The 72,089-nt window shown below is 46.4% G+C and overlaps 1 protein-coding gene across 2 annotated transcripts; it reads right to left on the bottom strand.

The window, feature by feature from the left end:
• Positions 1-14,088: 14,088 nt before the first annotated feature.
• Positions 14,089-65,356, bottom strand: LOC139266036 (claudin-1-like). 2 transcript variants are annotated; one of them, XM_070883820.1, is made up of 5 exons: positions 65,279-65,356; positions 64,865-65,112; positions 36,391-36,555; positions 29,265-29,349; positions 14,089-15,798 (listed from the first exon to the last, which is right to left on the bottom strand). In XM_070883820.1, the coding sequence occupies exons 2-5, from the start codon at positions 65,085-65,087 to the stop codon at positions 15,630-15,632; spliced, it is 642 nt and encodes a 213-aa protein (XP_070739921.1). In that variant the 5' UTR covers positions 65,088-65,112; positions 65,279-65,356; the 3' UTR covers positions 14,089-15,629. The 2 variants fall into 2 exon arrangements, with proteins under 2 accessions (XP_070739921.1, XP_070739922.1); XM_070883821.1 differs by having other exon boundaries at positions 64,865-65,108; positions 65,279-65,320.
• Between the last annotated feature and the right edge of the window lie 6,733 nt (positions 65,357-72,089).

Raw genomic sequence — 72,089 nt, 5'->3', positions numbered from 1 at the left:
CTCGATCATGGCTGATCTTTGACCTCAATTCCACTTTCCCACCCGATCCCCATATCCCTTGATTCTTCTCGAGTCCAAAAATCTATCTATCTCAGCTTTGAGTATACTCAACGACAGAGCATCCACAGCCCTTTGGGTCAGAGAATACCGAAGATTCACAACCCTCTGAGTGAAGAAATTCCTCCTCATCTCAGTCCTAAAAGGCCGACCCCTTATCCTGAGACTATACCCCCTAGTTCTACACTCTCTTGCTAGAGGGAAACAACCTCTCAACATCTACTCTTATCAGTCCCCCTCAGAATCTTATACATTTCAATAAGATCACCTCTCATTCTTTTAAACTCCAGAGAGTATAGGCCCAATCTCTCATCATAAGACAGCCCTCTCATTCCAGGAATCAATCTAGTGAACCTTCGTTGCACCACCTCTAAGGCAAATATGTCCTTATTTTTATTTCACTGAGGATTGGTTGAGTTTTGCTGCTAAATGGTTCATATTGAGCAACCGGTAAATGCTTTCATCCAGAGGGTGGTGGGGGTCTGGGACTCACTGTCTGAATGGGTGGTCGAGACAGAAACCCTCATCACATTTAAAAAGATATACACTTGAAGTGCTGGACCAAGAACTGGAAAGTGGGATGAGGCTGGATAGCACTTTGTCGGCCGGCGTGGACATGTTGGACCAAATGGCCTCCTTCAATGCCGTAAACGTCTATGATGATTCTTCATATAAGGAGACCAAAATTGTGCACAGTACTCTAGGTGTGGTCTCACCAAGGCCCTGTACAATTGTAGGGATTTCTCTTTGAATCGTTAGAATCTAGTTTACATTCTTGAAACTTCCAGCTTCAATAGCTGAGCGTGACGGTCTGGAAGCAAACAGATGACTTGCCCACCGCTACAGAAGAACCACAGAACTGGGAAGTAAGATCTATACACCAATCTCCAAAAGCCAGAGCTGAACTGCACAAAATGGCCTGTAGCGGCGGCACCAGTGGTTGGATCATGTGGGCCGAAGGCTTCTTTAAAAAAAGACAGCCTTTTAATATAAAAAGGCACGGCACATGGACAGTTAACTGTAGGTATGAGACAACAGAGCTTGGCCTGCAAGTTCAAACAGGTTTAAATAGTTGAGTCAGAGAGGAACACCAAGCTAAAACACACCCGACAATCTCAAGTGCTGTGTTAACAGAACTTCTTTTCCTGGAGATATGAAATTCTACTTCTCCGTCTCCCCCTTCTGTATCTGCCATTTTTTTGACAAGCCCAAAAACTGCAGAGAGTTGGATGGGATCACAGCTTCAGTTCGAAGGTTTGATTTCCCACTGAAACTCGTTCAGACTTTAACCTCAAACCCCAAACTCCTTCACATCACAAGACAGCTGCAACTGGGGAAAGGTCATGGGTTTGAGCCAGGTCGGTGTGGCCATGGCTCAGTGGGTAGCAGTCTCGCTCGAGTCAGAAAGTCGTGGGGTCATGTCCAGAGTCTTAATACAGATTGACACTTTAGTGCAATACTGAGGGAGTGCTGCACTGCTAGAGGAGCAGTACAGAGGGAGGGCCGCACTGCCGGAGGGGCAGTACAGAAGGAGGGCCGCACTGCCGGAGGGACAGTACAGAGGGAGGGCTGCACTGTCGGACGTACTGTCCGTAATGTGAGTGGCAGTGTGAGCTGCGATGAGGATGCTATGAGGCTGCAGAGTGACTTGGATAGGTTAGGTGAGTGGGCAAATGCATGGCAGATGAAGTATAATGTGGATAAATGTGAGGTTATCCACTTTGGTAGTAAAAACAGAGAGACAGACTATTATCTGAATGGTGACAGATTAGGAAAAGGGAAGGTGCAACGAGACCTGGGTGTCATGGTACATCAGTCATTGAAGGTTGGCATGCAGTACAGCAGGCGGTTAAGAAAGCAAATGGCATGTTGGCCTTCATAGCAAGGGGATTTGAGTACAGGGGCAGGGAGGTGTTGCTACAGTTGTACAGGGCCTTGGTGAGGCCACACCTGGAGTATTGTGTACAATTTTGGTCTCCTAGCTTGAGGAAGGACATTCTTGCTATTGAGGGAGTGCAGCGAAGATTCACCAGACTGATTCCCAGGATGGTGGGACTGACCTATCAAGAAAGACTGGATCAACTGGGCTTGTATTCACTGGAGTTCAGAAGAATGAGAGGGGACCTCATAGAAACGTTCAAAATTCTGATGGGTTTAGACAGGTTAGATGCAGGAAGAATGTTCCCAATGTTGGGGAAGTCCAGAACCAGGGGTCACAGTCTAAGGATAAGGGGTAAGCCATTTAGGACCGAGATGAGGAGAGACTTCTTCACCCAGAGAGTGGTGAACCTGTGGAAAGTGGTTGGGGCCAATTCACTAAATATATGCAAAAGGGAGTTAGATGTAGTCCTTACTACTCGGGGGATCAAGGGGTATGGCGAGAAAGCAGGAATGGGGTACTGAAGTTTCATGTTCAGCCGTGAACTCATTGAATGGCGGTGCAGGCGAGAAGGGCTGACTGGCCTGCTCCTGCACCTATTTTCTATGTTTCTATAACGTCTGCCCACCACCAGGGGGCACCACTGTCGGAGGTCCTAGCGTCATAGGTACACTCATGTTGGGCCCAGTATATAACCTGAAATTCACCTTTGTCTCTTCACTTCTGGAAGCCATTAAAGACTGACCAGGTTACACCTAGTCACTGACTCACTGTACGGAGTTCATTGTATTATTTCATCAGAATCATCATCATCATAGGCAGTCCTTGGAATCGAGGAAGACTTGCTTCCACTCCCAAAGTGAGTTCTTTGATGGCTGAACAGTCCGATACGAGAGCCACAGACCCTGTTACAGGTGGGACAGACATTCATTGAGGGAAGGGGTCGGTGGGGCTGGTTTGCCGCGTGCTCCTTCCGCTGCCTGTGCTTGGCCTCTTCACGCTCTTTGCGTTGAGACTTGAAGCGCTCAACGCCCTCCCGGATGCACTTTCTCCATCTCAGGCGGTCTTCGGCCAGGGTCTCCCAGGTGTCAGTGGCGATGTCACACTTTACCAGGGAGGCTTTGAGGGTGTCCTTATAATGTTTACGCCATCCTCCATTGGCTTATTTACCACGAAGGAGCCCCGCATAAAGCATTTGCTTAGGGAGTCTCGTATCTGGCATGCGAACTATGTGGCCTGCCCAGCGAAGTTGATTGAGTGTGGTCAGTGCTTCAATACTGGGGATGTTAGCCTGGTCGAGGACACTGATGTTTGTGCGCCTGTCCTCCCAGGGGATTTGCAGGATCTTGTGGAGCCATCGTTGGTGATATATCTCCAGCGACTTGAGGTGCCTTCTATACATCGTCCATGCCTCAGATCCATATAGAAGGGCGGGTATTACTACAGCCCTGTAGACCATGAGCTTGGTGGTAGATTTGAGGGCCTGGTCTTCAAACACTCTTTTCCTCAGACGGCCGAAGGCTGCACTGGCGCACTGGAGGTGATGTTGAATCTCTGCATCAATATCTGCCTATGTTGATAAGAGGCTCCCGAGATATGGGAAATGGTCCACGTTGTCGAGGGCAGTGCCGTGAATCTTGATGTTTGGAGGGCAGTGCTGTGCGGCAATGACAGGCTGGTGGAGGACCTTTGTCTTACGGATGTTAAGCGTAAGGCTCATGCTTTCATATGCCTCAGTGAATACATTGACTATATCCTGGGGTTCTGCCTCTGAATGTGCGCACACGCAGGCGTTGTCCGCATACTGCAGCTCAATGACAGAGGTTGGGGTGATCTTGGACCTGGCCTGGAGGCAGCGTAGGTTAAACAGCTTCCCACTGGTTCTGTAGTTTAGTTCCACTCCAGCGGGGAGCTTGTTGATTGTGAGGTGGAGCATGGTGGCGAGGAAGATTGAGAAGAGGGTTGGAGCGATGACGCAATCCTGTTTGACCCGGTCCGAACGTGAATTGGGTCTGTAGTGGATCGGTTGGTAAGGATCACGGCCTGCATGTCATCATGAAGCAGGCAAAGGATGTTGACAAACTTTTGGGGGCATTCAAAATGGAGGAGGACGCTCCATAGACCCTCACAGTTGACAGTGTCAAAGGCCTTTATAAGATCGAAAAAGGCCATGTATAAGGGCTGGCGCTGCTCCCTGCATTTTTCCTGCAGGTGTCGCGCTGCAAAGATCATGTCTGTTGTGCCCCGTAGGAGACGAAATCCGCATTGTGATTCTGGGAGGAGCTCCTCGGCCATAGAGAGAAGTCGACTGAGGAGAACTCTAGTGACAACTTTCCCAGTGGCTGATAGCAGGGAGATTCCCCTGAAGTTGCTGCAGTCGGACTTGTCTCCTTTTTAAAAATGGTCACAATCACTGCGTCTTTGAGATCTCCCGGCATGCTCTCCTCCCTCCAGATGAGAGAGATGAGGTCATGTATCCGCGCCAACAGCGCCTCTCCGCTATACATTAGCGCCTCAGCAGGGATTCCATCTGCAACTGTAGCCTTGTAATTCTTGAGCTGTTTTATGGTTTTGCCTACCTCGTGCAATGTTGGAGTTTCACTGAGTTGGTGGCGGATCGCTTGCTGCGAGATGGAGTCGAGAACACTCGAGTCAAAGGCAGAGTCTCGATTGAGGAGATCTTCAAAGTGCTCCTTCCATTGGGCCCTGACAGCCTCGGTGTCCTTGGTGAGTGTTTCCCCATTCTTGGCCAGGAGTGGGGTGGGGCCTTGGGAGTTTGGACTGTAGATGGCCTTGACTGCAGTGAAGAATACTCGCATATCATGGCTGCTAGCCAGTTGTTGTATCTCCTGTGCTTTCTCCATCCACCACCTGTTCTTTAGGTCCCGGGTTTTTTGTTGGACCTGAGCCTTGAGCCATCTGTAATGTTGTTTCGCAGTTCCTGAATTGGGTTGTTGCTTGAAGCTCAGAAATGCTTTGCGCTTGCGATCTATTAGTTCTTCGATCTCCTGATCATTTTCATCAAACCAGTCCTGATGTTTTATGGTTGAGTGTCCAAGTGTTTCTTCACAGGCATTGGTTATAGAGGCCTGGAGGGCAGACCAAGCACTGTGGGCATTCAGCATCTCAGGGTCATCAAGGCACGCCAGATTGGCTGTGAGGCGCTGGCTGTATAGGACTCTCTTAGCTGGGTCTCTTAAGTGCCCCGGCATTAACTTTTTTGTGGAACTGCTTCTGCTGTCCCCTCTGCTTTGGGGCAATGTTAATGTTGATGATGGATCTGATTAGGCGGTGGCCCATCCAGCAGTCGTCAGCTCCTGTCATGGCGCGGGTGATGCACACATCCTTGCGATCCCTGGCACGGATGATGACATAGTCAAGCAGGTGCCAGTGTTTGGAGCGAGGGTGTTGCCACGATGCCTTGTGTTTGTCCCTCTGGCGGAACAGGGTGTTGGTGAATTCATACACTACAACTGGTGACGAGGCAAATACGAACCCACGCAAAAGTATGGCGCGCACAGCACGATCGAGTACTATTGGAATTCTCGAGAGATTCAATGAGGGAGAGGATTGGGGAGATTTCACGGATCATCTTGACCAGTATTTCGTGGCAAACGAGCTAAACAAAGACAAGGATGCAGAGAAGTGCAGGGCAGTTCTTCTCACCATCCCACGATCTATGCATTCATCAAGAATCTGCTCTCATTCACTCTTCCAACAGAAAAGGATTACAAAGAACTGTGTGCTCTAGTTCGGGAACACCTTAAACCCACGGAAGGAATCCTTATATCCAGATATCAGAATAAATGGGTCCTTTTCTGAATGGCAGGCAGTGACTAGTGGGGTGCCGCAGGGTTCAGTGCTGGGACCCCAGCTATTTACAATATACGTTAATGATTTAGATGAAGGAATTGAATTTAATATCTCCAAGTTTGCAGATGAAACTAAGCTGGGTGGCGGTGTGAGCTGTGAGGGGGATGCTAAGAGGCTGCAGGGCGGGCTGTAGCGGCATTTGTTGCCGGCCTGAGACGTCTTGCAGGGCCTTGCAAATTTGGGCCTGCATTGGAAGACATGCTGCGTGACCTTTTCGTGATTGGGGTCAACCACGAGGCGATCTTAAGTAAGCTGCTGGCTGCAGAGACGCCGGACCTCAGCAAGGTTATCACCATCGCCCAGGCTTGCATGTCCATGCAGGAAAGCACGAAGCAGATATTGCGACAAAACAGAACTGCCACGGCAAGTACTGTGTACAAAATTGTATCGACGGCTGGCAGATCTGCACATGGCAGGGCTTACTCAACTGCGTCTGCAAGACCGGGAGCCACTCAAAGTTTGCCATCGAGGGCCTACTCGATTACATATGCGAGAACGGGAGCCGCACAAAGTTCACCATCGAGCGCAAATCCGAGCTCAACGTGTTGGCATTGCGGGGGCAATCACCGACCCCATCAGTGCCACTTCAGGCTGTATGTATGCAGAGGGTGTGCAAAGACGGTGCATCTTCAGCGGATGTGTCCACAGCAGAGCAAGAGAGCTGTGACACACCACGTGGATGATGATCAATTCACCGTGGATCTGGCTATGCAGCCCAAGGCATTTGAGAGCTCTGAGGAGGAAGTGTATACCGTACGTGCGTTCCTAACAAAGAGCCAACCGATAATGATGGAGATAAAATTACTAACATAGAGCCAACTGATAATGATGGAGGTAAAATTAAATGGTGTGCCGGTAAACATGGAATTAGATACGGGTGCGAGTCAATCAATAATGAGCCAGAGGACTTTTGAAAAGCTGTGGGAGACCAAGGCAGAGAGACCCAAGCTGAGTCCGATATATGCAAAGTTGCGTACCTACACCAAAGAGCTCATACCAGTGATCGGTAGTGCAGCAGTAAGAGTGTCATACGAGGGAGCGGTTCATGATCTACCGTTATTCGGCAGGAGTTGGCGCGAGAAAATAAAATGGAAATGGTACGATATAAAAGCTTTGTCATCAACGGATGATGATTTGTGTGCTCAAGTGCTGAGCAAATTTCCCCCACTGTTTGAACTGGGAATTGGCAGCTTCAAGGGAGCCAAGATGCAGATTCACCTAGGTCTAGATGCAAGGCCCATCCATCACAAAGCCAGGGTGATCCCGCACATGATGAGAAAAGGTCGAGTTCGAATTGGACAGGTTACAGCGCGAGGGGGTCATCTCACCAGTCGAATTTAATGAATGGGCCAGCCCCATTGTTCCGGTGTAAAAGAGCGACGGCACAGTCAGGATTTGTGGAGACTACAAGGTCATGATCAACCGAGTTTCAAAACAAGATCAGTACCCGCTAGCGAAAGTGGATGACCTGTTTGCAATGTCAGCCGGGGGAAAATCGTTCACCAAATTAGATCTAACATCGGCCTACATGACACAGGAACTGGTTGAATCATCAAAGAAACTTACGTGCATCAACACGCACAAAGGACGTTTATTTACAACAGGTGCCCTTTTGGCATTCGTTCAGCGCAGCCATATTTCAGAGAAACATGGAGAGCCTATGGAAATCTGTCGTGACACCGCCGAGCACCTGCACAATCTGGAAGAGGTTCTTTGTCATCTGGACAAAGTGGGACTCCGGCTGAAACGTTCGAAGTGCGTTTTCATGGCACCAGAGGTCGAATTCCTTGGACGAAAGATTGCTGCAGACGTAATCAGGCCTACTGACGCAAAAACAGAGGCCATCAAAAATGCGCCCAGGCCCCAGAATGTGATGGAGCTGTGTTCGTTCCTGGGTCTTCTCAACTACTTCGGTAACTTCTTAACCCAAATTGAGCACAGAATTAGAGCCTTTACACAAGCTGCTCAGGAAAGGAGATGACTGGGTGTGGAGTGAACTTCAAGACAGAGCCTTTAAGAAGGCTAGAAATCTGTTGTGTTCCCACAAGCTACTGGTACTGTATGACCTATGCAAGTGTCTAGTTTTGACCTGTGATGCGTCGTCCTATGGGGTCGTCTGCGTACTCCAACAAGCCAATGAGTCAGGCAAACTACAACCAATTGCATACGCGTCTCGAAGCCTGTCCACGGCGGAAAGAGCCTAAGGCATGGTAGAGAAAGAGGCTTTAGCATGTATTTATGGGGTAAAAAAAATGCACCAGTACCTGTTTGGGCTTTGCTTCGAGCTGGAAACCAATCACAAGCCACTTATATCGTTGTTCTCAGAACATAAAGGTATCAATACCAATGTGTCGTCCCGCATCCAGAGGTGGGCACTGACATCATCTGCCTATGATTATGTCATTCGCCATAGACCAGGCACCGACAACTGCGTTGATGCATTGAGCCGGTTATCGTTGCCCACACCGGCGGTGGAAACACCAATGCCCGCAGAGCTACTCATGGTCATGGATGCCTTTGAGAGTGAAGGGTCGCCTGTCACTGCTCAACAAGTTAAGACCTGGACCAGCCAGGATCCGATCCTATCGGTTGTAAAACATTCTGTTCTTAATGGGGACTGGTCGACCATCCCCAAGAAAATGAGTAATGAAACCAAACCATACAGCCATCGCAAAGATGAGCTTTCCATCCAGTCCGACTGTTTATTGTGGAGTAATCATGTTGTAATGCCCAAGAAAGGCAGGGCGAGATTTGTACGGGAGTTACATAGTACACATCCCAGTATTGTCATGATGAAGGCCATCGCCAGGTCCCATGTTCAGTGGCCTGGCATTGACTCGGACTTAGAGTTATTTGTGCATCAGTGCAGCATTTGCATGCAGTTAAGAAATGCCCTAAAGGAAGCTCTGCTCAGTCTGTGATCATGGCCATCCAAACCATGGTCTGGAATCCACATCGACTTTGTGGGCCCCTTCCTCGGTAAAATGTTTTTGTTGCGGTGGATGCATACTCCAAATGGATAGAATGTGTGATCATGTCATCCAGCACTTCCACTGCCAACATTGAGAACCTGAGAGCCATGTTTGCCACACATCGTCAGCGACAACGGACCGTGTTTCACGAGCCTGGAGTTTCAAGAGTTCGTGAAATGCAACGGCATAAAACATGAGGTCAGCCCCATTCAAACCCGCGTCCAATAGTCATGTGGAGCGGGCAGTTCAAACCATCAAACAGAGTCTGAAACGCGTAACTCACGGTTCCTTGCAGACACGCTGTCATGACAAGTTACAGGACAAGGCCACATATGCTCACCGGGGTCACACCTGCGGAACTATTGATGGAGGCCTCAAAACCAGGCTCTCTCCAGTCTATCCTGACTAACGATCATGTCGAAACCCGACGTCAACACCAACAGTGGTATCACGACCATGCCGCAGTGTCACGCGACATCTGTAAATGACCCAATGTATGTACCTAACCATGGTTAAGGGCCCAAGTGGCTCCCAGGCAATGTAATGGATAAGGAGGGTAACTGGGTGTATATGGTTAAGCTCAAGAATGGGCAGATGTGTACAAAACACATTGATCAAATCAAGCTAAGACACACTGATGAACCGGAACAGTTGGAAACATAGAAACATAGAAAATAGGTGCAGGAGGCGGCCATTCAGCCCTTCGAGCCTGCACCACCATTCAATAAGATCATGGCTGATCATTCACCTCAGTACCCCTGTCCTGCTTTCTCTCCATACCCCTTGATCCCTTTAGCCATAAGGGCCATATCTAACTCCCTCTTGAATATATCCAATGAACTGGCATCAACAACTCTGCGGTAGGTAATTCCACAGGTTAATAACTGAGTGAAGAAGTTTCTCCTCATCTCAGTCCTAAATGGCTTACCCCTTCTCCTTAGACTATGTCCCCTGGTCCTGGACTTCCCCGACATCGGGAACATTCTTCCTGCATCCAACCTTGCAAGAAGACACCGTGAGCCAAGACGACCAACCAACTCATGTCCAGCCATCAGAAGAACCCAGTGGTCAACGCCCAGCCCCAAATCATGACTCTGAAAGTACTGGGATTGTACAGAGACGGTCAACCAGGAAGCAAAGGTCTCCAGACCGTCTGAACTTGTACCAAGAACTTTGGGGGGGGGGGAGGGGGGGCAGAAATGATGTACACAAGGTCTGCACACCAACAGGGGGCACTACTGTCAGAGGTCCTAGGGTCATAAGTACACTAGTGCTGGGCCCAGTATATAACCTGAACTTCACCTTTGTATCTTCACTTCTGGAAGCTATTAAAGACTGACCAGGTTACACCTAGTCACTGGCTCACAGACAGAGTTCATTGTATCATTTCATACATTAGTGTCTTTCAAATGGGATTTTAAACAGAGGCCCCGTCTACTCTCTCTCCCACAGCACTGTTTGAAGAGCAGCAAGTGAGGGGGGGGGGGGGGGGGGTCTCCCCCAGTATCCTGGGCCAACATTCATCCCTCAAAATAAGCATTAAAAAAAAGTGATCTGATCATTTCTCATCGCTGTAGAGCTGCAGAATACCAAAGGGCAGAAAACGCTAGTGGGAGGTCTGTACAGACCACCAAACAGTAGTAGGGAGGTTGGGGACAGCATCAAACAAGAAATTAGGGATGCGTGCAATAAAGATACAGTAGTTATCATGGGTGACTTTAATCTACATATAGATTGGGCTAACAAAACTGGTAGCAGTACGGTGGAGGAGGATTTCCTGGAGTGTATTAGGGATGGTTTTCTAGATCAATATGTCAAAGAACCAACTAGAAGGCTGGCCATCCTAGACTGGCTGATGTGTAACAAGAAAGGACCAATTAGCAATCTTGTTGTGCGAGGCCCTTTGGGGAAGAGTGACCATAATATGGTAGAATTCTTTAAGATGGAGAGTGACAGTTAATTCAGAGACCAGGGTCCTGAACGTAAGGAAAGGTAACTTCGATAGTATGAGATGTGAATTGGCTAGAATAGACTGGCGAGTGATACTTAAAGGGTTGACGGTGGACAGGCAATGGCAAACATTTAAAGATCACATGGATGAACTTCAATTATGCATCACTGTCTGGAGTAAATATAAAACAGGGAAGGTAACTCAACAGTGACTAACAAGGGAAATTAGGGATAGTGTTAAATCCAAGGAAAAGGCATATAAATTGGCCAGAAAAAGCAGCAAACCTGAGGACTGGGAGAAATTTAGAATTCAGCAGAAGAGGACAAAGGGTTTAATTAGGAGGGGGAAAAGAGTATGAGAGGAAGCTTGCTGGGAACATAACTGACTGCAAAAGCTTCTACAGATATGTGAAGAGAAAAAGATTAAGACGACAAACATAGGTCCCTTGCAGTCAGAATCAGGTGAATTTATAATGGGGAACAAAGAAATGGCAGACCAATTGAACAAATACTTTGGTTCTGTCTTCACGAAGGAAGACACAAATAACGTTCCGGAAATGCTAGGGGACAGGTGGGTCTAGCGAGGAGGAGGAACTGAAGAAAATCCTTTAGTCAGGAAATTGTGTTAGGGAAATGATGGGATTGAAGGCCGATAAATCCCCAGAGCCTGATAAGTACTCTAGGATGCAGACTAAGTGGCCCTAGAGATAGTCGATGCATTGGTGATAATTTTCTAACAGTTTATCGACTCTGGATCAGTTACTATGGATTGGAGGGCAGCTAATGTAACACCACTTTTTAGAGAGAGAGAGAGAAAACACGTAATTATAGACCGATTAGCCTGACATCAGTAGTGGGGAAAATGTTGGAATCAATTATTAAAGATGAAATAGCAGCGCATTTGGAAAGCAATGACAGGATCGGTCCAAGTCAGCATGGATTTATGAAAGGGAAATCATGCTCAACAATCTTCTAGAAATTTGAGGATGTAACTAATGGAGTGGACAAGGGAGAACCAGTGGATGTGGTGTATTTGGACTTTCAAAAGGCTTTTGACAAGGTCCCACACAAGAGATTGGTGTGCAAAATTAAAGCATATGGTATTGGGGGTAATGTATTGATGCGGATAGGGAACTGGTTGGCAGACAGGAAGCAGAGAGTTGGGATAAACAGGTCCTTTTCAGAATGGCAGGCAGTGACTAGTGTGTGCCGCAGGGCTCAATGCTGGGACCCCAGCTATTTACAATATACATCAATAATTTAGATGAAGGAATATCTCCAAGTTTGCAGATGACACTAAACTGACGCTGTAAGCTGCGAGAAGGATGCTAAGAGGTTGCAGGGTGACTTGGACAGGTTAGGTGAATGGGCAAATGCATGGCAGATGCAGTATAATGTGGATAACTGTGAGGTTATTCACTTCGGTGGCAAAAACATGAAGGCAGATTATCTGAATGGCAAATTAGGAAAAGGGGAGGTGCAACGAGATCTTGGTGTCATGGTACATCAGTCATTGAAGGTTGGCATGCAGGTGGTGAATGGCATGTTGGCCTTCATAGCTAGATGAGTATAGGAGCAGGGTGGTCTTGATGCAGCTGTACAGGGTCTTGGTGAGACCTCACCTGGAATATTGTGTTCAGTCTTGGTCTCCTAATCGGAGGAAGGACATTCTTGCTATTGAGGGAGTGCAGCAAAGATTCACCAGACTGATTCCCGGGATGGCAGGACTGACATGAGATTGGATAGACTAGGCCTGTATTCACTGGAGGTTAGAAGAATGAGGGGATCTCAGTAAACAAAATTCTGACAGGACTGGACAGGTTAGATGCAGGAAGAATGTTCCTGATGTTGGGAGTGTCCAGAACCAGGGGTCACAGTTTAAGGATAAGGGGTAAGCCGTTTAGGACCGAGATGATGAGAAACTTCTTCAGAGAGTTGTTAACCTGTGGAATTCTCTTCTGCAGAGCGTTGTTGATGCCAGTTTTAGATATATTCAAGAGGGAGTTGGATATGGCCCTTACGGCTAAAGGGATCAAGGGGTATGGAGAGAAAGCAGGAAAGGGGTACGGAGGTGAATGATCAACCATGATCTTATTGAATGGTGGTGCAGGCTCGAGGGGCCGAATGGCCTACTCCTGCACCTATTTCTTATGTTCTAATGTTTGTTTGTAGGAGCTTGCTGTGTACAAATTTGCTGCCACATTTTACATTATAACAGTGACTATGTTTGCAAATGAATTATTGACAGTGAAGTGTGTTGGGACGTGAAATGTGCTATACTAATGCAAGTCTTTCATGTGATGGAAGCAGCCAATTGCATTGATGAGATTGGGAATCTCCTGTCGGGGCAGTAACAGTTGACAACAGAAAGGGAATAGGAGCAGGGCGTCAGGACTGACGTGCATCGTGGGATTGCTGAAGATCACATGCCTTCAGATTATAGAACTCCGACTGAAAAAAGCACCCACACCAAACAATGCATGATATTTGCCTAGATGAGTTGTAGTTCCAACACTCAGGCTCGACACCATCCAGGACAAAGCAGCCCGCTTGATTGGCACCCCATCCACCACCTTCAATACTCACTCCCTCCACTGGCGCACTGTGGCTGCAGGATGTACCATCTACAAGAATGCACTGCAGCAATTCGCCAAGGCTTCTTCAGCAGCACCTCCCAAACCCGCAACCTCTACCGCCTAGAAGGACAAGGGCAGCAGGCACATGGAAACATCACCTCCAAGTAACGCACCAAGTCACACACCATCCTGACTTGGAAATATATCGCCGTTCCTTCATCGTCGCTGGGTCAAAATCCTGGAACTACCTCCCTAACAGCACGGCGGGAGCACCTTCACCACACAGACTGCAGCGGTTCAAGGCGGCGGCTCACCACCACCTTCTCACGGGCAATAAGGGATGCACAATAAATGACAGCCACATCTTAGGAATGAACAAAAAAATAAACCATTGAAGGTTACAGCTTGCTAAGAGTGAGCAGCCTGTGTGATCAAAGGTTTTAAAAAGTTTACAGTTCAAAGAATCAAACACAAGCATGTGTTTTTTTTTTAAAATCCCCATTTATTGCAAAATCCATAGAACACGCTCAGTATAAAAACTCAATCTGCAAGCGATGCCTTGGGCACAGCTACAGACAGATATATAAAAAGCCATGTACAAAACTGGAACCTCTTGGTGCCAAGAGATTAGAAGAGGCAGAATTATCTGCAGATACACAACATAACATCGGTTAGCAACTGGTCCAAAGGGACACTTGGACTGGCAGGAGGCAAACCACAATAACATTCCCTTGAAAATCTGGACCCGGAGGGGATTACACTGCACATCTCCCATTGCGTGATATATAAAATTCATATTCCAAATTTCAGTCTCTGATCATTTGTTTTGATCATATTTTTAAAAAATTACTGGCTGCTCTATGCACTCTCCTCTTTCTTCCCCCCCCCCCAAAAAAAAACATTGGTTCTAATCATTTCAAAGGATGCTGTTCTAGGAATTCAGCTGGAGTCCATTTCTTATACCCCCCGATTGCAAAGCACTGAACGGAATATTAAACAATGCTGGGCATCTAAAGGTTTGCAGAACACTCGCCAGGGGTTGTCAGACCATATTGATGAGGTCAACTGTGCTGAGCAGGTTTATCCTTGCTACTCTCACCCTAGTTTAATGCTCTACCTCAGCGTGCATGGGGGAGGAGGGGGTATGTGTGTGAACCCATTGACTGGACAGGCTGCAACCCATAACAACCCGCTCTTCCGTTTGAAAAATTGCAATATTTCAGCATCTCCAGATGTGATGCTGCAGCTGTTCACCTTCCCTGTAAAACTGGGCACCTTCTTTAAATATTGGGACTTAAAAAATTAACTTAGCATTTCAGAATGGGAACCCTTTAACTACTCCGCACACTGCCGCCCCCCCCCCCCCATTTTCACTATTACTTCAAGTCTCCCACACATCAGGCTCCAGCTGCAATGACTATTTCCTGTCATTGCTAGCTCTGCATCCAAACCCTCCTTCACTAAAGGAGCCGATTTATGCGGAGCTATGATTCCACAAATACCCATATCAGAACGGTGTCTTCAACATAAGGATAGTGTGGTGAACCTAGTGGGCATCAAACCAGATCACAGCCTGATCCAGCAGCCACTCAAAATCCACATCGAATTCCAGGAGCCCTAGCTGATCTCATCCTCTCCCTTGCTTGCCCACCCACCACGGATCACTGAGGCCTATTGTAGTCACCCATTACCCTGATGTTTGAGACCAGCTAACTCTGCAGACGACGGGGCCTATCTGATGTCAGTGGTTCAGTACTGCAGCAGTTACCCACGGATTTATGAAGGGAGCTTTCATAGAATTTGATAGGCAGCCATTCAGCCCTTCAAGCCTTGGAGCCATTTTTTGATAGCACACAGGAAAACAATAGAAACAGCTTAGAATTAGCAGGGACCCAATACAGGGATCTGGCTAAACTCAACTCGGGAATCTGCCCTTCTATTTAATTGGGGTCCTCAGTGTATGTGAATGAAAAGGTCTCACTACCCCGGACACAATGTCGCATTACCCTCAGAAGCAGATATTGCATATACACAAGCCCCTGTACAATCCTCCTTTTGAAAAAGCTATTTAATATTTTATATGTTGCAGGAAAGATCTATAGCCTGTGCTCGAAATAAACTAGCAATTGGTGCATTTACGATTAGCTAAAATTAAATGACAATACAATGAGTAAACTGTAACGTTAATAGAACTAAAGCCCTTTCATTTCCTACTCGTCCTTGCAGGAAGGGTCATCAAGGGTAATACTAGGCATCTCTTACTGAAGAGACACGCATCCCGTGAATCGTTCGCATGGGATCTTCTGAGCAGCTCAGCCAGCCTCACACGTAGTTCTTTGCGGCAGATGGAGCAGACTGCGAACGTGGATACCCGCGGCCCGGGTAAGAACTCTCGCTACCTTTGGGGTAAGAGCAACAGAGGAAGGCGCCACCGAGTATGGAGAGAGCAGTGGCAGCCCATCCTATGAAGAGAGCCTGGCCAAACTCAAACCTGCAAAGAAAAAGAGACAGAATTAGTATTTTGCTTCTATCTGATGAGATTGGGACAGAAGGTTAACTTAACCAATATTTTCCCTCACCGAATTTGGTGCTTTGTCTTTTTTCATAACAGGAGGAGGCCATTTAGCCACTTGAACCTGTTTTGCCATTCAATGAGATCATGGTTGATCTGCAACCTAACCCCATATATACCTGCCTTTGTCCAATCATACCTTGGGTTAACAAAAGTCTATCAATCTCAGATTTTAATTTAACAATTGATCTAGCATCAATTGCTGTTTGCAGAAGAGAGTTCCAAACTTCTACCACCCTTTGTGTAGAAGTGTTTCCTCATTTCAACCCCAAAAGGTCTGGCTCAAATATCAAACCTCAATCCTAAACCTTCTAAATTCTAGGGAATACAACTCTAGTTTGTGTCATCATCATAGGCAGTCCCTCGGAATCGAGGAAGACTTGCTGCCACTCCCAAAGTGAGCTCTTTGATGGTTGAACAGTCAGATACGAGAGCCACAGACCCTGTTACAGGTGGGACAGACATTAGTCGAGGGAAGGGGTCGGTGGGGCTGGTTTGTCACACGCTCCTTCCGCTGCCTGCGCTTGGCCTCTTCATGCATGTGTAATCTCTCGTAATTTCACCCTTGACGTTCAGGTATCATTCTGGTAAACCTACACTGCACTCCCTCCAAGGCCAATATATCCTTCCCAAGGTGCAGTGCCCAAAAGAACAGTGCTCCAGGTGTGGCCTAACCAGAGCTTTGTATAGCTGCAGCATAACCTCTATCCCCTTAACTCTAGTCCTCTAGATATAAAGGCCAGCGTCCAATTAGCCTTTTTGATTATTTTCTGGTCCTGTCCATGACATTTTAATGATCTATGTTTACCTCCCCCACTCCAAAGCCTCTTTGGACATCCACTGTTTTTATCCTTTCACCATTTAGAAAATACCCTGTTCTATTGTCCAAAGTGGATGACCTCACATTTGCACCTAAAAATGATCTGTATGGGAAATTGGATTTGCCCCGTGAGTACTGGTTTATTTTAGGGGATTTATCAGTGTTTTTAACCACCTCCAAATCCAAAATGTTTGGTGGGGCTTTAAACTGGTTTTATTGGCTATACCTAGAAACTGAGCGCTAACTCAATCATGTAGCCTGAGCTGTGAGTACAACAGTGGTTGTGTTCAGTGACATTGGTCAGTGGATTGGATTGGAATTCCCTTGGGATGGAGGACTGAGTTCCAGCAGCTCGCACTTGTATAGAGCTTTCAACATACTGCAGCAGTCCAAAAGGGATTCAGGCATTGAGCAGGACACTGGGCAGAAAGGTGGCAGTGATGTTGGAGAAAAAAAAAAAGAGTTTATACAGCGGTCACTGTTGTAATGTAGGAAATGCAGCAGCCAATTTGGACACAGCAAGCTCCCACAAACAGCAGTGTGATAATGACCAGATAAATCATTTTTTTTCTCCATGATGTTAATTGAGGGATAAATATTGGCCAGGACACCTTGAAGAACTCCCCTGATCTTCGAAATAGTGGCTGTGAGATCTTTTCATCTTTTACATCCACCAGACAGGCCTCAGTTTAACCCCTCATCAAAAAGATAGCACCTCCAATAGTGCAGTGCTCTCAGCAAAACAAATAGAATCCATATGGATAGAGATAAAAGATAATAAAGAATCAAATCACACTAATAAGTGTAGCCTACAGAGCATCTAATAGTGGAAGGGAGGTGGAGGAAGAAATATGCAGACAAATTAGGGGAATTGGTAAAAAAAAAATCATGGGGGATTTTAACTACCCAGATATTAATTGGATAGAAGAGGTAGGTAGAGAGGATAAGGGAATGGAGTTCCTACAATGTGTACAGGACTCTTTTCTAACCCAATATGTTAAAAGTCCAACAAGGGAGGATTCATATTGGATCTAGTAATGGGGAATGAACCAGACCAGATAAGAGAAGTAGGGGTACATCTCAGCAATAGTGACCATAATATAATATGCTTCAAGATGAGAATTGAGAAGGAATTAAGTATGCCAAAACCAGGTTAATAGATTGGAGAAAAGCTGATTGAGGGGCTGAGAATAGAACTTGGGAAAATAAAATGGACAACAATTTTGGCAAACCATGATGTAGAACAGCTATGAGAAAATTTAAAATGGTATTGAGTGCAGGAACAATATATTCCACTAAAAGGAACGAACAAACTAAACACTAATGAGTCTCCATGGATGAATAAAGCTATAAGGGAACAATTGAGGGCAAGGAAAGAGGCATACATTAAGGACATGGACAGCAGAAAAGTGCATGATAAGGGAGAATATGGAGATTAGGAGACAAGTCAAAAAGGAACAATTAAATTCATTCATCAAGGAACATAAAACAAAGTAGTAAAATATTTTACGGGCACATCAATTAAAAAAAGTTGGTTGGGATGGGAATAGAGCCATTAAGGGATAGACAGGATAATACCACAGGTAACGATAGAAAATTGGCAGAAATATTAAATTATTTTGCTTCTGTATTTACCAGGAACATAGAACAGGTAGATTTGACATTGGATGATGGGATTAGTAATGAGATAAGTACATTTTTAAAAAAAATGTTTAAAAAGAGGGGATTAAATAAACTAATCCATTGCTAAGAGGATAAAACCCTTGGTCCAGATTGATTGCAGCCATGCATTACTACACATTTAATAATTCATTAGAAAAAAAATGTAGTGCCAGACGACTGATGGAAAGCCAACACAATACCTATATTTAAGAAGGGGATAGAATATGCCCAAGGAATTATAGACCAGTCAACACATCAGTGGTAGGAAAAATAATGGAATCCCTACTAAAAAGGGGAAAAAAAGATCTAGAAACCAGCAATATAGTAATAAATAGTTAGCCTGGATTTCAAAAGGGAATGTCCTGTTTGACCAATCTCTTAACTTTTTGAAAAAGTAGACAATGGTAATGCAGGAGTAGTAATTTATCTAGATTTTCAAAAAGGCCTTCAATAAAGTTCCACATAATAGACTGATGAACAAGGTCCAGAACCAGGGGTCACAGTCTAAGGATAAGGGGTAAGCCATTTAGGACCGAGATGAGGAGAAACTTCTTCACCCAGAGAGTGGTAAACCTGTGGAATTCTACCACAGAAAGTTGTTGAGGCCAATTCACTAAATATATTCAAAAAGGAGTTAGATGTAGTCCTTACTACTAGGAGGGTCAAGGAGTATGGTGAGAAAGCAGGAATGGGGTACTGAAGTTACATGTTCAGCCATGAACTCATTGAATGGCGGTGCAGGCTCAAAGGGCCGAATGGCCTACTCCTGCACCTATTTTTTATGTTTCTAAGGTCAGAGAATGTGGAGTCAGGGGACAAGTAGCAGAATGGATCGCTAGCTGGCTTCAAGACAGAAAGCAGAGAGAGTAAAGGATAGCTATTCACAGTGCTAGAAGGTGGGTAGTGGTATTCCACAAGGATCAGTGCTGTTCACAATTGAGACTTTGGAATCAAAAACACAATTTCTAAATTTGTAGATGACACTACATTGGGGGGGGGGGGTGGGGTGGGAATAGTCAATACTGAGGAGGACTGCAACAAGTTATAGGATGACATTAATAGACTTGCAGAATGGGCATATAATTGGTAAATAAAGTTCAACACATAAATGTGCGGTATTACATTTTGGTAGGAAGAATAGAGAGGTCACTTATTACTTAGAGAGTGCAAGTCTCTTATTTATTTGTTCCTGGGATGTGGGTGTCACTGGCAAGGTCAGCATATAGTGCCCATCCCCAATTGCCCTAGAGAAGGTGGTGATGTTGAGGTAATTTATGACTTGGAAAATAAATGGGGTAGAAGAGCAAAGGGATCTCAAAGTAAAAGTATACATCACAAAGTTGCAACACAGGTTAGCAAGGCCATAGAAAAAGCAAACCAAGCACTAGGGTTTATTTCTAGAGGTATATAATTGAAAAGGTAGGGACGTTATGCTAAGTCTGTATTGAACCTTAGTTAGACCACAGTACTGGGTACAGTTCTGGTCGCCATATTATAAAAAGGATAGCGAGGCACTGGAGAGGGTGCAGAGAAGATTTACAAGGATGATACCAGAAATACAAGGATATACATATCAGGAAAGGATGAACAGGCAGGGCTTCTTTTCTCTTGAAAAGGCAGAGGGGTGACCTAATAGAAGTCTTTAAAATTATGAAATGATTTCATAGTGGATACAGAGAATGTTTCCACTTGTGGGGAAGAGCATAACTAGAGGCCATCAACCTAAGATAGTCACCAAGAAATCAAATAGGGAATTCAGAAGAAACCTCTTTACCCAGAGAGTGGTGCGAATGTGGAATTCACTACCACATAGTAAAGATGCATTTAAGGGGAGGCTAGACAAGCATGAGGGAGAAAGGACTAGAGGGTTGTGATGATAGATTTAGATGAGGTACTGCCCCTCCGACAGCACGGCACTCCCTCAGTACTCAGCCTAGATTTATGTGCTCAAGTCCCTGGAGTGGGACTTGAACCCACAATCTTCTGACTCAGGTGAGGGTGCTACCCATTAAGCCACAGCTGACATGGCTGAGAGATGTAGAAGGCAGTGGGTTTAAGAAAATTGCAGAGTGCAGGAGGATTGGTGAGCTAACACAATTATAGTTCAACAATCTCAGAGGGTGAACTACATAAAAACAGGTAATACATGGAGGGACCTTTGGAACCCAATATTCTTTGGTGAGGTTCTAGAACAGTGACGGGACCATTAATTCTCTGTAGTCGGTCTCCTCCCATAATTCCCATACACAGTATAAATCAGTAAATAGAGGAAGGTGCAGGATGCATTCCACTCCACATTAATCTCTTTACAACATTAGTTTAAGACCCTCCTTCAAACCCACCTCTTTGACCAAAGGTTTAGTCACCTCTTATTTTCTCCTTTTGTGGCTTGATGCCTATTTTAAATATATATATATTCTGCTACTGCGAAGCACCGCAAGACATTCTTATTTTTTTAAAAATTGTATAAATACAAGTTGTTGTTGTGCAATTATGAAATTGGTCAACACCACCCATTTAGTTATCCTGCCCAGAACAATGTCTCGGAGCTAGTGGTGAATATCCTAACATGGCATTTGGACAAGGATTTCACAGAGATACTCGCCTCGCCCACCCAGAGTATTGTTGTTTTGTGCAGATGGCACAAAGAATTTGAAACTAAGAACTCATTTTCTACAGTGACCTCAGAATGACAAAGTGCTTTACAGCCAATGAAGTAATTTTTGAAGTGTGGTCACCATTGTAATGTAGGGAACACGGCAGCCAATTTTCACAGCAAGGTCCTACAAATGAGATTAAATGACCAAATAATCTGTTTTAGGGATGTTGGTCGAGGGATAGTTATTGGCCAACACACTGGCCGACTTAAAAAGATCAAAGAGCAGGAGTTCTCCACAGAGAGGGCAGATGGGGCCTTGGTTTAACGGCTCGTCCAAAAGATGCCTCTGGCAGTACTGGCACCAGGAGTGTCTGTGCTCAAGTCTCTGGAGTAGGATTTAACCCATGACCTTATGACTCAGGCAAGAGTGCTACCCACTGAGCCACAGCTGACATCAAACCATGGCCTGCATGGGGTAAGGTACCTCCTGGTAACAGGTGGTCAGTCCAGATGGATACTCAAATTACAATGGTCAGTTGATTCTTCTTTTGTTAAATGCCAGGATGTGGGTGTCACTGGTAAGGCTGGCATTTATTGCCCATCCCTAGAAAATTGATACAACTAAGGGGTTTGCCAGGCCACTGCAGAGGCCAGTTGAGAGTAGGCCACAATGGTGTGGGACTGGAGTCATATTATAGACCCAAACCAGGCAAGGACAGTAGGTTTCCTTCCCTGAAGATTAGTAAACCAGTTGGGTTTTTACAACAATCTGATAGCTTCATGGTCAGTTACTAAATACCAGCTTTTTAATTCCAGATTTAAAAAAATACTGAATTCAGTTTCTTGACTTGCCAGCAACACCCACATCTGGAGAATGATTTTTTTTTTTTTTAAAAACAAATCAGGGAGGGGCAGAGAGTGTATGAAAATAGAATGGCAGCCTACATAATAGGTGGTTAAGAGATCTTCTATAGACAACTAGTAGGGGGCTAGTTAAAGGAGGGGTGGGGCCAATTAGGGACCATAAAGGAGACCTACGTATGGCTGAGGTACTTAATTAGTACCTTGCATCCGTCTTATCCATGGAAGAGGATGCTGTCATAGACAGTGAGGGAGGAGGTAGTGGTGACACTTGATGGGATAAAAAAAAAAAAATTAAGAAGAGGTACTAGAAACACTGGCTGTTCTTAAAGTAGATAAATCACCAGGAGCAGATGGGATGCATCCTAGGGTGCTGAAGGAATTGAGGGCAGAAATCGCAGAGGTACTGGCCACAATCTTCCAATCCTCCTTAGATACAGGGGTGGTGCCAGAGGACTGGAGAATTGCAAATATTACACCAGTGTTCAAAACAGGGTTAAAGATAAACACAGCCACTACAGGTCAGTCAGTTTAACCTCAGTAGTGGGAGAAAGAACATATAAACTAAATTGTACAATCCTAAAGGGGGTGCATGAACAGAGTCCTGAGAGTCTGTGTGCATAAATCGTTGACGGTGGCAAAGCTGGTTGAGAAAGCAGTTAATAAGGCTCACGGGATCCTGGGCTTTATAAATAGAAGCAGAGTACAAAAGTGTAGAAATGGTAAAGCTGTATAAATCACTGGCTCTGCTCCAACTGGAGTACTGTGTCCAATTCTGGGCACCACTCTTTAGGAAGGATGTGAAGGCCTTAGAGGGTGCAGAAAAGATTTACGAGGATGATTCCAGGAATGAAGGACTTAAGTTACATGGATAGATTGGAGAAGCTGGGGTTGTTGTTCTTGGAGCAGTGAAGATTGAGGAGATTTGAGGGGTGTTCAAAATCCTGATGGTCTGGACAGGGTCAATGAAGAGAAACTGTTCCCATTGGCAGAAGTGTCGAAAACCAGAGGACACAGATTGAAGGTGATTGGCAAAAGAACCAAAGGCAACATAACTTTATTGCACAGCGAGTACAAAGATGGGTGGGAAAGCAAGTTGTGAGGAGAACACAAAAAATCTGCAACAGGATTATAGTCAGGATAAATGAGTGGGCAAAAATTTGGCAGGTGGAATATAATGTGGGAAAAATAAAAAAGTTATAATTTAAATGGAGATAAATTGCAAAGTGCTACAGTACAGAGGGACCTTGGGGTTCTTGTGCATGAAACACAAAAAGTTAGTATGCAGATACAGCAAGTAAATCAGGAAGGTCAATGGAATGTTGGTCTTTATTGCAAAGGGGATGGAGTATAAAAGCAGAGAAGTCCTGCTACAACTGTACAGGGTATTGGTGAGGCCACACCTGGAGTACTGCATACAGTTTTGGTCTCATTTAAAAAACGAGGGATATACTTGCATTGGAGGCAGTTCAGAGAAGGTTGATTCTGGAGATGAAGGGGTTGACTTATGAAGAAAGGTTGAGCAGGTTGGGCCTGTACACATTGGAGTTCAGAAGAATCTTATTGAAACATACAAGATACTGAGGGCGCTCGACAAGGTAGATGCAGAGAGGATGTTTCCACTCGTGGGGGAATCTAGAACTTGGGGGCAGAGTTTTAGAATAAGGGGTCGCCCAATTAGAACGGAGACAAGAAGCAACTTCTTCTGAGTTGTAAATCCGTGGAATTCTCTGCCCCAGAGAACTGTGGATGCTGGGTCATTGAATATATTTAAGGTGGAGATACAGATTTTTGAATGATGAGTGAAGGTCATGGGCAGTGGCCAGGAAAGTGGAGCTGAGCCCAAGACAAGATCAGCTGTGATATTATTAAAGGCTCGAAGGGCCAAATGGCCAACTTCTGCTCCTATTTCTCATGCGTGGTTGGGATCTGGAATGCACTGCCTGAAAGGGTGGTGGAGGCAGACTCAATCTGAAGGAAAACAGGTTCAAGACTACGGGGAAAGGGCAGGGGCGTGGTTGGCTTGATTGGTTACAGCATGGAAGGCGGCCATTTGGCCATTCTATGATTCTACTTCCTGCCCCCAGCTACAGGAAAAATGCAACACCACCCTCTAAAAAGGGGCAGCCCCCAGCCCCCCATATTCCCACTGACTGTCTGCCATTTCCCAGTCGCACGTACGCTGGGGGCAGAGGGGGTGAGGGGATGGGGAAACTGTTCGGTGTAGTTAGGTGTGGGGACTGGGAGGGAGGAGGCCATTTGGCCTGGGATAGGGGCAGGGATCAGACCAGCAAGCCCTTCGGCCTGGGCTAGGAGCAGGACCGGGAGGGCACACAGGGCCAGGGAGTGGATCGGCAAGCCCTTCAGCCTGGGCTAGGGGACCACAACCAGTAAGGCACTCAGGGCTGGAGCCACACAGGCAAGGGGCAGGCTAGGGATTCGGCTACAAAACAAGCTGTGTGTGGGGGGAGGAGGGGGACATTAGGGAAGGGGAAAAAAAAAAGGCGAGGAGGGGGAACATCTGATCAGAAGGCTTGGTCCCTGGGGAGGGGGAGGGAGAGACAGCAGATTGCCAAATCCAAACTACTGAGGATGCACGTCCATTGGAACAGCGTCAAAAACTTAATTTTTTTTCCCGCACATGCACAGAAGATGTGGCTTCGTTTTTTGCCCCCCCCCCCCCCCACCCCACCCCACCAGACAGTTTGCTTAAAGGGTCAATTATTTTTAGGTAACAGTGAGCTCAGAGGAGTTGGGTAACATCTGCCGTGTTGATCTCACATTCAGGTGCATTTAAATTAAGTTAATTGGAAATCCAAACTTGTAATTATTTAACAATAACAGGATTGGCTGGGCATCTGGAGCTAGAATGCTCCTGCGTTGGTGAATATTTCACCCCCAGACTGAACAAAAAATCCCCCTTTAGTGATGGAGTTAAAATGGTGGACAAAGGGAAGAGAAAGAAGAGATACTGACAACTTGCTTCTGACACTAAGATAACAAGAGCGTATATAATTCAGGTAACATTAGAGCTTGCAATGTGATATTAATTACAAGAGATTCGAATGAACTGCACCCAGCCCTTCCCCCACACCCCCAAACGCCACATTCACTTCTTTCACCAACGTTCCTCACCCTTGTCCTGACATGCACAGACCAGTAACTCACGAGCCTGGGCCAAGCCCAAAATGATAACTGGCTGCTCAGTTTTCACACAAACTCAAAAAAGGTTTCAGTACAAACTGACAGCAAGAGCTTACATTATAGTTGGACGGCAAATTTAAACCACATCTCCTGTGACTAAATGACACAGTTGAACAGGATGTTAGCGCACATTTCACAACTTGATCACCTGCTTCAAACCAGAGTGTAAATCTCAGCCACCCGACTGTAACCAGCAAGTTTCACAACCAACCTCAGAGCAATTCAGCCTCCATTTTCTAAACTGCACAAGTCAGCCATTTTGTATTGATGTGTGAGTCACACTCAATTACAACATTGCCAGTGGCTACACTTCAAAAAGTACTTCATTGGCTGTAAAGTACTTTGGGATGTCCAGTGGTCGTGAAAGGCTCGATATAAATTCAAGTCTTTCTTTCTCTAGATAAATGAATCCAGGTCAGATTTAGTTCTACGTTCCTTTAATGAGGAACACTCAGGTGAAAAACAATAGGCACCTCAAAAAAATTAGGACCAACACCAATTCCCACCAACACCAGCCACCAAGAGGTTAATGCTAGATAGGAGAGTTGTGCCATGATTGATGAGCACAGGAGTGTTTATATCTCTCCACAATGGAGGAAGTGAGGCTGCCAACCTCAGAATGGAGAACCTCACTCCTAAAAAAAAAAGGGAAGGAAAGTCTTTGGGATGGTGAAAAGAGGAAGAGGCATGAATCTGTACTAAAAAACAGAAAGACACACGCTGAACCACCAAAATGGACAGGAGATCAGAATTCCTGGCAGACTGGGGGTGAAATTGGTCTACAGCAGTGGTGTAAAACAGGCAGATAGGGAACGGACTGCCCGTTCCACACTGCGTCCCATAGGAAGTCAATGTGCTGTCGATTCGCCAATATCTCCTTCCCGTTACTCACGTACACCAATTCTTCCCCGTTCAAAAGAAACATACTGCAAGTAAAATTAGACAATGCTGTGGGAAGGGGGAAATTGGGAGAGAGTCCCTTACATTTCTAGGACACCAACAGGATTTCCATCAATCCTGTGCGGACCGAGTTTACGCACACACCTTGAACTGGAAGTTTTTAAACCCTTGTGCATTTTGAGCTGGAGCACAGAGCTGATAGAGAGAAACTATTCCCATTAGCGGAAGGGTCAAGAACCAGAGGACACATATTTAAGGTGATTGGCAGAAGAACATGAGGGAAACCTTTTACGCAGCAAGTGATTGGGTTCTGGAATGCATTGCCTGAAAGGGTGGTGGAGGCAGATTCAATTGTGGCTTTCAAAAAAGGGAGTTGGATAAATAGCTGTAGGAAAAAAAATGGCAGGGCTACAGGGAAAGGGCAGGGGAGTGGGATTGGCTGAAGTGCTCCTGCAGGGAGCCAGCATGGGCTTGACAGGTTGAATGGCCTCCTTCTGTGTTGTAACCGTTCTATGATTCTATGATTCTGGCAGTCCCTCCGCTGACCCACCATGCCCCAGATGAGGGGATCACCAGACTGTCTGCTGCCAACTAGCATCACATTCTAAACATGTGCAAAGACAATTTAATTGGGTTTGTTCATGGGTTCAGCAGTTTGTGCAGCAGAGTTCCAACCGAGGCCCCGATAGATATCCTGCACCTGGGCACCTCAGAGAATTTGCATCAAAGACACGGCACCAAATTAGGAGCAGGAGTAAACCATACAGCCCCTTGAACCTGCTTAGCCATTCAATAAGATATATTCATTGATATATTTAAGGTGGAGATAGGCAGATTTTTGAACGATAGGGGAGTGAAGGATTATGGGGAGCGGGCAGAGAAGTGGAGTTGAGGCCAAGATCAGATCAGCCATGATCTTGTTGAATGTCAGAGCAGGCTCCAGGGGCCAAATGCCGACTTCTGCTCCTATTTCTTAGGTTAAGATCATGGCTGATCTAGCTCAACTCCACTTTCCTGTACTGTCCCCATAATCCATTAATTCCCCAAGAGCCCAAAAATTTTTCGATCTCAGCCATGAATATACTTGGCGACTGAGCATCCACAACCCTCTGCGGCAGAGAATTCTAAAGACTCTCAACCCTCTGAGTGAAGACATTCCTCCTCATTTCAATCTTAAATGACCGGCCCCTTATCCAGAGACTTTGCTCCCTAGTTTTAGAATCTCCAGCCAGGGGAAACATCCTCTCTGCATGTCAATCCTCCTCAGAATCTATATTTAAATGAGAGCACTTCTCATTCTTCTAAATTCCAGGGAGTATGGGCCTAAACTACTCAATCTCCTCAGGACAACAGTCTCATCCCAGAAATTAGTCTAATGAACCTTCGTTGAACTGCCTCCAAGGCAAGTATATCCTTCCTTAGATAAAAAGAGACCAAAACTGTACACAGTACTCCAGGTGTGGTCTCACTAAAGCCTCATACAAACATAGCAAGACTTCCTTACACTTGTACTCTTAACCCCCGAGTAATAAAGCAGACATGCCATTTGCCTTTCTAATTGCTTACTGTACCTTCACCCGTTTCCTGTACAAGGACATAAATCTGAACATCCGCATTAACAGGCCAAATAACATCCCCTTTAAACCTCGAGCGTTCCCACTTTCCCACCCTCCCACGGCGATTTTCAGCTCAGTTTCCTTCAATACAGGTGAAAACTGCTAGTTCGGATATACAACATACATGCCACAGTTTAACGCTCGGTGCGGTTAACGAATCATCAGATTTTGGGGGCACGCGCCAGTGTTTTGCTAGTTATCTACATAACATAATAGGAGCAAGAGTAGACCTTTGAGCCTGCTCCGCCATTCAATAAGATCACGGCTGATCTGATCCTGGCCTCAACTCCACTTCCCTGCTCACTCCCTATAACCCTAAATTCCCTTACCATTCAAAAATCTGTCCATTTCCACCTTGAATATATTCAGTGACTCAGAGCGCCATCAGTATCTTACATGTGATCACCTCTCATTCTTCTAAACTCCAGTGAGTACAGGCTAACCTTTAAGAGGATATCTGGGTACAATGTCCTGATCGGACTCTCAAATGGCCCCAGCGGAACTTGCCGCCGATTGTTAGTTCTGGCAGATACTTGCCCTGGGGAGCTTTCAAGCCTCACTAAGTCAGTGTTTCACTCAATCTAACCTTTTCTTTTTAAGTGGGAGATGGAGGTGAGGAAGAACGAAAGAAAAAACAAAAAGGAATGAAAGTGTGTGCACCTTTACAAATTAACCACGTCTTCTAACTCTTCTTCCTCCTCCTCTTACCCACAACCCACAATGTGTTGTTCCACAACGGTTTTGTGTGAACTATCCAGGGCTGTAATTTAGAGTTGCTTTAACTGTTGACATTTGATAAAACCACACAGACTAAGCCTCATTACGTATACGCTCAACAAACCATGGGCAAACTTAGCAGTTTTTTCATGCTGCCAATGACCTCCTCCTCTTAAAAGGAGTTCGCCCCTGCTGGGGTACAGTTCTACCAAGGTTGGTCACACTAAATTTGTTGGAATTATCATTCCTCACGAGAGATTGTTAGAGAATTCACAGTGGGGCCTCACAGCCGAACCCAATCTTGTCCTTTCCCATTAGGAACGGGAGTTGTGGCTGGTTTCCTCCCCATAGTCCAGAAAGAGAAACATTGGGATTGCTACCAACTCTTCACCCGACACCAGCCAGCAGACCAGGACTGAACTTTGTGCCTTCGGCTCTGTAGGCTTCAGTCTGCCAATGTCTTTGCCCACCGAGCCACGAAGGAGAAAGCCCCTCAACTAAACCCACAAACTTCCATTTTAAGTGCTACCAACTGAACCACCATGAATTCAGTCACTTGGGTATCAGCCGTGACTCAGTGAGCACTCTCGTCTCGGAGTCAAAAGGGTGTGGGTTCAAGTTCCACTTAAGACTGAGCACAAAATCTAGGCTGACACTCCCAATGCAGTGCTGCACTGTCAGCGAGACAGTACCGAGGGAGTGCTGCACTGTCAGAGGAGATGTTAATCCCAGTCTTCTCAGATCGATGTGGAAGATCCCATGGCACTATTTTGAAGAGCAGGAGAGTTCTCCTGGTGTCCTGGCCAATATTTTTCCATTAAACATCACCAAAATAGATTATCTGCTCATTCTCCTTGTGGGACCTTGCAGTGTTTCCTTACATTACAACAGTGACCACACTTCAAGAAGCACTTAATTGGCTGTAAAGCACTTTGGGACATCCCAAAATCATGAAAGGCACTGTAATTGGGCATGCTCTCTTGTCGAGTCCAGATACACAACTTACCTAGTGTTGACTGGGGTGAAAGGATCGTAAAATTCCTGGACAATCCTGTTCCCATACCAGGCTGTGGCGATCAATGCAGCGAGACCTAAGAGATCAGGAAAGAATGTTCGTACTTAGTCATCTTCGGTTAAAAAGTAGTGTTTTAAGTGTACATGAATTCTAACAGGCCAATTCCTGGCTGTTATGTTGGACCTATTTCACCCATGTTAACTTTGGCCAGAAAAACATGCCCAGCTTAATTTGTTAAAATTGATTACTAACCTCCCCCTCATTGTCTGCAGGAAGTGTCCAAAGAGTCAATTGCAACAATAACTTGCATTTAAACAGCACTTTTAATGGAGTAAAACATCCCAAGGTGCTTCACAGGAGCGATTATCAAACAAAATTTGACACCGAGACATAGAGTATAAAAGCGGGAAAGTCTTGCTACAGTTATACAGGGTATTAGTGAGGCCACACCTGGAATACTGCGTACAGTTTTGGTTTCCATATTTACGAAAGGATATACCGTATATACTCGCGTATCATGCGACTTTTGAAGACCTAAATTGTAACCTAAATTTGGGGGGGGGGTCGCATGATATGCGAGATACAAAATTTGCGGGTGTGAAGTGCTGGCCAAGATTAGGCTGTTAAGCAGACCGTATCCACGCTGAATCTCGGCAGGTATCTCCTGGGCTGGATTACAGCCTCTATTGTCACTTGTACTGTATCTTTGCTGTGGTCTAGAGATCGCCACCCACAACTCCCGCTGATGTTTGCTGCATTATTAGAGGCTTTAACAATCAAATCTCCATCTATCTCAGCCCATGCTTCTTTTACCCACAAACACAGTAGAGGCAAATCCGGAGCCTTCATATTCCCTCCCTTCGTAAATGATTTCTCTCCTTCCATCATCCAGTCATTCCATTTCTTTCTTACATTGTCTTTAAATGGCTTATTAATGGATACGTCAAGTGGCTGAACAACGCTAGTCAAGCCAGCTGGAATGATTGCTATATCGGTGTTCGATTCGCGAACAGCTTTCACAACAGAATCCACTCGATGTTTCATGATTCGGTTGTTAAGGTCTGTATTCGATCGTTGTTATGTGTTGGGTACTTGTTAAACTTGTTTGAAAGCCTAGCCTAGTGGCATCTGGTATCTCAAAAAAGTGACTCGCATGATACATGATATATATGATAAAATCATGTTTTGGGGACGAAAATTTAGGGGTCGCATGATACGCGAGATCATAGGATACGCGAGTATATACGGTACTTGCTTTGGAGGCAGTTCATAGTAGGTTCACTAGGTTGATTCCAGAGATGAGGGTTGACTTATGAGGAAAGGTTGAGTCAGTTGAGATGAATGAATGAGAGGTGATCTTATCGAAACGTATTAAGATTGAGGGGGCTGGATAAGTTGGATGCAGAGAGGATGTTTCCACTGATAAATGGTGACCCCTTATTCTAAAACTGATCAGGAGGAATTTTTTCTCAGAGGGTTGTAAATTTATGAAATTTGTTGCCTCAGCTGTGGAAGCTGGGACATGGTCTTAAATTTAAGACAGTGTTTCTTAACTGATAAGCTGAAGGAGTTATGGGGAGCAAGCAGAGAAGTGGACCAGAGACCTTGATTGGATCAGCCATGATCGTATTAAATGGCAGAGCAGGCTCGAGGGGCCGTATGGTGTTCTTATTTTGCGACATTAGGTCAGGTGTTCAAAAGCTTAGTCAGTCAAAGAGGTAGGTTTAAAGGAGCCTCTTTTTTAAAAAAAAGACACGGAGAGGTTTAGACAAGGAATTCCAGAGCTTGGGACCCAAGTTTCCACATGATTTGAACCTGATTTTTTTTTTTTTTTATAAAGGAGCAACTGGTGGAGAACGGACTGTCTTAGAAATCGCAATTCTCCACATTTTTTTTTCTGCAGTTCTAGTCAGGTAGAACAGTTCCACTTTGGAACAGAATTTTTTCTTCAAAAAGGGGGCGTGTCCAGCCACTGATGCCTGATTTGAAAGTTTCCACAGTGAAAATGTACTCCAAACTAACTTAGAATGGAGCAAGTGAAGATTTTTGTAGAACTGAAAAAACCTGTTCTACACATTAAAAAAAAAATCAGGCGCAGGTTACAAATTAGGTGTCCAGAACGAGGTGGGGGGGGGGGGGGGGAAGGAAAGTAATTTAATTCTACAATAAATCCTTATTTATACTTATACAAATAAATCCAACCTGAATAAAAATTTATAAGCAAAGAAAAGATTAAATAAACCATCTTCCTACCGGTGTGAAAGTGCTTCAGCCAGGGAGAATGCTGCAGCAAGCCTCACAAAACGAGGCAGCCATTCCCGAACACGGGTGGGGGGCGGGGAGGGAGAAAGGAAGCTGTTCCAGACGGCAGGAGGGAGGGAACCGACTGACCGAACGCAGGTGAGGAAGCCGTTCCAGACGGTGGGGAGGGACCCAACCGATCGAACGCGGGGGGGGGGGGGGGGGGGGGAGGAAGACATTCCGGGCGGGGGGGAGGGGGAGTGCGGGCCCAACCGACCGAACGCAGCGGGGGTAGGGAGGGAGAGAGACAGAAGGCTGCAGGAAGCCTCAGAAATTGAGGAGCCATTTCCCGACGGCAAAAGGGGGAGGTCGTCAAGAAATGGCTGCCTCAATTTTGAGGCTTCCTGCAGCCTTCAGTGCTGATGTGCATGTGCTTTTATTAAAAAATGTTCAAAAACTAAACAGCTACAAAAGAACTACAAAAATGGCCGAGTGCCAACGTTTCCTTCACACTGCGCGTGTGCGAACGCTCCAACGCGCAGTGTTGCCGGCAGGAAAAAACTAATTTAAATAGTACCTGCCCCCTCCCACTTACAAAATCGACGCGAGTGTAGGCTCCGCCCCCCTGGGCGCCGCGCCAAACAGACAAGGAGCTGCAGGGCTCTCCAGAATCGCGAGTTTTTTTTCCGGCGCGAAAAACAGGCGCCCAGCTCGGAGGGGCGCCCGTTTATCGTGTGGAAACTTGGGCCCTTGGCAACAGAAGGCATGGCTGCAAATGGTGGATGTGAAGAGGCCAGAATTGGAGGAGCGCAGACATCTTAGAAGGTTGGCGGGGGGGGGGGGGGAACTGAAGGAAATGAGATAGGGAGGGAATAGCAAACAAGGATGAAAATGTTAAAATTGAGGCATTGCGGGTCAGCGAGAACAGGGTGATGGGTGAACAGAACTTGGTGCAAGTTAGGACACAGGCGGTCGAGTTTTGGATGACCTCAGGCGGTGGTAGATGGGTTGGAATAGTCAAGTTTCGAGGTAACAAAGGCATGGAGGAGGGTTTCAGCAGCAGATGAGCTGAGGCAGGGGCGGAGATGGGTGATGTTAGAGATTGAAGTAGGTGGTCTTGGTGATGGAGTGGATAAGAGGTCAAATATGACATCTAAGTTCAGTCTCAGACAGATGCTAGGGAGAGGGATGGAGTCAGTGACTACAGAATGGAGTTTGTGGCAGGGACCAAAGACAATGGCTTCGATTTTAATATTTAGTTGGAGGAAATTTCAGCTCATCCAGAACTGGATGTCGGACGAGCAGTCTGACAATGGAGACCGTGGAAGGGTCGAGAGAAGTGATGGTGGGGTAGAGCAGGGTGTAGTCAGCATTCATGTGGAAACGGATGTCACCGCAAAGGGGCAATATGTAGATGAAAAAAAAAAAGAAGGGGGGTCAAGGATAGATCCTTGGGGACACTAGAGGTAACTGTGCAGGGGCAGGAAGAGAAGCTGTTGCAGGATATTTTCTGACTATGATTGAATAGATAATGGAACCAGGCGAGTGCAGTCCCAGCCAGCTGGACAACAGTTGAGAAAGATAGATTGGTCAACCATGTCAAAGGCTGCAGACAAGTCAAGAGGACAAGGAGCATAATTTGCCTTTGTCAATCACAAAAGATGTCATTTGTGACATTGATAAGGGCTGTTTTAGTATGGTGGTGGGGGCGGAAACCCGACTGGAGGGAATTCAAACATGGAATTGCGGGAAGATGGGCATAGATTTGGGAGGTGACAAAACGTTCAAGGACTTGGAGGGGAAAGAGAGGTTAGAGATTGGGTGATTGGTTGTAGCATGGAGGGATCCAGGATTTTGTTTTGTTTTGAGAGGGGTGATGATGGCAGATTTGAGGGAGGGGGGGACAGTACCTGAGGACAGAGAACCGTTAACAAAGTCGGTTAACATGGGGGTGGTCAGCAGTTACAAACTTGTCAAACAAATTTAAAAAAAAGGATGAGATTTACAAAACAAACTAAATGAATATTAAAGGACGATTTTGATCATTTTTGCATCACTTTCGCCCCGAGGTGAAGCAGGGTTGCAAATTCTGGATGACCTGGCGATGGTCCAGCTGACATCGAAGATCACTTCCTAAAACCAGGTGCGGAGCTGGTTGATGAAAAGGTCCATGTCATTCAATAGGCAACTTGGAGGACAGATACCAAGGAGATGTGTCCAATGGTAGGCTAGTGCTGCAATACACTGCAAGTTGAGGTAAAAGCAAATGGTAGCTAAAACTTGGCCAATAAACTGGAAATTAGAACTTTGGAAAAAGCAAACTACAAGGAGTGAGGAGAAACAGCCACAAGTAAGATCCTCAGATGACAGTTTTATAGGAAAATTGGGGGGTGATGGTTAGTCATTTGCACCAATAGCTTTTAAATACAATTCCATACCAACCTCAATTGAAGGAACCACATAATTAATATGTCACTCACTATTTAACAATACAATACTGCAAGTTGGAGAGTTGTGGGTTGTAGCTTACAACTGTGAATGAGCCAATTAGTTGGCAAGAATCACTTCAGTGCAGATGACGAAGGCCATTTCGGCCCTTCTGGCTCATCCTGCTACACAAGCTCATGATTCCCTTAATGGATTTAACTGCCTTTTGGATTACTGGAGTATAGTTTTACCCACCCTGCTTTCCAAAGACCACTTGAGGTATTAATCCACAAGAAGCACTTTCGGACATCAGATCAGCTACCTCTGCCACTTCGCTCTTCGTCTAGCCCACTAGGACAAACTTCCTCCAAGGTTCCCCTGTAAACAGGAGGTCATCCAAAACTCTGCTGCCCATATTCTAACTCGCACCAAGTCCCGTTAACCCATCACTCCTGTGCTCGCCTACCTACATTGGCTCCCAGTTAAGCAACGCCGTGATTATAAAATTCTCATCCTGGTTTTCAAATCCCTCCATGACCTCGCCCCTCCCCATTTCTAATCTCCTCCAGCACCACAACCCTCTGAGGTATCTGCGCTCCTCTAATTCTAGCATCTTGAGCACCTGATTTTCTTTGTTCCACCATTGGCAGCTGTGTCTTCAGCTGCCAAGACCCTAAGCTCTGGAATTCCCTATTCTCTCCCTAAACCTCTTGCTCCCCCTTTAAGACATTCCTTAAAACCTACTGCTTTGACTAAGCTTTTGATCATCTGTCCTAATATCTGTGGCCCGGTGTCTGATTTTGTTTTATAATACACCAGTGAAGTGCCTTGGAATGTTTTACTAAAGTTAAAGGCGCTGTATAAATGCAAGTTGTTCTGAACTTTCATTAGTTTCTACATATTTTAAATATTGCTCAAGAGTCACCCTGATCGCCATCCAATTAATATCTTGCATACTTCTAATTAGGTCCACCCTCATCCACTCCCTTTCAGGACTGAAGAGCCAGAGTTTTCAAGACTGTGCCTCATCAATTAGTCCCTCGGACAGGAGGGATCAGCCTTGTGGCCCTGGTTTCCATTGCCCCCAGACTGGATGTTTCACTTGTACTTTTGTGATCAGAACTCCGGGCAAGTCCTGCCCAGGGCACTAACATTTCAGCCTGTCCCCCTCAGATTTAGGGGCATCTCAGCATTGACTATAGAGAAATCTGAGCATTCAGTGTGGAGTCTACAATCATTCCCAGATCTTGCTTATGTCCTCTCCCCATCAGTAACTCAGTCACCCCCATTTTCTTCCAATCTGTAATGACTTGTTTAGTTTCATCTGCCGTGGTTTTATTCATTTGCAAAAAATATAGTTTCAATCCTTCACTGATTCATTGGCTACAAGTTAAAGTACTCAAACTCACACTGTCAGACATCTCTTCCCCAAATGATATTTGCATTGTTTATGGAGCTGGCTATTTCTGCACTATACATCGGCAGTCCTTCAGAGTCAAGGATGACTTGCTTCCACTCAAAGCGAGTTCGCAGGTGACAGACTAGGTCCTGCATTGGTCTCATCAATCACAGGTGGGGCAGACAGTGGTTGAAGGATTGGGTGGTCAGGGAGCCTGGGTTGATGCACACGTTTTCCGTTGTCTACTCTTGGATTCTGATGAGCCTTGTCGCCGAGACTCAAGGTGCTCGGCACCCTCCTGGATGCTGTTACTCCACTTGGGCCAATGTGGGTCAGGGATTCCCAGGTGTCAGTGGGGAAGTTGCACTTGTCAAGGAAGCTTTGAGGGTGTCCTTGAAGAGTTTCCTCTGCCCACCTGGACCCCAGGGCTCACTTGCCATGTTGAAGCACTGTGTAGAGCACTTGCTTTGGGAGTCTCGTGTTGGGCAACATGGACCATTTTCCATACCTCGGGAGCCTACTGTCAGCAAGGGCAGACATCAATGATGAGGTCCAATACTGCCTCCAGTGTGCCAACGCAGCCTTCAGTCACCTCGGAAGAGAGTGTTTGAAGACCAGGACCTCAAATTCAGCACCAGGCTGGTGGTCTACAGGGCAGTAGTGATACCCGCCCTCCTGTATGGCTGAGATGTGGATTATATGCAAACACCTCTAAGCGCTGGAGAAGTACCACCAGCGCTGCCTCCGCAAGATCTGCAAATCCACAGGGAGGATAGATGCACCAACATCAGTGTTCTTGCTCAGGCCAACATCTCCTGCATCGAAGCATTGACTACGCTCGATCAATTCCATTGGGCGGACCACATCGCGCACTATCCAATAGCAAGCTGAAATACCCAAATGTTTTTCTTAACAATAAATTGACACACACAATGCACGAGACAGGCAAATCCATTTCCTCCACTCCTCCCTCCCATTTGAAGAGTTAGAGTTTTGCGCATTTGGATGCCCTTTTGTTAGAAGCAAATCCTCTCCCCTCCCCATTTGTACCTGAGATAATGAACATCACTCCCCCAACAGTGGCAACTTTGCCCTTCTTCGCTTTGTCATCCCCAAAACATGTCGTGCACTTCATTCCCGTGGCAGCAATCAGGATAGCCAAGGTCCCGAGCAGGATGCCGATGATCATTAGTGCTCGGGTGGCCTGAAGCGTACCTGAAGGAGACAAACGTACAGTAATGAATACCCAGATCATGTGCAGGAACATTTGTTTGCGCTCCATCATTTAACGCAGTTACCAAGTTCACCCATCCTGAACAATTTAGAAATCTCATCGCTGACCATTTCCTCACACCAAGTCACTCATTTCTCCAGAGATTGTTGCAAATCTTGCTCCAAAATTCTCTTCCCCATACCATTGAAAATTCTAGAATATTCCACCTTAGCACATTTGAACGGCAGAAGTAATTTAAAAAGTGACCACAGGGACAATATTCAACTTACAATCACACCATTTGATCAGTCAAATCCCATCACTGCTTCCCCTCAAGTTTCTATATTCCCTGCACCTCCAGACTGAGCTTTTTGATGAGGTAACAGAGTGGATGGGGCAGTGCAATTGATTTGGTGGACTTTCAAAAAAGTGTTTGATAAAGTGCCATATATTAGGCTGATTAGCAAAATTGAAGCCCATGGGATAAAAGGAGCAGTAACAGCATGGATACAACATTGGCTAAGGGATAGAAAACAGATGTGTGGTAAATGGTTGTTTTTCAGACTGAAGGGAGGTATATAGTGGAGATCCCCAAGGTTCAGAACTTGATTACTGCTGTTTTTTGATATACATTAATGATTTGGACATGGAGGGGCACGGGTACAGGGTACAATTTCAAAATTTGAAGATGGCACAAAACTTGGAAGTATAGTGAACAGTGAGGGAGATAGTAATAGACTTCAAGGAGGACATACAGGCTGGACACGTGGCAGATTAAATTCAACACAGAAAAGGTACGAGGTGACATATTTTGGTAGGAAAAATGAGAAGACAGAAACAAAAAAGAGGTACAATTCTAAAAGGAAGTGAAATAAAGGAGACTGGGGGTGTTTGTGCACAAGTCTTTGAACATGGCAATACAGATTATACACACACAGTACATCGTCCGCATGCCCGATACTAGACTCCCAAAAATAAGCGTTCTACTCGGAGCTCTGACACGGCAAGCGAGCCCCAGGTGGGCAGAGAAGACGCTTCAAAGACACCCTCAAAGCCTCCTTGAAAAAGTGCAACATCCCCAGACACCTGGGAATCCCTGGCCCAAGACTGCTCAAAGTGGAGAAGCATCTGGGAAGGCGGCAAACACCGCGAGTCTCACCGTGAGCACGCAGATGCCAAGCACAAACAACGGAAGGAGCGCACGACAAACCAAGCACCCCACCCACCTCTCCAACCACCGTTTGCCCCATCTACGACAGACTATGGGTCCCATATCAGAACAGAACACAAGAAATAGGAGCAGGAGTAGGCCCCTCGAGCCTGCTCGGCCATTTAATCAGAGCATGGTTGATTTGATGGACTCAGCTCCACTTCCCTGCCTGCTCCCCATAACCCTTCACTCTTATTGTTCAAAAATCTGTCCATTTCCACCTTAAATATATTCAATGACCCAACCTCCACAGCTCTGAGCTAGAGAATTCCAAGAGAAGAAATTCCTCCTCATCTCAGTTCCAAATGGATGACCCCTTATTCTGAAACTATGCCCGCTAGTTTTAGATTCCCCTCAAGGGGAACATCTCTCTGCATCTACCCTGTCAAGCCCCATCATTATCAGTCACCCGAGAATTCATTTTTAGTGTGGAAGCAAGTTATCCTCGACTGAGGGGCTGCCTAAGAAAAGACAGGTTAACAAAACAGTTAATAAAGTGCATGGGATTCTGGGCTTTATAAAATCGATGGAGTGTATAAAAGCCAGGAAGTTATGCTAAACCTATATAAAACACTAGTTCATCCCCAGCTGGAATATTGTGTCCAATTCTGGGCACCACACTTTAGGAAGCAGGTGAAGGTTTTGGGGAGGGTGCAGCAGAGGGGGATTAGAAGGGTTCCAGAGAAGAGATATTACAGTTACATGGATAGACTGGAGAAGCTGGGGTTTGATAGGTGTTTAAAATCATGAAGGTTTAGATGGAGTAAATGGCTGAAGGGTCAGTAACCAGAGGGCACAGATTTAAAGGTGATTGGCAAAAGAACCAGGAGATATGGAGGAAACATTTTTTTTAAATAAACGCAGTAAGTGGTTCGTCTTTGGAATATATTTCCTGATAGGGCAGTGGATACAGATTCAATAGTCACCTTCAAAAGGGAATGCAAGGATATGGGGAAAGAGTGGGGAATGGGACTAACTGGATTGCTGAGAGCCGGCACAGATTCAATGGACCGAATGGCCTCCTTGTAGGAACATAGAAAATAGGTGCAGGAGTAGGCCATTCGGCCCTTCTAGCCTGCACCACCATTCAATGAGTTCATGGCTGAACATGCAACTTCAGTACCCCATTCCTGCTTTCTTGCCATACCCCTTGATCCCCTTAGTAGTAAGGACTACATCTAACTCCTTTTTGAATATATTTAGTGAATTGGCCTCAACAACTTTCTGTGGCAGAGAATTCCACAGGTTCACCACTCTCTGGGTGAAGAAGTTTCTCCATCTCGGTCCTAAATAGCTTACCCCTTATCCTTAGACTGTGACCCCTGGTTCTGGACTTCCAACATTGGGAACATTCTTCCTGCATCTAACCTGTCTAAACCCATCAGAATTTTAAACGTTTCTATAAAAGGTCCCCTCTCATTCTTCTGAACTCCAGTGAATAGAAGCCCAGTTGATTCAGTCTTTCTTGATAGGTCAGTCCCACCATCACAGGAATCAGTCTGGTGAACCTTCGCTGCACTCTCTCAAAAACAAGAATGTCCTTCCTCAGGTTAGGAGACCAAAACTGTACACAATACTCCAGGTTCAAGGTGGTCCATCACCAATGTTCCACACCCCACCCACCCAATTACATGCACAGCACTTTAAGGGGCAGCATGGTCCATTTACACTTTGCACACGTGAGAAACTTCATTGGAGAAGCCAATCCTGGGCTAAAGACATTTCTCATCAGTTCTAAATGGTCAACCCCTTATTTTGAGATTGTGACCCCTGTTTCTAGACTCCCCAGCCAGGGGAAGTATCTTCCCTGCATCTACCCTTTAAGAATTTTGTGTTGGAATGAGATCACCTCTCATTCTTCTAAACTCGAGGATAGAAGCCTAAGTCTACTCAATCTCCTCACAGGAGAATCCCTCCATCCCAGGAATCAGTCTGGTGAACCTTCGTTGCACTCCCTCTCTGCCAAGTATATCCTTCCTTCGGCAAGGAGAATAAAACTGTACACAATATTCCAGGTGCAGTCTCACCAGGGCCCTACATAATTGCAGCAAGACATCTTTACTCTTGGCCTTTATTACAAGAGGATTTGAGTACAACATATCATTTGCTTTCTTAATTGCTTGCTGTACCTGCATGTTAACTTGCAGTGATTCGTGTACAAGGTCACCCAGGTCCCTTGGAACACTAACATTTCCCAATCTCACCATTTAAAAAAATACTCTGCTTTTCTATTTTTCTTGCCAAAGTGGATAACTTCTCATTTCTCCATTTGCCATGTTCTTGCCCACTCATTTAGCCTGTCTATATCCCCTTTGAATCCTCCTCACAACTTACATTCCCACCTAGCTTTGTATCATCAGCAAACTTGAATATATTACATTTGGTCCCCTCATCCAAATTAGTAATAGATTGTGAATAGCTGAGGCTCCAAGCACTGATCCTTGCGGCATCCCACGAGTTACAGCCTGCCAACCCGAAAATAACCTGTTTATTTCTACTGTTTTCTGTCAGTTAACCAATCCACAGGAAGTGGCTCCATGGCACAGCCTCAACCACTGAACGCCACCTTGCCTGAACCATCGCTGCGATGACCCATGGCACAGTGCCCATCTGTGGCTCAGTGGGCAACACACTTGCCTCAGTCAGAAGGTTGTGGGTTCAAGTCTCACTCCAAGGACTTGAGCACATAATCTAGGTCGACATTCCAGTGCAGTGCCGAGGGAGTGCCATACTGTCTTTTAGATGAGACATTTAACCGAGGCCCCGTCTGCTCTCAGGTGGAATTAAATGATCCTGTGGCACTATTCGAAGAAGAGCAGGGGAGTTATTCCCGGTGTCCTGGGCTATATTTGTCAGTCAACCAACATCACCAACACAGATTATCTGGTCGTTAACACATTGCTATGCGCAAATTGCCTTCTGCGTTTCCTACATTACAATAGTGTTTATGAAGCACTTTGGAACGTCCTGGGCATGTGAAAGGCACTATAGAAATGCACGTCCTTACTACGTCAACACAAAGCTACCCAGAGGCACAAGGGGAAGATTTGTTGTGTTCAGCTCAGACTAATGTTTCAACGTGTCATTTTAAGTGTTGCTTGAAGGAGGTAAAACTCAAAATAGAAATCAACAAGCAACATCATGATGTGAGTCAACCTGCTGACAAAGCCTCTCTATAATAAGCCAAAACAACAAATGCTGATGGAACAGATATGAAGCAGTCATTAAGAGAACACAGGGTGGTGAGAATCAACTAACTCAGGAGCACATCTGCCAGGAGGAAGAGATTAGCGAGTTAGATCAAATGTACAAGATTCTGGCCATTCCCAAGATGCCTTCTCTTTCTCGCCAAGTGTAAAAACAACTTGCATTTATAGCGACTTTAACATAGGAAAACGTCCCAAGGAGCTACAAAGAATGATTGACACCAAACCAAAGGAGACATTAGGAGGGCTCGGTCAGGTTTTGAGGAACAGGCACGGAGAAGTTCAGGGAGGGATTTCCAAAGCTTGGGGCCGAGACGGCTGAAGGCAGGGCCATCAATTGGCTGGGGGGGGGGGGGGGGGGGGTGCGGGCATGTGCAAGAGGCCATAGCAAGATACTGCAGGTCAGACAGCATCTGTGAAGAGAAACCGAGTTAATGTTTCAGAACTGACGAAGGGTCATTGACCTGAAACTTTATTTAAATGGAGAAAGATTGCAAAGTGCCGCAGTACAGCGGGACCTGGGGGTACTTAGGCATGAAACGCAAAAGGATAGTATGCAGGTACAGCAAGTGATGAGGAAGGTATTGGTGAGGCCACACCTGGAATACTGCGTGCAGTTTTGGCTTCCATATTTACGAAAGGATATACTTGCTTTGGAGGCAGTTCAGAGAAGGTTCACTCGGTTGATTCCGGGGATGAGGGGTTGAGTTATGAGGAAAGGTGGAGTAGGTTGGGCCTCTACTCATTGGATTTCAGATGAATGAGGGGTGATCTTATCGAAACACAATGATGAGGGGGCTTGACAAGGTGGATGCAGAATGGATGTTTCCACTGATGGGGGAGACTAGAACTAGAGGGCAGGATCTTAGAATAAGGGGCCGCCCATTTAAAACCGATGAGAAATTTCCTGATGTTTGTAAATCTGTAAAATTCACTGCCTCAGAGCTGTGGAAGCTGGGACATTGAATAAATTTAAGATCGAAACAGAAAGTTTCTTAAACGATAAGGGAATAAGGAGTTATGAGGAGTGGGTGGGCAAGTGGAGCAGAGTCCATGATCAGATCAGCCATGATTTTATTGAATGGCAGAGCAGGCTCGAGGGGCTGTATGGCCAACTCCTGTTCACTCGGTTTCTCTCCATAGATGCTGCCTGACCCGTTGGTGTTTCCTGCATTTTCTGTTTTTATTTTATGTAAAGAGGCCAGAGTGGAAGGACTGCAGAGTTCTCAAAGGGTTGTAGGAGGTTGCAGAGATAGGGAGGGATGTGAACTACATCACAGTTAACTAGATGGCATGTCATAAACAGTACACAGATTAGGACAGAGTATCCAACTTCAATACTTTCACAATGTACTCATGAAAGCAGAAGTGATGCGTTTCCTTAAGGGAATTGCCTGAACAGAGTCCTGTTGGTGTTTTCAGGAATGTGTGGGGAGGCAGGGCGAAGTGTGCATGAATTATCAACATAAAACCACATGCTTAGAGGACAGACAACTCAACAATGACTAATCTCAAACTACTAATGCGTTCGTGGAGTCCAGAATCACCGCCATGTTGCACATCCATTGTTGCTGAATGAGGAGGTGCCACTTGCCAGCGATGTAATCACCATGCAGTATCATGCAAACTGCCAGCCAAGCACACTAGCTGTTAATCAATAATGGTGAAGAGTTCTGTTCCAACCTGCCTCACCGATGATATAAAAGGAAATCAGGACAACAAACAAAACTCAACATAAATCTTGCATGAATAACCAAAATAGAAACAAACATAGAAAATAGGTGCAGGAGTAGGCCATTCAATGAGTTCATGGTTGAACATGCAACTTCAGTACCCCATTCCTGCTTTCTCACCATACCCCTTGATCCCCCTAGTTGTAAGGACTACATCTAACTCCTTTTTGAATATATTTAGTGAATTGGCCTCAACAACTTTCTGTGGTAGAGAATTCCACAGGTTCACCAATCTCTGGTGAAGAAGTTTCTCCTCATCTCGGTCCTAAATGGCTTACCCCTTATCCTTAGACTGTGACCCCTGGTTCTGGATTTCCAACATTGGGAACATTCTTCCTGCATCTAACCTGTCTAAACCCATCAGAATTTTAAACGTTTTTATGAGGTCCCCTCTCATTCTTCTGAACTCCAGTGAATACAAGCCCAGTTGATCCAGTCTTTCTTGATAGGGCAGTCCCACCATCCCGGGAATCAGTCTGGTGAACCTTCGCTGCGTTCCCTCAACAACAAGAAGAATGTCCTTCCTCAGGTTAGGAGACCAAAACTGTACACAATACTCCAGGTGTGGCCTCCAAGGCCCTGTACAACTGTAGCAACACCTCCCTGCCCCGTACTCAAATCCCCTCGCTATGAAGGCCAACATGCCATTTGCTTTCTTAACCGCCTGCTGTACCTGCATGCCAACCTTCAATGACTGATGTACCATGACACCCAGGTCTCGTTGCACCTCCCCTTTTCCTAATCTGTCACCATTCAGATAATAGTCTCTCTCTGTTTTTACCACCAAAGTGAATAACCTCACAGTTATCCACATTATACTTCATCTGCCATGCATTTGCCCACTCACCTAACCAAGTCGCTCTGCAGCCTCATAACATCCTCCTCACAGCTCACACTGCCACCCAACTTAGTGTCATCCGCAAATTTGGAGATACTACATTTAATCTCCTCGTCCAAATCATTAATGTACAATGTAAACAGCTGGGGCCCCAGCACAGAACCTTGCGGTACCCCACTAGTCACCGCCTGCCATTCTGAAAAGTACCCATTTACTCCTACTCTTTGCTTCCTGTCTGAACCAGTTCTCAATCCATGTCAGCACACTATCCCCAGTCCCATGTGCTTTAACTTTGCACATTAATCTCTTGTGTGGGACCTTGTTGAAAGCCTTCTGAAAGTCCAAATATACCACATCAACTGGTTCTCCTTTGTCCACTCTACTGGAAACATCCTCAAAAAATTCCAGAAGATTTGTCAAGCATGATTTCCCCTTCACAAATCCATGCTGACTTGGACCTATCATGTCACCTCTTTCCAAATGCACTGCTGATATCCTTAATAATTGATTCCATCATTTTACCCACTACTGAGGTCAGGCTGACCAGTCTATAATTCCCTGTTTTCTCTCCCTCCTTTTTAAAAAAAAAAAGTGGGGTTACATTGGCTACCCACCACTCGATAGGAACTGATCCAGAGTCAATGGAATGTTGGAAAATGATTGTCAATGCATCCGCCATTTCCAAGGCCACCTCCTTAAGTACTCTGGGATGCAGTCCATCAGGCCCTGGGGATTTATCGGCCTTCAATCCCATCAATTTCCCCAACACAATTTCCCGACTAATAAGGATTTCCCTCAGTTCCTCCCTTACTCGAACCTCTGACCCCTTTTAAATCCGGAAGGTTGTTAGTGTCCTCCTTAGTGAATACCGAACCAAAGAACTTGTTCAATTGGTCCGCCATTTCTTTGTTCCCCGTTAGGACTTCCCCTGATTCTGACTGCAGGGGACCTACATTTGTCGTTACTAACCTTTTTCTCTTTACTTATCTATAGAAACTTTTGCAATCCGTCTTAATGTTCCCTGAAAGCTTCTTCTTGTACTCCATTTTCCCTGCCCTAATCAAACCCTTTGTCCTCCTCTGCTGAGTTCTAAATTTCTCCCAGTCTCTGGGTTCGCTGCTATTTTGGCCAATTTGTATGCCACTTCCTTGGCTTTAATACTATCCATGATTTCCCTCGATAGCCACGGTTGAGCCACCTTTCCTTTTCAATTTTTAACGCCAGACAGGAATGTACAATTGTTGTAGTTCATCCATGCGGTCTCTAAATGTCGACCATTGCCCATCCAGTCAACCCCTTAAGTACCATTCGCCAATCTATCTTAGCCAATTCACGCCTCATACCTTCAAAGTTACCCTTCTTTAAGTTCTGGACCATGGTCTCTGAATTAAATGTTTCATTCTCCATCCTAATGCAGAATTCCACCATATTATGGTCACTCTTCCCCAAGGGGCCTCGCACAACGAGATTGCTAATTAATCCTCCCTCATTACACAACACCCAATCTAAGATGGCCTCCCCCCTAATTGGTTCCTCGACATATTGGTCTAGAAAACCATCCCTTATGCACTCCAGGAAATCCTCCTCCACCGTATTGCTTCCAGTTTGGTTAGCCCAATCGATGTGCATATTAAAGTCACCCATTATAACTGCTGCACCCTTATTGCATGCACCCCTAATTTCCTGTTTGATGCCCTCCCCAACATCACTACTACTGTTTGGAGGTCTGTACACAACTCCCACTAATGTTTTTTGCCCTGGTGTTCTGCAGCTCTACCCATATGGATTCCACATCATCCAAGCTAATGTCCTTCCTAACTATTGCATTAATCTCCTCCTTAACCAGCAATGCTACCCCACCTCCTTTTCTTTTTATTCTATCCTTCCTGAATGTTGAGTTCCCAGCCCTGATCATCCTGGAGCCATGTCTCTGTAATCCCAATCAAATCATATTTGTTAATATCTATTTGCACAGTTAATTCATCCACCTTATTACAGATACTCCTTGCATTAAGACACAGCCTTCAGGCTTGTTTTTTTAACACCCTTTGTCCTTTTAGAATTTTGCTGTACAGTGGCCCTTTTTGTTCTTTGCCTTGGGTTTCTCTGCCCTCCACTTTTCCTCATCTCCTTTGTCTTTTGCTTTTGTCCCCTTTTTGTTTCCCTGTCTCCCTGCATTGGTTCCCATCCCCCTGCCATATTAGTTTAACTCCTCCCCAACAGCACTAGCAAACACTCCCCCTAGGACATTGGTTCCGGTCCTGCCTAGGTGCAGACCATCTGGTTTGTACTGGTCCCATCTCCCCCAGAACCAGTTCCAATGCCCCAGGAATTTGAATCCCTCCCTGCTGCACCACTGCTGAAGCCACGTATTCATCTGCGCTATCCTGCGATTCCTACTCTGACTAGCACGTGGCACTGGTAGCAATCCCGAGATTACTACGTGAGGTCCTACTTTTTTAAATTTAGCTCCTTGCTCCTTAAATTCGTTTCGTAGGACATCATCCCTTTTTTTAAACCTATGTCGTTGGTACCAATGTGCACCACAACAACTGGCTGTTCTCCCTCCCTTTTTAGAATGTCCTGCACCCGCTCCGAGACATCCTTGACCCTTGCACCAGGGAGGCAACATATCATCCTGGAGTCTCGGTTGCGGCCGCAGAAACGCCTATCTATTCCCCTTACAATTGAATCCCCTATCACTATCGCTCTCCCACTCTTTCCTGCCCTCCTGTGCAACAGAGCCAGCCATGGTGCCATGAACTCGGCTGCTGCTGCCCTCCCCTGATGAGTCATCCCCCTCAATAGTACTCAAAGCAGTGTATCTGTTTTGCACGGGGATGACCACAGGGGACCCCTGCGCTACCTTCCTTGCACTGCTCTTCCTGCTGGTCTTCCATTCCCCATCTGGCTGTGGACCATTCACCTGCGATAAGACCAACTCGCTACATATGCTACTCACCTCATTCTCAGCATCGTGGATGCTCCAGAGTGAATCCACCCTCAGCTCCAACTCCGCAACACGGTCAGTCAGGAGCTGGAGGCGGATACACTTCCTGCACACGTAGTCGTCAGGGACACTGGAGTTGTCCCCGAGTTCCCACAGGGTACAGAAGGAGCATAACATGTGACCGAGCTGTCCTGCCATGACTTGACCCTTAGATAGGCAACAATGCTAAAGTTTACTCACTGTTATAGAAGAGAAAAAAGAAAAGCTACTCACCAATCACTTACCCCCTTGGCTGTGACGTCACCTTTGTTTCTTTCTACTTTTTTTTTGCCTTCTCCCTGTAGCTGCACAAGTACGCCTTTAATAGGCCTCTCCACGCACCTCCGACGCTGCTCCCGACTGCCGCCAACGCTGGGCCCCAGACTCCCTGCTGTGCCTTTTATAGGCCTCTCTGCGAAGTCCCGACGCCTCTCCATGCACCTCTCGCCGACTCGGGCATACAGATCTTGTCCGACTCTGGTACAGTACTTCCTGATTTATGCCCGTGACCTGGTGAGTGTGTGGCACAATATACAACACTACGCCACAGGACAAGAACCACCTTAGAGTATGACATTAAATCAATTTTGTTGTTTAAGAAAAAAGGAACAGAGTTAAATAGCACCTTTCGCAACCTTAATGAAAGAGCACAAGAATTAGGAACAGGATTTGGCCATTTGGCCCCTTGAGCCTGCTCCACCAGTCAAGAAGATCACAGCTGATCGACATCAACTCCACTTTCCTGCCCGATCTCCATATCCCTAGAGTCCAAAATATATTGCTCTGTGTTAAGTCCTGACTAATGTACTGACTTACACGAGACATATGCTGAAGTCAAGGTCACTCAGGACCTGCACCCTTAATTCCAGCTCTCCAGTACTGCACTTGCCTGAGACCTCGCTTTATATAACTCAGTGGGACAGGTATGGAGTGTCTCCTGCAAGTGCACCCCTGGTGGGAAGGTATGCTTATTGTTACAGGTCATATCCAGTTACAGTCATGTATAGCAATGTAAGATAGTTATATACAGTAATGAGAGATACATGACATCACCCTTCCCAAAGGTCTTATTGCCTTTATAGATTCAGTCTCAGGTGGTCTGCGCTCTCGCATGGAGAGTCTTAGTTGTGGTTGAGTTGTTTGCCTTGGTGCCTGTTTTTCGTTCGGTGTGATTCTGGTATCTCGCCTGGGCTGTCTGTTGAGACTGCCCTTTCCTCAGGTTGTTCCACCTGTCTGTCCACCAGGTGTGGTGGGAGTTCAACATTGTAGTCTGCCTCTGGTTCTTCAGTGTTATCAGTGAATCTACTTTTTAAAACTTGGTCTACATGTCTCTGGCAGGTTTGGCCATGTCCATTTGTACAACCAGTAGCCTGTTTCCCTCTTTGCTACTGTCCCTGCAAGCCATTTGCGACCCCGGCCATAGTTTAGCACAAACACTTTGTCCCCTATCTCATTCCACCTCCCCCTTGAATTTCGGTCATGGTACTCAGTTAGCTTTTGACGTTTAGCCTCAACAATTTCATGCATGTCTGGGAGGATTAACGAGAGCCTGGTCTTTAAGGTTAGTTTCATCAACAGTTGCGCAGGGGGGGGGGAACCCCAGTCAATGAATGCGGACAAGATCTGTATGCCAGCAGCAGTCGCGACAGGCGGCTCTGCAACGTGGGACCTTGGATTCTGAGCATGCCTTGTTTAATGATCTGTACTGCTCGCTCCACCTGGCCATTGGAGGCCGGCTTGAAAGGTGCCGTCTTAGTGATTTATACCATGGTCAACTATAAAATCGTGAAATTCTGCGCTGGTGAAGCACAGACCATCACTGACCAATGTCAGGAATGCTGTGCGTTGCAAACATGGTTTTAAGGCTCTCCAGTGGTGGAGATGGTGCTAGAGTTTAAAATGGTGCACTCGATCCATTTTGAAAATGCATCAACGACTACGAGGAACATTTTGCCCATGAATGGGCCCCGCATAGTCTACATGCACCCACGACCACGGTTTGGTGGGCCAGGGGCATTACTGAGTTGGGCACAAATGGTGTACCGACGGACGCAGAGCTCCAAGTCCGCGTCAATGCCAGCCCACCAGACAAGAGATCTGGCTATGGCCTTCATAAGGACGATCCCCGGATGCTCGCGATGGAGCTCCCGGACAAATGCCTCCCTGCCTTGTAAGGGCATAGCTACTCGGCTGCCCCACATCAGGCAGTCTGTCTGTAGAGAGAGAGTGTTCATGCATGCGTCTATGGAAAGGTTTGACCTCCTCGGGGCAGGCATAGTGAGCCTCTGCCCAGTCACCGGTTAAAACGCATCTTTAAACTAGAGATAATGTGGGGTTTCTGGTCGTCCAGGCTCTGATTTGACGAGCTGTCATGGGCGAACCTGTGGATTCAAAGGCATTGATTGCCATGACCATCTCAGTCCTGTTCGTCGGACCCTTCGGTGGTCACCAGGGGTAGCCTGCTAAGCGCGTCGGCACTGTTCTGTGCCTTATTGTGTAGTCTTAAGCTGCCAGCATGAGTGCCCACCGCTGAATGCGCGTTGAGACGTTGGCGTTGATTGCCTTGCACTCGGATAGTAGGGACGCGAGGGGTTTGTGGTCGGTTTCTAACGCAAACTTGGCCCCGAAAAAGGTATTGGTGCATCTTTGACACCGTACACGCATGCGAGCGCCTCCTCCTCAACCATACAGTACCTGCGCTCTGCCCGCGAAAGTGACCTGGAGGAATAAGCAACAGGCTGTAATTTACCATCATTGACGTGCTGTAGAATGCACCCGACCCCGTATGCTGACACATCACATGTAAGGACTAACTTTTTACCTGGGTCAAAAAAGGCTAAAGCACACTAGGAATATATAAGGTTGTGTGCCTCATTGAAGGTGTCCTTGTGCGTCCCCCCCAAAACCAATCGCACCCCTTTGAGTAGCACATGGAGGGGCTCCAGCAGCGTGCTCAAGTTCTGCATAAAGTTCCCAAAGTAATGGAGTAGCCCGAGAAAGGCACACAGTTCTGAGACATTCCAGGGCCTGGGTGCCAGGCGAATCGCTTCGGTTTTGGATTCGATTGGGTGGATTCCATCAGCGGCAATCCTTCTGCCCAAAAATTCAACCTCAGGCACGAGAAACAGACACTTGGATTTCTTAGATCTTAGGCCTACCTGATCCAATCGACTTAGTACTTCAAGATTGCGGAGATGAGTCGGTGTCCCTGCCCGTGATGAGTAGGTCATCTTGAAACACAACCGTCCCCAGGATGGACTTGAGCAGACTCATGTTGCACTGGAATATAGCAGCTGCTGACCTAATGCCGAATGGGCATCAATTGTACACAAAAAGGCTTCAATGTGTGTTGATGGTGGTGAGTAGCTTAGACTCTTCTGCGTATATGATGCAAGAATTGACCGATGAGAGGTCAAGTTGAGAAAAGTTTTCCTCCAGCCAATGTGGCAAATAGGTCCTCTGCGGGTATTGGTCCTGTAGGGAGACTGTTTATGGTAGACTTGTAATCCCCACAGATTCGCACGGATCCATCAGGCTTCATGATGGGGATGATGGGGCTTGCCCAGTCACTGAATTCCATGGAAGAAATTATGCCTTCCCACAGAAGCCAGTCCAGTTAGTTTTCAAGGTACAGCTCTAGCCTTGTGATGGACCGGTCTGGCATTCTGTGTGGTGTAGATTCTAACTTTAGCCCCTTTGAACGTGCCCACACCTGGCTGAAAGATGTTCAAAACGGCTTAGAACTGTTGAGCAGGAGGTCCGTTCCTCTGACAACATGGGGTGAACATCATCCCATTTCCAATTAAGTTCTGCTAGCCAGCTTCTCCCAACAGGGCTGGGAGATCCCCAGGGACAATCCACAGGGAAAGTCGGTGCACCATTCCTTTGTGTGTGACTAAGAGCATGGCGCTGCCAAGGACTGGGACAATTTCTTTAGTATAGATCCTTAGTTTGGTGTCGACCTTTGTGAGTTTTGGTCTGTTGCTTTTGTGCGGCCACAGCTGTTCAAATTGAACGCTCATGAGGGATTGACAGGCCCCCCTCGTGTCCAGTTCCATGTTGACGGGTATCCTGTTGATTAGAACCCTCATCATAACTGGAGGAGTCTTGGTGTAAGAACAGTGGACATTGATTGTGTTAACCCGCTGTACCTCGGCTTCCCGTGCACTGTTCCAACCGTCTTCTGGTTCGCTTTCCGACCCTTCAGATTCGTATACCAGCCGAGCTGCTGTTTCTGCACATGCGAGCCAGATGCCCTGTGTAGTTGCAGTTTCTACAAACGGCATGCTGAAATCGACACACCCTGGTTGAGTGCCTTCCCCCACATCAACACAGACCATTTCCATTATTTCCAAAGGATGAGCTGTATCTGGCTGATCTCCTTGAGCTTCTCAATCTGTTGATTGCTCGCATTGTGGGTTGATGAGGTGTGATCGGCCGTTCTGGGGGAGGTGGGACCAGTACAAACCGGACGGTCTGCACCTGGCCAGGACCGGAACCAATGTCCTAGGGGGAGTTTGCTAGTGCTGTTGGGGAGGAGTTAAACTAATATTGCAGGGGGATGGGAACCTATGCAGGGAGACAGAGGGAGACAAAAATGAGGCAAAAGCAAAAGACAAAGGAGATGAGGAAAAGTGGAGGGCAGAGAAACCCAAGGCAAAGAACAAAAAGGGCCACTGTACAGCAAAATTCTAAAAAGACAAAGGGTGTTAAAAAAGCAAGCCTGAAGGCTTTGTGTCTTAATGCAAGGAGTATCTGCAATAAGGTGGATGAATTAAGTGTGCAAATAGATGTTAACAAATATGATGTAATTGGGATTACGGAGACGTGGCTCCAGGATGATCAGGGCTGGGAACTCAACATTCAGGAAGGATAGAATAAAAGGAAAAGGAGGTGGGGTAGCATTGCTGGTTAAAGGAGAGATTAATGCAATAGTTAGGAAAGACATTAGCTTGGATGATGTGGAATCTATATGGGTAGAGCTGCAGAACACTAAAGGGCAAAAAACGTTAGTGGGAGTTGTGTACAGACCTCCAAACAGTAGTAGTGATGTTGGGGAGGGCATCAAACAGGAAATTAGGAGTGCATGCAATAAAGGTGCAGCAATTATAATGGGTGACTTTAATATGCACATAGATTGGGCTAGCCAAACTGGAAGCAATACAGTGGAGGAGGATTTTCTGGAGTGCATAAGGGATGGTTTTCTGGACCAATATGTCGAGGAACCAACTAGGGGGGAGGCCATCTTAGACTGGATGTTCTGTAATGAGAGAGGATTAATTAACAATCTCATTGTGCGAGGTCCCTTGGGGAAGAGTGACCATAATATGATGGAATTCTGCATTAGGATGGAGAATGAAATAGTTAATTCAGAGACCATGGTCCAGAACTTAAAGAAGGGTAACTTTGAAGGTATGAGGCGTGAATTGGCTAAGATAGATTGGCGAATGATACTCAAGGGGTTGACTGTGGATGGGCAATGGCAGACATTTACAGACCGCATGGATGAATTACAACAATTGTACATTTCTGTCTGGCGTAAAAATAAAAAAAGGGAAGGTGGCTCAACCGTGGCTATCTAGGGAAATCAGGGATAGTATTAAAGCCAAGGAAGTGGCATACAAATTGGCCAGAAATAGCAGCGAACCTGGGGACTGGGAGAAATTTAGAACTCAGCAGAGGAGGACAAAGGGTTTGATTAGGGCAGGGAAAATGGAGTACGAGGAGAAGCTTGCAGGGAACATTAAGGCAGATTGCAAAAGTTTCTATCGATAAGTAAAGAGAAAAAGGTTAGTAAAGACAAACGTAGGTCCCCTGCAGTCAGAATCAGGGGAAGTCATAACGGGGAACAAAGAAATGGCAGACCAATTGAACAAGTACTTTGGTTCAGTATTCACTAAGGAGGACACAAACAACCTTCCGGATATAAAAGGGGTCAGAGGGTCTAGTAAGGAGGGGGAACTGAGGGAAATCTTTATTAGTCGGGAAATTGTGTTGGGGAAATTGATGGGATTGAAGGCCAATAAATCCCCTGGGCTGATGGACTGCATCCCAGAGTACTTAAGGTGGCCTTGGAAATGGCGGATGCATTGACAGTCATTTTCCAACATTCACTTGACTCTGGATCAGTTCCTATCGAGTGGAGGGTAGCCAATGTAACCCCACTTTTTAAAAAAGGAGGGAAGAGAGAAAGCAGGGAAATTATAGACCGGTCAGCCTGACCTCAGTAGTGGGTAAAATGATGGAATCAATTATTAAGGATGTCATAGCAGCACATTTGGAAAATGGTGACATGATAGGTTCAAGTCAGCATGGATTTGAGAAAGGGAGATCATGCTTGACAAATCTTCTGGAATTTTTTGAGGATGTTTCCAGTAAAGTGGACAAAGGAGAACCAGTTGATGTGGTATATTTGGACTTTCAGAAGGCTTTCGACAAGGTCCCACACAAGAGATTAATGTGCAAAGTTAAAGCACATGGGATTGGGGGTAGTGTGCTGACGTGGATCGAGAACTGGTTGTCAGACAGGAAGCAAAGAGTAGGAGTAAATGGGTACTTTTCAGAATGGCAGGCAGTGACTAGTGGGGTACCGCAAGGTTCTGTGCTGGGGCCCCAGCTGTTTACATTGTACATTAATGATTTAGACGAGGGGATTAAATGTAGTATCTCCAAATTTGCGGATGACACTAAGTTGGGTGGCAGTGTGAGCTGCGAGGAGGATGCTATGAGGCTGCAGAGTGACTTGGATAGATTAGGTGAGTGGGCAAATGCATGGCAGATGAAGTATAATGTGGATAAATGTGAGGTTATCCACTTTGGTTGTAAAAACAGAGAGACGGACTATTATCTGAATGGTGACAGATTAGGAAGGGGGAAGGTGCAGCAAGACCTGGGTGTCATGGTACATCAGTCATTGAAGGTTGGCATGCAGGTACAGCAGGCGGTTAAGAAAGCAAATGGCATGTTGGCCTTCATAGCGAGGGGATTAGAGTACAGGGGCAGGGAGGTGTTGCTACAGTTGTATAGGGCCTTGGTGAGGCCACACCTGGAGTATTGTGTACAGTTTTGGTCTCCTAACTTGAGGAAGGACATTCTTGCTATTGAGGGAGTGCAGCGAAGATTCACCAGACTGATTCCCAGGATGGTGGGACTGACCTATCAAGAAAGACTGGATCAACTGGGCTTGTATTCACTGGATTTCAGAAGAGTGAGAGGGGACCTCAAACGTTTAAAATTCTGACAGGTTTGGACAGGTTGGATGCAGGAAGAATGTTCCCAATGTTGGGGAAGTCCAGAACCAGGGGTCACAGTCTGAGGATAAGGGGTAAGCCATTTAGGACCGAGATGAGGAGAAACTTCTTCACCGAGAGAGTGGTGAACCTGTGGAATTCTCTACCACAGAAAGTAGTTGAGGCCAATTCACTAAATATATTCAAAAGGGAGTTAGATGAAGTCCTTACTACTCGGGGATCAAGGGGTATGGCGAGAAAGCAGGAAGGCGGTACTGAAGTTTCATGTTCAGCCATGAACTCATTGAATGGCAGTGCAGGCTAGAAGGGCTGAATGGCCTGCTCCTGCACCTATTTTCTATGTTTCTATGTTCATGTGGCCCTTGATTTTGATGGCTTCTGGCACCACTGTCTGCTGTTGAAGGCCTGTTCTCCTGCCTTTGTGTGGGGGGTAGTGGTTAGTTTCACAATGTGAACCCCTTGTTCCGATGCCTCGTTGGTTGTCATACCCGAAGTATAGATCAGCCTCGTTTCTTCTTCGCCTGCCAAGATCTGTGTGACCAGTGCTGCTGCCTCTAGAGTCAAGTTCTTAGTCTCTAAGCTTTCAGAATATGCCTGCGTGGCCTACTCCTTCAATAAAAAAGTCTCAGTACTTCTCCTTAATTCATCGGGGAACTCACATGAACTAGCCAGCCTCCAAAGTTCCGCCAGGAAGCCAGGTATGCTTTGGCCCACAGCATCTGTAGTTGTAGAACATGTGTCTGGCCATATGTAGACTGCTCGCTGGCTTCAGGTGGTCTCTCACTAGTGCGCTCAACTCCTCAAACTACTTGCTTGCTGGTTTCTCAGGTGCCAGCAGGTCTTTCATTAAAGCATATGTTTGAGCCACAGCTGGTCAAGAGATGGGCTCTTCTCTTGTCTGCCTTATCATCGCCCAGCCAGTCTTTGGTCACAAAGCTTTGCTGGAGCCTTTCTATAGATAGAGTCATCCCAATTGTCTCCAGCATTGTATTTCTCATCTGAGCTGTTGGTAGCCATTCTGTGATCCCGTAACTCATTGCCACTGTTAAGTCCTGACTCTAATGTACTGACTTACATGAGACACATGCTGAAGTCAAAGTCACTCAGGACCTGCACCTTTAATTCCAGCTCTCCAGTGCTGCACTTGCCAGAGACCTCTTTATATACCTCAGTGGGACAGGTATGGAGTGTCTCCTGCAAGTGCACCCCTGGTGGTAAGGTATGCTTATTGTTACAGGTCATATCCAGTTAGTCATGTATAGCATGGCAAGTATAATGAGAGATACATGACACTCAGCCTTCAATGTACTAATCAGTTCAGCATCACAGCCCTTTGGGGCACAGAATGCGAAAGATTTACACCCATGAGAGAGAAGAAATTTCTCCTCATCAGTCTTAAATGGCTAACCCCTTATCCTGAGACTGTGCCCCCTAGCTATAGACTCTCCAGCCAGGGGAAACCACCTCAGCATCGACTTTGTCAATCCCTTCAGAATCTTATCTTTCAATGAGATCATCTCATTCTTCTAAACTCGAGAGTATAGGCCCAATCTACCCTCAGGACAACCCTCTCCTCCCAGGAATCAATCTAGTGAACCTCCACTGCACCACCTCGAAGGTAAGTCTATCCTTCCTCAGATAAGGAAACCAAAACTGCACAGTACTTCAGGTGTGGTCTCACCAAGGCCCTGCACAATTGTAGTAAGACTTCCTTACTCTTGTACTCTTAACCCCTTGCAAAAAAGGCCTTCCTAATTGCTTGCTGTATCTGCATACATACTCTCGTGGTTACCTGTACGAGGACACCTAAATCTCTCTAAACACCAACATTTAATAGTTTCTCATTTTAAAAAAATAATCTGTTTTTCTATTCTTCTTACCAAAGTGACTAACCTCACATTTCCCTACAATATACTCTGCCACCTTACTGCCCACTCACAACCTGTCTATATCTGTTTTCTGGCTCTGTGTCCATCTCACAAATTACTACCCACCTTTGGCTGTAAAGCACCTCAGGACATCCTAAGACAACATGCATACATACATCACTGTTGTAATGTAGGAAATGCAGCAGACAATTTTCACTCAGCAAGTTCCCACAAACAGCAATATTTATCCCTTCGCCAAAACCTGAAACAGGACAAATGGACAGTTACTGTTTCAGGTTTTGGTGAAGGGATAAATATTGGCCTAGACAGCAGATATAACTCCCCTGCTCTTCAACCAATGGTTTAACACCCCATCCAAAATTATTGCAATAAACACAAAGATTTATCTTCAATTGAATTGTTGGACTTTGAACTGGAATTCAAAATAGAATCCCAGTTCCAGACCAATTAATGTCTCTGTGGAAACTTGTTGAATTTAATTAAGATCCAATACTGGACAGAAGTGAAGAAGCCAATATTTTCTTCGCCAAGTCACTGGATAATCAAACGTTGGCAGGAAATGAGATTTCCTTTATAAAATTCAGTGGTCCATATATAATTCCCTACCAGTCTGAGTTATATCTGTCCATGGTCTTTTTAAAAAAAAAAAAGTATTTCATTGGTTGGAAAGATATTTGGTATAACCAGAGGTAATAAAAGGCACAATATAAAAGCAAGTTCTTTCTTTCAGCCTTGGCTCAGTGCTGGCACCCCCAGGTTGTGGTTCAAGCCCCACTCTAGAGATTTGAGCCCATAATGTAGGCAGACACTCCCAGTGCAGTACTGAGGGAGCACTGCACTGTTGGAGGGGCAGTACTGAGGGAGTGCTGCACTATCGGAGGGGCAGTACTGAGGGAGCAGAGAGCATGCAGAAATCAAGCGCAGGCAGTAGAAGGAGCGTGCAGCAAACCAGACTCCCCACCCACCCTTTCCTTCAACCACTGTCTGTCCCACCTGAGGGACTAATTCTCATATTGGACTGTACAGCCACCTGTGAACTCAGAGAGGAAGCAAGTCTTCCTCAATTTCAAGGGACCGCCCATGATGACTGAGGGAACGCTGCACTGTCAGAGGGGCAGTACTGAGGGAGCGCCTGAGCACCCACAGCCCACTGGGGTAGAGAATCTACTAGCGGGATCAAGGGGTATGGCGAGAAAGCAGGAATGGGGTACTGAAGTTGCATGTTCAGCCATGAACTCATTGAATGGCTGTGCAGGCTTGAAGGGCCAAATGGCCTACTCCTGCACCTATTTTCTATGTTTCTATAATCAAAGATTCACAACCCTCGGAGTGAAAAAATTTCTCATCAGTCCTACATGACTGACCCCTTATCCTGAGACTCGAACCCATGACCTTCCGACTCAGAGGCAAGAGTGCTACCCACAGAGCCAAGGCTGACAAGTGGTAGATTACACATTGAAGGAGGTTCTGCCCATTTTACACACTAGACTTTAAGACCCAGCAGTAAAACTGTTGTTTGGATGAATCCCACCAGACAGTCTCCAGGAGGACACACCTGCAATGCAACTGATCATGGAAACAAAGCTGGCAGCAACTCAGAGGATCAGCAGTGTGAGGAGGGCTCAGGTTACACATTCAAAGCGACTGAATAGTACAGCAGCCTGGAGGGAGCGCCAATCTGATGTACTCAAAAGCAGATGATAGGATTGCCAGAAACACCCGTGGTTGATGGATAATGCTCCGACAGTGCAGCTCTCCCTCGGTGCCCAGTGCTGACTGAGTAATGCGGAGGTAAAGGGAAGGGTAGTTAGGGGCTTGACAAAGCAACTGTAAAAAAGACTTTCATTTACATACAAAGCCCTGCACAGCCATTGAAGTACTTTTTGAAGTGCAGTCACTGTTGTAATGTAAGAAAAATGCAGCAGCCAATTAGCAGAGCAAGCTCCCACAAATAGCAATGAGAATGACCAGATGTTGGTTGAGGGATAAATATTGGCCCCAGGATTCTAGGGAAAATTCCCCTGCCTTTCTTCAAAATAGGGCCCTGGGATCTTTTACATCCACTTGAGAGCAAGGGGTGGGGGAGAAAACTTGGTTTGACATCTCATCCAAAAGACAGCCCCTCAGACAGTGCAGCTCTCCCTCAGAGTGCACTGGACTGTCAGCCTATATTTAGTTCACAAGTCACTGTAGTGGGACTTAAACCCACAACCAACTGACTCCAAGGTAAGCATGCTACCCACTGAGCTACAGCTGGCACTAGCATCTGTGGTTTTATCTAAGAAGTGGTCCGTGGAATTCTGTAGGTCTGCCTCAATTGTCATCAGGGACTGTCACCTACACTGAGCACACCACGCTCCAAGCAGTCACTGCCAATGGACGGGATGTTTAATCAGACACTCATGGCATGCACACTCAATGGCTGAGAAATAACCACAGTAAGTAGGCTCCATTCCCATCGTGCCCAGGTAATAGACCTCTCCTAGGGCAGCAGATGCGCTGCCAACATTCATTCGGAGGAAAGGAGGGTCAGGTATGCAAAACTACCTGCCAGCACCCACTGTTCAGGCTCAGGATGTGAGGAATGATGATTTGGAGAGGTACCAGGAGTGGTGCAGGTACCTCAGAAACTGCAGCTCAGCCAGGTGCAGTGGTTTCAGGAACACAGTAGGAGCAGGAGTAGGCCATTTGGCTCCGAGCCTGCTTCACTATTCAATAAGATCATTGCTGACCTGATCATGGACTCAGCTCCACTTCCCTGCCCACTCCCCATAACCCTTTATTCCCTTATTGCTCAAAAATCTCTCTTTCTCCACTTTAAATATATTCAATAACCCAGCCTCCACAGCTCTCTGGGGCAGTGAATTCCACAGATTTACAACCCTCAGAAGAAATTCCTCCTCGGTTTTAAATGTGCAGCCCCTTATTCTGAGACTATGCTGCCACCGCCACCCCCCGCTCCAGACAAAAAGAGGGAGTGGATTAGATAAAAGTAAAACTTTAGAAAAATTAGAGCTCCAGGAAACAATGATGTCCATTAAAAAGTAGGTGCAGCACGGACTTCAAAAAGGAACCATTTATTGTGAGCTGCATCTACATGTCGATAATGACACCCCAACAAGCCACATTTATTAGCAGCAAGCTGGCCGAGTCAAGAGACCCAGTGATTACTGGGACTACAACACGACTCCAAGCTATTGTACTGTTTTATTAGTTTCAGCAGATTTCTCACGGACTTGTTCTTGTTCCAGCAAACCAGCACTGGTTAACTCTAAGCTATAAAATGTATAACACGAAACCAACCATTGAGCCTTAAACCACATCAGTTCACCAGAGTTACTTTGCTACCAACAACCCAGGAAACAGAAGGAGGAGGAAGTCTGATGATGGAAAGAGGAACGTACAGCTGACTGCCCCCTCCCCCATGTTTTGGGTGGTTGGGACTCCCCAGATGGTTCACTGAAACTCGCTCACCGACAAACTCAGCCACAGTAAGAAGCCAGGTTTGTACAGATTGAAAGGACTTGTTTCTATAGCTTCTTCAGCAGCACCTTCCAAACCTGCTATCTCTACTGCCTAGATGAACAAGGGCAGCAGGTGCATGGGAACACCATCACCTCCAAGTTCCCCTCCAAGTCACACACCATCCTTACTTGGAAATATCATCGCTGGGTCAAAATCCTGAACTCCCACTACCCTAACAGCACTGTGGGAACTCCTTCACCACAGGGGGTGCAGCAGTTCGAGAAGGCAGCTCACCACCACCTTTGAAGGGAATTAGGGATGCATAATAAATGCCAGCGACACCCACATCCCAGGAATGAATAAAAACCATTTACTGGGTTTTCCATTGGTTGGACTAGATCTACATTGCCAGCACCTAATGATCGCACTTGGCACATAACCCAGTATAAAACCAGCTACAGGGCTCTCTCCATGGTATGCTTCTTTGGTCCAATATGTCATGGGAGCAGAGATTGAGCAGACTTCTCTCCTCACTTACACTTCGAAGGCATTTCCTAACTTATTCCCAACACCAGCACCATACATCAAAAAGAATAATCCTGTAGAAAGCACTAGCTCCCAAGTACTGTGACAATTAGAAAACAGAAGGCAGGGACACAGCAACCTCACCTTTACAACTACAAGATAGGATCACAGACACATGCTCCCTTATTAACTTTTTTTTTTAAATTAAATACATGGGATGGGGAGAGAAGAGATATAAGACACAGAAAAAAAAAACTTTTTGGTGAAAAGGTCACACTGGCCTGATGCTGCCTCGAGATTATTGGGTTCAATCCAAGCTCAATGGTGGCTCAGTGGTAGCACTCGTTTAAAAGGTCAGAAGGTAGTGGGTTCAAGTCCCATTATAGAGATTTGAGCCCAAAATCCAGGCTGACACTCCAGTGCAGTGCTGAGGGAGCGTTGCACTGTCAGAGGTGCAGTCTTTCTGATGAGACATTAAACTGAGGTCCCGTCTGCTCAGGTGGACGTAAAAGACTCCACGATGCTATTTTGAAGAAAAGCAGGGGCGGGGGGTGGTGTTCTCCCCAGTGTCCTGGGGCAATATTTATCCATCAACCAACATCACTAAAACTGATTATCTGGTCATAAACACATTGCTGTTTGAGAGAGCATGTTGTGCACAAATTGGCTGCCACGTTTCCTACATTACAATAGTAACTACACTTCAAAAAGTGCTTCATTGATTGTAAAGCACTTTGGGACATCCTGAGGTTGTGAAAGGTGCTATAGAAATGCAAGTTCTTTCTTTCCCAATAAGGGTGAATCAGATTTGCTGAGTTATATTTTGAGACGTGGCAACTGTACTGTTGCAATTATATAAAGTCCATTTTTTCACAAGGTGAATGACCAAGCCTTGTAATTCCAACATTTTGGTACTCAAACAAAAAAGCTATTTTTCCCCAAGAGTTCCACTTTGGAGTTCCCCCAATGTTGTAAATGCATTGACTGGTGTGGTGCAGCACCATACAAGAATTTGCATTTATCGATCACCTTTAATGCAGTAAGACCTTCCAAGGCACTCAGAGCATTGTTATCAGACAAAATTGGGCATCGAGCCACTTGGGAGATACGAGGACAAAACCAAAAATAAGGGTGAAAGGGTAAAATTCCAGAGCGGCAGGTGTAGAAAGCTGAAGGCATACTGCCAATGGTGGGCTGAAGAAAATCAGGGATCCATAACAGACCAGAACTGGTGGAAAATAGAGTTCAGAGAGTTGGAGGAAGCTAAAGAGATAGGGAGGGGCGAGACGATGGAGGAATTTTCAGTGGAGAGATCAGAAGTTTGACCCTTGGTCCTTCCATTATCTGAATGGTGACAGATTAGGAAAAGGGGAGGTGCAAAGAGACCTGGGTGTCATGGTACATCAGTCATTGAAGGTTGGCATGCAGGTGCAGCAGGCGGTTAAGAAAGCAAATGGCATGTTGGCCTTCATAGCAAGGGGATTTGAGTACAGGGGCAGGGAGGTGTTGCTACAGTTGTACAGGGCATTGGTGAGGCCACACCTGGAGTATTGTGTACAGTTTTGGTCTCCTAACCTGAGGAAGGACATTCTTGCTATTGAGGGAGTGCAGCGAAGGTTCACCAGACTGATTCCCGGGATGGCGGGACTGACCTATCAAGAAAGACTGGATCAACTGGGCTTGTATTCACTGGAGTTCAGAAGAATGAGAGGGGACCTCATAGAAACATATAAAATTCTGACGGGGTTAGACAGGTTAGATGCAGTAAGAATGTTCCCAATGTTGGGGAAGTCCAGAACCAGGGGTCACAGTCTAAGGATAAGGGGTAAGCCATTTAGGACCGAGATGCGGAGGAACTTCTTCACCCAGAGAGTGGTGAACCTGTGGAATTCTCTACCACAGAAAGTTGTTGAGGCCAATTCACTAAATATATTCAAAAAGGAGTTAGATGAGGTCCTTACTGCTAGGGGGATCAAGGGGTATGGCGAGAAAGCAGGAATGGGGTACTGAAGTTGAATGTTCAGCCATGAACTCATTGAATGGCGGTGCAGGCTAGAAGGGCCGAATGGCCTACTCCTGCACCTATTTTCTATGTTTCTATGTTTCTATGTTTCTATATCAGCCAGTAAAAGGAGAACCAGAGGACACTGCCTGTGCTTGAAGGATGAAAAATTCAAAACTCATTTCCAGAAACAATGTGTGGGGTTCACAAGGGAGACAGTATTGATTCAGTCAAGTGAAAATCCAGATAGAGTTCTTTCATAAATTACCATTTTGAGTTAGAGTCTGAATATTTTGAGCCATGGTGTGTGGTGAGCTCAGGAGGAACAGGTAACTTTGGACCTCCGGGTCCCAAAGCTCTCCCCCACTGGGGGTTTTCCTCACCTCATGTCTGAGTCTGGTGTACAGACTCATTGATAGAGATCGATCGCTGTGATTGGGCAACAACTCCATTATCGTTGTACCATGGGACTCCCAGGATGGGAGATGGTGAACTGGATGGATCTTTGTCTCTGTTCACCCAACGATCCCTATGCTCAAGAGTTGTTACCACTGGCCTCATCATCAAGTATGTGGACTGAGGGAAAATCCTCAGTTTGATATTTGCAGTGAAATTGCACAGAAACTGTATAATTGAGCTCCACATAGAGACTGGAAGAAATCGCTTCTCCAACCTAAAATATGAGGATAGGGTTTCACTGATGCCCAATGGTTGAATAGCCAGCACCCGTGTCTAAATGCACAGAAAGAATGGTCATGAAGGAGGTATCAGAGTTGGATAGTACCACAACTGTAAGGAGGAGGAGAGAAGATTGAGGGGAAAGACTGCAAAGATTCCATTTCAAAAGACTATAATACAGTGGACCATAACTCTAAATGAAGGCATATTAAGGGCAGTCTCAATGGAAGAGAATTATTTGTCCAAGATCTAAAGCCTTGCTGTAAATCATGGATTTAACTGAGAGTGTTCCATTAAACAGGTGGTAACAGAATATGGGTGTTGGCCTCTGTCCCATCTACTTACCAGCATCGTGTCAGGCACTGAGACTCCGTTTCTGGATTTGGAGCAAATAGGTGTGTAAACATCACATGGAGCTGAAATGAGATTGTTCCATTGATGATCTGAATGGGGTTGGGTAGGTTGCTCCAGGCTCTACAGCAACTTCTGATCCCAGCACTGCCACAGTCAGCACTCCACAGGGAATGAGCACTCATTGTAACTGCAGCCTCCGTCTGACATCACCTTCAATGGGGCACTCGCCCATATCATTCAATACCAAGGAAACCAAAACAAACTCAGCAAAATGGCAGACTTGTCCCCTTGCCATGAAGGCTGAACGATGTTATATTCAGATTTCTCACAAGCCCATGACCATGAGGGAGCCAGTCTGTGTCTCAAAGTACAGTCTACAACCGCAACAACAACTTTATTTATAATCACACCTTTAACATAGTAAAGCTCTCCAGGGTGCTTCACAGGAGTGTTAACAAAATTTGACACCAAGCCAAACAAGGAGATATTGGGATAGATGACCAAAAAGCTTTGTCAGAGGTAGGTTTTAAGGAGCATCTTAAAAGGAGGAAAAAGGGGTAGAGATGGAAAGGTTTAGGCAGGGAGTTCCAGATCTTGGGGCCCCAGCAACAGAAGGAACAGCCACCAATGGTTGAGCGATTATAATCATGGATGCTCAAGAGGGCAGAATTAGAGGAGCACAGCCATCTCAGGGGGTTGCAGGGCTGGAGGAGATTAGAGATAGGGAGGGGCAAGGCCATGGAGGAATTTGAAAACAAAGATGAGAATTGTAAAAATCGAGGCGTTGCTTAACCGGGAGCCAATGTAGGTCAGTGAGCACAGGGGCGATGAGTGAGCGGGACTTGGTGAGAGTTAGGACACAGGCTGCTGCATTTTGGATGATTGAGTTTACAAAGGGTAGACTTGGGAGGCCAGCCAGGAGTGCATTGGATTAATCATGTCTAGAGGCAAGAAAGGCAGGGATGAGCTGAGGCAGGGGATGTTATGGAGGTGGAAATAGGTGGTCTTAGTTATGATGTGGAGAGGTGGTTGAAAGATCATCTCGGGGTCAACTATGACACCAAGGTTGAGAACAGTCTGGTTCAGCCTCAGACAGGAGTTGGGAGAGGGATAGTGTCAGTGGCTAGGGAACAGGAGTTTGTGGCAGAGAAGAAGAACAATGGCTTCAGTCTTCTCCATATTTATTTGGAGGAAATTTCTCCTCATCCAGTAATATTGGACAAGCAGTCTGATAATTGAGACTGTGGAGGGGTCAAGAGAAGTGGTGAGGTAAAGCTGAGTGGCATCAGCATACATGTGGAAACTGAAGCTGTGTTTCCGGATGATGTCACCAAGGGGCAACAGGTAGTAAAAAAATAGGAGCGTGTCAAAGATAGATCCTTGGGGGACACCAGAGGTAATGATGAGTGGGAAGAGAAGCCATTGCAGGAGATTCTCTGATAAGACAGGATAAATAGGAATGGAACCAGGCGAGTGCAGTCCCACCCAGCTGGACAACACACTTCCCATGAAGGGATCAAGGAGTATGGAGAGAAAGCAGGAATGGGGTACTGAAGTTGCATGATCATATTGAATGGTCATAGTGCAGGCTCGGAGGGCTGAATGGCCTACTCCTGCACCTATTTTCTATGTTGTACTGAAACAAGCAAACAGCGCCTCTCCATTCCATTCTTTGGGTGAACAAGTTTGGAGATAACTCGGGTTCACAAAAAAAAAAGGGGTTGAAACAAACAGTTGGCTTAGTGCACGGTCATTCCATACTTTGAGAAGTAGGGAGCTTTGCGGAGTGCCCGTTCCGTGCCTGGATATCCCGACATTCTGAAGCAGAATAGCTGGAGCCCTGACACAAGGAGCAGTGAAGGAGTTCTCTGCAAAGCCTCAGCCCACAGAGTGGATAGCGGGAGCTGTACATCAGCCAGCCCGCTCAACCCCGCACGTTAATTAACAAACAGACAAGGGCGAGCCTCACATCCCGACTTCGAAACAAAAATATACCGAAAGCCCTCCCAAACACAGCTTGTACAAATACTGTAGGAGTTCAGGCCATCCCAGGGAATAGGGTTTGGGCTGATGGAGCGAACCGGGCCATCAATGCTCTGAGGAAGGGGTGAAGGTGTGAGGAGGGGGTTCTGCCCCACACCTTTGCTGCAATCGTTGACCACATTCACTTACTGTTCAGTTTCAGCATCGAATCATAGATTTTGCATTGGACCTGGCCGGTGCTCTGAGAGACACACGACATCCACAGCCCCTCGTAGATGGACTGAGCGGTGACAATGTTGTCCCCGGCATAAGACGACGTCCTCCACTGGGGCAGCGAGGTGCTGGCGATGATCCCAATCCATCCGATGAAACCCAGGGCAAAGCCCAGCAGCTGGAATCCAGAGTTCGCCATTCGGGGGTCTTTCTCAGGGCCCTAACTGCACAGGGAAAGGTCAGAGTCAGCAGCGGCAAAAATAATCAGAGGAATGCAGCCTGCACTTAAAGAAATCCTTCCCCTCTGCTCCAAAGACTGAATGAACTCCCCAGCATCCCCCTCAAAGATTGAAAGAATTGCCCCCTGAGCCCCCCGGACTGAGCCGGTACCTGAGTGTGCAGCAGAGGTTGAAGAGTTGAGTGTGGCGGTGCTGAGCTGCCGAGTGTTGTGTGAGCGGTACCTGAGCTGGGAGCCACACCTTGCTGTGAACAGGGCGGTTCCCGGCTCCCCGGCGCTTCCAGTGGCCAACCCCCACTCTCAGCGTCTCCCTGCTGCTCCCCCTCAGCTCCACTCCCAAACTCACCGCAACAGCAACCTAACCACCATCAAAGCGCAGTCCGCAACACCACGATCGGGTAAAAGCCCAGGGTTTGACTGAGACCCACACCTGGAGTGTTCCTCATTGTCAGTCTGTATTTAAAGGCTGAATGTGGGAGACCAGTGTCAAACTGCACAATGTCTCACTGACCTGCACCAATAAGGTCACTCACACAATAATAATCATTAACATATCTGCATAAAACTTCAGCACACAAATCTAAGCTGACACTCCACTGCAGTACTGAGGGAGTGCTGCACTATCGGAGGGGTAGTGCTGAACTGTCGGAGGGGTAGTACGGACGGACGGACGGAGGGAGCGAGCGAGCGAGCGAGCGAGCGCTGCGCTGCGCTGCGCTGTACTGCACTGTCAGAGGGGCAGTACTGAGGGAGCGCTGCACTGTCAGAGGGGCAGTACTGAGGGAGCGCTGCATTGTCAGTGGTGCCATCTTTTGGATGAGACGTTAAATGGAGACCCCATCTGCTCTCTCGGGTGGATGTAAAAGATCCTATAGCACTATTTTGAAGAGCAAGGAAGTCTCCTCGGTGTCCTGGCCAATATTTATCCTTCAATCGATGTCACTAAAACAGATTATCATATTGTTGTTCATGGGAGCTTGCTGTGCACAAATTGGCTGCCACATTTCCCACATTACAACAGTGACTACACATCAAAAAGTGCTTCAATGGTTGTAAAGCACTTTGGGACATCTTGAGTTTGTGAAAGGTGCTATATAACTGCAAGTCTTTCTTTTAATCATTGCTAACTATTGTATTTTTAAAAGTCCCTCTATGTCCCACCCCTTTCTCTCTCTTCCTCTTCCCTTCCCCGAATGTGCTTGGCTGGGCCCAGGTGCCAGTAACCCTGTGTGCTTTGCCCAAATGGCCATGCCTGGGCTTGGTTACTGTATATGTGTGCGCCTCCTTGCAACAGTGCTAACCAAAACTGGTCCATTGTTCTTAGAACTACCCATGTCTCAATTACGTAGAACCATTAGGAACAGGTGGAGGCCATTCGGCCCCTCACGACTGCCCCGCAAATTCAAAGAGACCACGGCTGATCTGTATCTCGACTCCATTTACCCATCTTTACCAGTAATCTGACAGCAGCAGCCTTGGTTGGTTCTGCGTGAACCCTCCCCGTGCCTAAATCCAAGCACTGAGCCCACTTAGTTCTGGTTCAGAGATCAACACTGATTGGGGCTGGAAGTTGCCACAGCCATTGAGCAATGTGTGGAGCAATGGAGCTTCTTGTGACTTAACATTCAGACAGAAAATTCTAGCGGCGCTCATTTGTTAAACAAAACTGCTGGAGAGCCTGGATTTGGGTAGGGGAGAGGTATGCAAATTGGGTCATTTGTAATTCAGGAACCACAGTTGGAATATCATGTGATACTTGGTTACCATCACCCAATCCCCCTCATTACCATCACTGAATCTCCCACCATTACCATCGGCCAATCCCCCACCATTACCATCACTGAATCTCCCACCATTACCATCGCCCAATCCCCCACCATTACCATCGCCCAATCCCCCACCATTACCATCGCCCATCCCCCACCATTACCATTGTCGAATCCCCCACCATTACCATCATGGATTCCCCCACTATTACCATCACCGATTCCCCCACCATTACCATCGCCCAATCCCCCCACCATTACCATTGCCGAATTCCCCATCATTACCATCGCCCAATCCCCCCACCATTACCATCGCCGAATCCCCCACCATTACCATCCTGGGGGGTCATCATTGACCGGAAACTTAACTGGATCGGCCACATAAATACTGTGGCAACAAGAGCGGGTCAGAGGCTAGTTATTCTGTGGCAAGTGTCTCACCTCCTGACTCCCCAAAGCCTTTCCACCATCTACAAGGCACAAGTCAGGAGTGTGATGGAATACTCTCCACTTGCCTAGATGAGTGCAGCTCCAACAACACTCAAGAAGCTCGACACCATCCAGGACAAAGCAGCTCGCTTGATTGGCACCCCATCCACCACCTTCAACATTCACTCCTTCCACCACAGGCGCACCGTGGCTGCAGTGTGTACCATCTACAAGATGCACTACAGCAATTCACCAAGGCTTCTTCGGCAGCACCTCCCAAACCCGCGACCTTTACCACCTAGAAGACCAAGGACAGCAGGTTCATGGGAACACCATCACCTCCATGTTCCCTTCCACGTTACACACCATCCTGACGTGGAAGCATATCAGCCGTTCCTTCATCGTCACTGGGTCAAAATCCAGGAACTCCCTCCCTAACAGCACTGTGGGAGCACCTTCACCACACGGACTGCAGCGGTTCAAGAAGGCGGCTCACCACCACCTTCTCAAGGGAAACTAGGGATGGGCAATAAATGCTGGTCTTGCCAGCTATCCTCACATCCCAGGAATGAATATAACAAAGTACTGAAGCCCTTCTGAGCTGTGATGTTCGATGGTAGGATCAATGCTTCCCGCTTCCCATCCCTTGTCAATTTCTCATCAGGTGGGCAGCTCTAGGAATTGTTTTTAATATATTCATTCTCAGGATGTAGGCATTGCTGGAAAGCTGCCATTTATTGACCATCCCAATATGACCAGGTTTGATGCAACGGAGTGTCTCGCTAGGCTACGTCAGAGGGTAGTTAAGACCCAACCATATTGCTCCGGGTCTGGAAAGAAAGAAAGACTTGTATTTATATAGCACCTTTCACAACCACCGGATGTCTCAAAGTGCTTTACAACTAATGAAGTACTTTTGGAGTGCAGTCACTGTTGCAATGTGGGAAACGCGGCAGCCAATTTGCGCACAGCAAGCTCCCACAAACAGCAATGTGATAATGACCGGATAATCTGTTTTTGTTATGTTGATTGATGGATAAATATTGGCCAGAACACCGGAGGTATCTCCTCCACTCTTCTTCGAAATAGTGCCGTGGGATCTTTTACGTCCACTTGAGAGAGCAGACCTTGGTTTAATGTCTGATCTGAAAGATGGCATCTCCAACAGTGCAGCACTTCCTCAGCACTGCACTGAAGTGTCAGCTTAGATTGATGTGTTCACATTCCTGGAATGGAACTTGAACCCACAACCGTCTGACTCAGGGGCGAGAGTGCTACCCATTGAGCCACAGCTGACACTGGAGTCACATATAGGCCCAGTCCAGCTAAGGATGGCAGGTTTATTTCCCTAAGGAAAACTGGCTGGTTTCCTGTTGTCCCTCCCTAACCCAGGGACTGATTGTGACCCAGAGACTGACTGTGACCCAGAGACTGACTGTGACCCTGGGGCTGACTGTGACCCTGGATGACCCTGGGACTGACTGCGACCCTGGGTGAGAGCTGCTCTGAGTATAGACTGAAGATCCGGCCAGGAACCTACCGGGACCCTGTGCCTCAGCATCGCCCCAGGCGGGGCATTTATCCATCGAGTCCCACAGTCACCAGGCGTTGCACCTTTCCGAGAGGTCGGGGTTGACACGGCCCGTCAAAAGCTGGTTGGGTCAATGGTACCTTCGCAGAGGCTGAGTGGCGGATTAAAGGTCACTGCTATTCCCAGCAACAACAGCCGATGCGTTTGTTGTTGAGAGTTTCAGACGAGTCTTTCGTGCGTCACTTGGTTACTGAAGATGGTGTGTGATGAATCCGAACCACACTGGGGAGCAAAGACTGTCATAACACAATCATTAACATAAAAGTCCCCTGTGAATTAAAAGTCTCTTTTTAACTTTCATCAGTCAGATGGTTTCATGTTTATTGTCTGAGCCTCCAGTTCTGATGTTCATTATTGGCTTACTTTTACTGTCGCCACATGCCCGAACTTTTTGTCACAGAGGAATGTAAGTGCTGCACATTGAAACACTCCCAGGTCAGCACGTTAGATACAGAGTAAAGCTCCCTCTACACTGTCCCATCAAACACTCCCAGAGGCAGCTGATTGGATGGTCTTAATCTTTGAGACAATGAAGTCCATGAGCTCCTCAAACTTGTTGGAGGTGAGTGTGGTGGTGACAGGGGTGAGGGATTTAAGATAATGATTAGCAGTAGAGAATAGCAGCGGGGGTTCTCTTTGCATTCCAGAATGATCCGGTAATAGTGAGCAGTTTTTGCAGACAAGAGTAGGACCCGATAATGTTTTATGTGGTCCAGCCAGATCTGGCAATGAATGGCTAAACCAGTTGTCCGCCACATCCGTTCAAGTCTGTGCCCCTTGGACTTGACGGAGTGAAGATGAGGGCTGTACCAGGGGGAATGGCCAAGGTGAGAGAGAGTAATGGTTTTAAAAGGCGCTAGGGCATCAACGGTCGTGGAGATGGTGTGGATAAGCAGATCGGTGGCTGCAGAAATGTCATGTTGAAAGGAGGGCCAGAGGTTGGACAGTTTGGAGTTGATAAGTGCAGTGGTAAGAGAGTTTGGAGTGAGTTTTCTCCAGGGGCAGATGCAGAAGGAAGTAGAGTTGGATTGGAGAAGGGGGGTGTGGGTGGAGAGTGATACAAGGGAATGGTCAGAAACGGCCATCTCTGTAATTGACGCGGCAGGAATAGCAAGGCCACGAGAGATGGCAAGTTCATTGGGTTGGCCGTGATTATGGGTTACAGATACAGAGTAAAGCTCCCTCTACACTGTCCCATCAATCACTCCCGGGGCCAGTACAGCATGGATTAGATACAGAGTAAAGTTCCCTCAACACTGTCCCATATAGCACATCCAGAGCAGGTACAGCATGGGTTAGATATAGAGTAAAGCTCCCTCTAAACTGTCCCATCAAACACTCTCAGGGTAGGTACAGCACGGAGTTAGATACAGAGTAAAGATCCCTCTACACTGTCCCCATCAAACACTTCCAGGGCAGTTACAGCACGGGTAAGATACAGAGTAAAGCTCGCTCTACACTGTCCCATCAAATACTCCCAGGGCAGGTACAACTTTTTAAAAACTTCATTCCTGGGATGTGGGCATCGCTGGCAAGGCCAGCATTTATTGCCCATCGCTAATTGCCCTTGAGAAGGTGGTGGTGAGCCATCTTCTGGAACTGCTGCAGTCCGTGTGGTGAAGGTGCTCCCACAGTGCTGTTAGGGAGGGAGTTCCAAGATTTTGACCAGCGATGATGAAGGAACGACGATATATTTCCACGTCAGGATGGTGTATGACTTGGAGGGGAATTACAGATGATAGTGTTCCCATGCGTCTGCTGCCCTTGTCCTTCTAGGTGGTAGAGATCGTGGGTTTGGGAGGTGCTGCCGAAGAAGCCTTGGCGAGTTGCTGCAGTGCATCTTGTAGATTAATTAATCAACTAATGGGAGGAGGAGGATGCTCCATGAATATCCCCATCCTCAATGATGGCGGAGTCCAGCACGTGAGTGCAAAAGACAAGGCTGAAGCATTTGCAACCATCTTCAGCCAGAAATGCCGATGAACTATCTCGGCCTCCTCCTGAGGTCCCCACCATCACAGAAGCCAGTCTTCAGCCAATTCGATTCACTCCACGTGATATCAAGAAATGGCTGAGCGCGCTGGATACAGTCTGGATACAGACTGCAGCGGTTCAAGAAGGCAGCTCACCACCACCTTCTCAAGATCAACTAGGGTTGGGCAATAAATGCTGGCCTCACCAGCGATGCCCAAACCCTGAGAATGAATTTAAAGAAACATTTTCAAAATGATAAGTTTTGTGAGGGTGAGTAGCAAAAGATTATTTTTGCTTAAATCCTGTAGCATAAACTGAGGATTCTCACTAGCAGAATGTAGGGCAACTTCGAAAAAAGTTTTTCACACAGAGGAATGCTTTACTGCAAGGGCCTATTAGGGCAGAGACTCTTAACCATTTCATAGAATCATAGAAATTTACAACACGGAAGGAGGCCATTTCGGCTCATCGTGTCCGCGCTGGCTGGCAAAGAGCTATCCAGCCTAATCCCACTTTCCAGCGCTCGGTCCGTAGCCCTGTAGGTTACGGCACTTTAAGTGCACATCCAAGTACTTTTTAAATGTGGTGAGGGTTTCTGCCACTACCACCCTTTCATGCAGTGAGTTCCAGACCCCCACCACCCTCTGGGCAAAAAAATTTCTCTTCAAATCCCCTCTTTCCTGGTTACAGGATTTTTAGACAAGATAGAGAGGGGGGTAAAAAGGGGGAATACTGATTAAAGAAACTATTACAGCGGTGATGAGGGATATGTTAGAGGAATCATCAAATGAGGCCATATGGGTCAAATTGAAAAATAAAAAAGGGGCGATCACACTGCTGGGCATGTATTATAGACCCCCAAACAGTGGGAGGGAGATAGAGGAGCAAATATGTAGGGAAATTGCAGTGAAGTCCAAAAACCGTAGGGCAGTAATAGTAAGGGATTTTAACTATCCAAATATTGATTGGGACAAATATAGTGTGAAGGGTATTGAAGATGCAGAATTCTTGAAATGCATTCAAGGGAACCTTTTTAGTCAGTATGTAGCTAGCCCAACACGAGAGGGGGGCGGTCTTGGATTTAGTTTTGGGGAATGAAGCTGGGCAGGTTGAAGAGGTATTAGTGGGAGAGCACTTGGGTGCCAGCGACCATAATTCAGTCAGATTCAAGTTGGTTATGGATAAGGACAAGGATGGGCCTGG

Source organism: Pristiophorus japonicus, chromosome 6 (assembly GCF_044704955.1).
Source record: "Pristiophorus japonicus isolate sPriJap1 chromosome 6, sPriJap1.hap1, whole genome shotgun sequence".
In the NCBI taxonomy this organism is placed as follows: Eukaryota; Metazoa; Chordata; class Chondrichthyes; family Pristiophoridae; genus Pristiophorus; species Pristiophorus japonicus.
Note: the sequence above shows the minus strand (reverse complement) of the source record. Positions and strands in the feature narration are given on the sequence as shown.

Excerpts from the sequence above, each read along its gene's own strand:
- LOC139266036 (XM_070883820.1), bottom strand. The coding sequence starts at position 65,087 with ATGGCGAACTCTGGATTCCAGCTGCTGGGCTTTGCCCTGGGTTTCATC. Across the intron at positions 36,556-64,864 it reads TTCGATGCTGAAACTGAACA|GTACGCTTCAGGCCACCCGA; the intron begins GTAAGTGAATGT and ends TGTCTCCTTCAG. Across the intron at positions 29,350-36,390 it reads AGTGATGTTCATTATCTCAG|GTCTCGCTGCATTGATCGCC; the intron begins GTACAAATGGGG and ends CTGATCTCTTAG.